Source organism: Sylvia atricapilla, chromosome 1 (assembly GCF_009819655.1).
Source record: "Sylvia atricapilla isolate bSylAtr1 chromosome 1, bSylAtr1.pri, whole genome shotgun sequence".
Taxonomy (NCBI): domain Eukaryota; kingdom Metazoa; phylum Chordata; class Aves; order Passeriformes; family Sylviidae; genus Sylvia; species Sylvia atricapilla.
Window position 1 is genome coordinate 14496458 of NC_089140.1, and position 60948 is coordinate 14557405.

The 60948-nt window shown below is 41.0% G+C and overlaps 1 protein-coding gene and 1 long non-coding RNA gene across 3 annotated transcripts; both read left to right on the top strand.

Annotated features, from left to right (window-relative positions):
• Positions 1–5145: 5145 nt before the first annotated feature.
• Positions 5146–38489, top strand: KIF5B (kinesin family member 5B). Of its 2 annotated transcripts, none has more exons than XM_066315192.1 (26): positions 5146–5506; positions 12842–12929; positions 14422–14495; positions 14917–15021; positions 15422–15470; positions 15768–15823; positions 15942–16029; positions 17455–17579; positions 19075–19179; positions 19570–19715; positions 21484–21632; positions 22927–23120; positions 24072–24140; positions 25236–25442; positions 27216–27359; positions 28079–28267; positions 29115–29232; positions 29562–29623; positions 29738–29847; positions 30029–30130; positions 32174–32234; positions 32339–32410; positions 32587–32691; positions 33176–33392; positions 35066–35195; positions 35920–38489. In XM_066315192.1, the coding sequence occupies exons 1-26, from the start codon at positions 5381–5383 to the stop codon at positions 35924–35926; spliced, it is 2898 nt and encodes a 965-aa protein (XP_066171289.1). In that variant the 5' UTR covers positions 5146–5380; the 3' UTR covers positions 35927–38489. The 2 variants fall into 2 exon arrangements, with proteins under 2 accessions (XP_066171289.1, XP_066171298.1); XM_066315201.1 differs by having other exon boundaries at positions 28082–28267.
• A 17860-nt stretch (positions 38490–56349) lies between these two features.
• LOC136363544 (uncharacterized) lies at positions 56350–56722 on the top strand. The gene is made up of 2 exons (XR_010744004.1): positions 56350–56479; positions 56644–56722. It is a non-coding gene; the product is annotated as an uncharacterized lncRNA (long non-coding RNA).
• Positions 56723–60948: the final 4226 nt, after the last annotated feature.

Genomic DNA, 60948 nt, shown 5'->3' on the forward strand with positions numbered 1-60948 from the left:
AAAGCAGATCCCTACAGAAGTCTCCCCACCAAACTTCAGTATTTAGGTTGTCTTTTATAATTCCCACATGAAAGGATTCTAGGAGTTTTCCTTTAGCAAAGATGGAGAAAACAAGGCATTTATAATTTTTTTTAATAAATTATCAATTTTTGCACAACCATAAAAAAATTTGCTTCAGGCAGGCACCCAGCAAGCTAAGACACAATCCAGTGGTCAGTTTAGTAAGGTTTATAAACAATGAAAAGCAACTGAGAATAGAGATTTACAACAGGATGTTTCAGACAACATATGCTGGATGTTTTCAATTGTTAAGAATATAAACAAGGTCCAAAAGTGTGTTTCTACTTCAAAGAGAATTGGAGTCAATGCTTTAGGTAGTGAGCAGACAGATTTTTTTTGCAAGAATTTGCACAAATTGGCTGAAATAAACATCTAAAATGTGACATTATTCCCAGAGCTTGCTTTTGCTTTTAATTAGTCTATCGCTATCAGAATATTAAATATGATCGTGCTGATTAGGAACAAATTAGAGGGTTTTCAAGTTTTATGCATTTCCAGCTAAAAAGTGAAATAAAACTGATTTTTAAATTAATTACCTTTTTTTCCGATAAGAAGTTACTATGTATCAGCAGAAGAACTCTCAAAACGTTTCATCCCTCTAGCTCACATAAAATCCAAAACTTGATTTGGACAGGAGATATATTCCATATCATATTGTTTGCTGGAATGAAAAGAAGCTTTAGTGTTTTGCAACCAGATAAGAGCTTCAAATGATCTAGTTGGACTCCAGCAGTATCTTAGGTCATTGAACTTCATCCACCAACCTTCTAATCTCAACAAATCAGTTAGTGACTTCTCAAGATGAGTTGATCAGACACAGTCTCTTAGTAAAGAGACTTAAAATATATTTATATTATTTAAAAAATATTTTTGCACAAGCTGTTCGAACCATAACACTTTGTTAATTTTAATTACACTGTTCCAGCATCAGGTGATGTTGCTAGAGTTCATAAGTCATTTTAATAGCCTTTATTTACAGAGTGTGCTACAAGGAACAAAGAACTTCGTTTGAGGTACATATATCTGGCAGATTAATCGCTCTTTTGTCCTGCAATTTGACTTGCAAATTTGGAATAAATTTGACCTGGAATGTACCTCAAACTCTCAGAAGTCATGTCATATATTTTCCCAGTACACTGCAAATTAAAATGAGAAGAGTACTTGTGTTTGCATTAGGTACACTGAATGTCAACAAGTGCTGTCAACCGATGAGTCTCAGAATTTAATTCTTGAAAGGGCAGGAGGAAGCAGCTTGAATTTGCTTCTCCACAAACACCTGGTTTAAAGATTTATTCAAATATGTAATGTTCTTTTAAAACCAAATCAAGATCACTTCTGCTCTGCTGGAACAATTTTGATGGTTAATTACATCATTATCCCCATATAGCTTCCCTGTAAGGCTTTGGTTTGCCAATTCCTTTTGCTTAACATGTTTTTACTGCTGGGAAAGACTGAAGAGCTAAAAGAGCCATAAATCATAAAAGAATTTGTAGGGGTTTATTGCACAGATCATAGAGGGAAAGAAACATGATCAGTGAACTAGCAACACAGATTCCTTACATAAATTACTTTAATAAAACATATTGGTCTTTACGGAGAAACTTTACCAAATTTATTGTCAGCTACATGGGGCACACTAGGCTTAAACACCAAACAGAACTATTCATTTTTCATGACAACTGCTATATAATTTTTTCTCATTACAATATGTTACTTTCAAACAGAGTCTCTTATCCTGAGTGTCAAAAAATGTATGCTACAGACATTACATAACAACACAGAAGACAGCAAATATATTCTCAATTGGCAAAGAAAGCACATTCTGTTATTGCCACAAAATTGGAAACTTTCCAGGATGTTTCATCTCTGCCCTGTTCTCGTGAGACCACATCTTTAAACACATGTCCCCAAGGCTGCTCTTTTGACACATCTTGGCGCCAGCAGAGATAACACAGTGCCCTCTTTGAGCCCACAGCTTTGTTGTGTCAGCCTTTAAGTAGGTCATGCCAAGGAGCGGTTGCTATTTTGAACAACAGATCAGAGAAGAGAAACTTCGTGACAGAGTCCCTGACAGGGATCTGGGAGCACATGTGTGGTTCAGCAGAGCTCTTTTACCAAAGGCTCCCATAGCTGGGATGGGACACCATCAACCAGTTCTCCATCAACCAGTTCTCCTATGAGCTCACACAGAACCAACAGCTTCAGAGTGACCAGTTCCTACTACAGAGAGTTCACACATGCTGACATTTTTTTGTTTCAATGTAGTTAAAATGAGTAATTATCTACTCATGTGTCTGTGTTGTCTTTGTGGAGTGTCTGCTCTGCCAAACATTCAACAAGTAAGCAAGGCCAAGCATCTATTTTCTTGAGAATCATGTAATTAAGAGGTTTCTTCTTTGACCAAAATGTTCTTACACTGGGCACTTCATGTCAGTAAATGTGGCTAAAGATACATTCCCTTTGCTCATGGATAATAAGGACCAGAAGTTTCTTCAATACATTAGGGTAAAGCATATTCAGCAGATGAAATATGTGCTTCTGTGAGTAATAATCATATAGTTGTTTATTATGCAGCTACCATTTATTTTCCCTTACGTAAAAAAGAAAATTAATTGAAAAAGTAGTTAGTAATTCACATTCCTTTCATAAAAGTAATAACCTTCTGTCATAGGAGATCTTTGAGGATCCAAATCTTGCAGCTGCATAAGAACATTCCTAGCCATAAACTTGTGAATAATCCCAGAGATAGATGAGATAGAAGCATTAATACATCTTGCTGCTTGAGATAGAAGGTAGCAATTTCTAAAATAGCAACCAACTAAAACAGGTTTTCTGACATGCAAAACCTAATAACAATTATGTTAAAAACATTTTATTGAAAACTGTGGACAGATGTCCGTGTGTATCTAATATGCTAGATGTTGTGGACTAGCACTGCACCTTCTACAGACTGAGCCTGTATCTTGGCTTCTCCAGACAACTATTTCCACATGTGCTTATAGGTGTGGACGTGTCATTGTTGCTGCCCTGCATAAGACAGCACACTCCTGCCACATTTTTAATCACAGCGGAAAAATAAACTTGTTACAACATGAACACAGTTTAGAAGACTTAGCTTACCTCATAAGATAAACTAGGCACAGAAATATTTTTTGCATTACTCTGTTAAAAGAAACTACAAATGCAACTAGATTATTAGGTTATTCTTCAGTCATGTGAAGCAGTTTTGAAGTGTTTGGCTTGCACACCTATCCTAAGTAAAAACACATCACTGACACCCCTAAACTGAGAAGTCTTAAAAATGGGGGATGCCTGACTACAGATGGCCCCTGTTAAAATTCACAGTAGTACCCCCCCATTTTATGATGAAAAATTAGTACTTTTAAGGGAAGCACTTCTTCTCTTCTGAGTCTTCTGAAGAGCACTTCTGCTCTTCTGAGTCATTCTGGCCTACTAAAATACACTAACTTAAGAGAAAGGCTCCCTAAATTTTTTCGGGTTTGTTTTGTTTTGTTTTGTTTTTAATTTTTATTATTAACTTCTAGGCTATTTGAAAAATTTCCAGTACAAATCATGGTTTCTGTCAGGAAACTGACTGAACTCAGCCAAACTGTGAGTTTGTACTTTGTTCCAGTCTGAAAGTTCACGCCTGGATATAAAAGGCACAGTTGTAAAAATGTGAGACTCTAGGGGCTCTCTATCAGAATGGTTTACCTGATGTTTTTGTCTAGATACAGTCCTTAAGTTTTGGTCAACTACATTTAGAGCACCTGTAATAAATACATAAACAAAACTTGCAATAAATTAAGCTTTAAATAGTTGCTGTCCAGATTTTCTTTTTTTTTCTTCATTTGGGATGAAGAGGTGGTGAGAGTTTCCACCCCGGGGGCGACACCACGAGCTGTGGGCTGCGTGCGCTCTGATCCCACTCGCTGTGTTCCAGCTCCAGGATGCACGCAGGCAATGAGACACACGGGCACACTGGCATCTCCCTGCCGTCTGTGAACAACTAACTCATGGATTTCTCTCCCCTTTTAGCCAGCAGAGGAAAGAAACGTAAACAAACAAACTAAAAATCCCAAATATCGTAGGCTCCCATATCAACCACCTGCTTTAAGCCTTTGCTTCACACTCGGCTCCTGAGTTTTGTCACCCATCCAGCGCTGTCCCCAGCACTGCCCGGCGTCCTGCCGGCGACACTTCTCCCACACGGGCTGCCAGCGGAGCTGAGGCGCTCCATCAGTGCCCGACGCTCCTCACCAGGGCGGGCAGCGAGGCCTCAGCCCCCAGCCCTTGGCCGACAACCTGCCTCAGGGAGCGGGGGTGTTGAGCCTGGAGAAAAGGAGGCTCAGCGGTGATTTTATCGCTCTCCACAGCTGCCTGAAAGGAGGCTGTGGCCAGGTCGGGGTCGGCCTCTTCTCCCAGGCAACCAGCCACAGGACAAGGGGTCCTAGCCTTAAGACGGCCGGCGGAAGGTTCAGGTTGGACAGTAGAAAGAATTCTTTCACAGAAGTGGTTATTAGACACTGGAATGGGCTACTGAGGAAAGCCACGGCGGCTGTCCCTGGATGTGTTTAAGGACAGACTGGATGTGGCATTTAGTTGACATGATGGTGTTTGGTCATATGTTGTACTCGATGACCTCAGGGTTTTTCCAACCTAACTGATTCTGTGTGGATGATGTCAGGCTGCCCAGGAACGTGGCAGTCATCATCCCTGGAGGTGTTTAAGAGGCATTAGGATCTGATGCTGGGTGACATGGTTTAGTGCTGTAGGGGCCACAGGGGTAGTGGTGGGTTGACGGTTGGACTTGATGATCTTAAGAGTCTCTTCCAACCTCGATGATTCCATGCTTCTACAATTCTATGATTCCCTAATTCTACGAATCTACGGCTCCGTGACTCCAGGTGCGGGGCGGCGCTAGCGGCGGCCGCAGGCGGTGCCATGGCAGCCCCGCCCGCCTGAGGCAGCCCCGCCCCTTCCAGCGCCCCCGCCCGCCTGAGGGCGTTGCCGCGCCTGCGCACAGGGTGGGGCTGGAGGCGGGGCGGACGCTGCGGCGGGTGACGTCACCCGCCCGCCCTAGCGGCGGGGCGGGGCGGGAGTCGCGGCCGCAGCCGCCATGGCCGGTGCCATGTTGGGGAGGAAGTGAGAGCAGGAGGCGGCGGCGGCGGCCAGGAAGGAGCCCTTCCCTTTTCCCTCCTGCCGGGGCGGGCGCGGGTTTCCCGGCCACGGCGGCTTGCGAGACCCCCGGCGCGGGCGGTGCGGCGGTGGCAGCTGGCGGCGGCGGAGCTGAGCGCCCCGGAGGCGGCGGTGGCCTAAGATGGCGGACCCGGCGGAGTGTAACATCAAAGTGATGTGTCGCTTCAGGCCCCTCAACGAGTCCGAAGTGGCCCGAGGCGACAAGTACATCGCTAAGTTCCAGGGCGAAGACACTGTCGTCATCGCGGTGAGGGGCCGCCCCGGGCGGGACGGGCGGGAAGCGCCGTCGGGGAGGGAGAGAGGGAGGGGTGTCAGGGGTCGGCGGGGTCAGAGCCGCGGGGATGGGCGCTGTGCGCCGGGAGGGCTCGGGAGCGCCCGCGGGCGGGGACGCCTCGGGAAGGGGAGCGGCCTCCTTGGAGACCGAGGGAAAGGGGAAAGGGGGCAGGGACAGCTGCGGACGGGGTGGGCTGGGCTGGGTATGGGCACGGCGGGGCAAGGGGCGGGAGGCGGTGGGGGCAGAGGGGCGTGGGGCTGTGGGGACAGCGCGGTGGGGGCAGGTCGGGAGACCTTTGACAAAGGCTCCAGCGAAAGGCCGAAGTGCGGAGTGAGGGCGAGTCCCGCGCTGTATCCGCCGGCCGGGCGCTCCCAGAGGCGTCCGGCCGGGCTGTGTGACTGCTCAATACGCGCTCGGAGTGCACGCGTGGGAGCTGCCGCCCCAGAATTGTCTGCGGAGAGTTTTGGGGAAAAAATGCGGAACGACAGTGCAGGCTCCAGAGAACTAGTGCTCGAGATCTGTACAATCAGTCTTCAGCTGACAGCTTCTTTTTGTGTTGTTAAATCAAAATAAACAGACCATTTGCCTTACTACATGTTCGTAAATGGATTTTAACTGAAGTCACCTTGCATGTATAAGGCCTGGTAAAAACAATATGGATGGTGCAGAGGAAAAGATAATCCTTCCTTTTTCTTCAGTGGATCATATTTAGCTACAAAGTAGAGCTGGAATATAAAAATAAAGTACAGTAGTTTATTGCCTGGTTTCGTTGGTGTTGAACAAACATACTTTAGCCCTAATGTTTGTTTTATTTTTATTAACTTTTAATTTGTGTTTTCATGTAAATATGTTTCTTAAGAGACTGCTAATTCTTGCTGAAAGTAACTTAAATGCCAATTATCTGTCTAAAAATTTGGGGGGTTTATGTTTCGTTTTTTGAGGCTACCAATAGTAGTTTTTTTGCACAGTATCTGAAGTTGCAGGAGGCAATTTAATAAAATACTTTAAGAGGAGTTGCTATACTAGTGCTTTAGTCTGTTAATATTCAGCTGAACTTGTCAATAAAATACGGAGTTCCATGAGTCTGGAGTGACAAGAACAATAGCATGCTTGTGAAATGAGGTAATTTGGACTTATTTCAGCTGGCAATTTACTATCTTGGAGTACATCACTTCTTCCTGAGGTTGTACAGGTAAACTCAGAGTAAGGAACCAGTCCTGGAAAGTGGAAAAATTAACTAGAGTGAATAATCTTACTTTCATCACTGAGTACCTGTTCATTGTGACAGTGCATATTCTATTTATAATCCGCAGTTCGGTGTAGAAACCTTGATGTGTTCTAACTTTAAAAAAATAGATTTTCTTTCAGGAGCCCTAGTATAAATGAAAGCTTGTATTTTTAAAATACTCCTTAGGTGCACTTTAAAATTATCTAAAATGCCGGTGGTGCTGAGGTGGTTCTGTATCTGAGTAGAACAGTTTGATGGTGTGCTCCTGAGGGGTCATGTTGGGCTTTCTGCTCAGGGTTGATGTTCAGTGTTGCCAGCTGTACCTTGGTGATTTCTGCTTGCTAGAAATCACAGCAATTTTCCCAGTTGTCCTGGATCCAGGGCTTGCTGTATCTGACTTTGGGAAAAATGCCCCAAAAATTATTAAATTCGGTAGCAGTGACAGTATTTGTGTCTTGTTTCACAAAATTTGAATAAAAGTTTGATACTCTCCGATTTTGTCTTCGTAATGGTGGCTATAGGACATGATTAATATCCTCAAAATTATGACTTGAATCTCTAAAACTGTTGACAATAACTTGTGTTTGGTGAGTTTGTTTTTAATAGCTTGACTGAGTTTTTACAAATTATGGGACCCTCTAACCTGAGCCTGTAGCCAGGCTCCACTTGTTTCTGTGTGTTGCAGAGTTGCCCAAGGGACAATAACAGAGGCAGTGCTCGTGAAACAGTGTCTAAAAGGCTTCCTCCTTAAGCTGTGTGTTTGGTTACTTCAGCTCTTTGGTTTCTGTCCTTGTTGGTGCCTGTCACGTGTGCTGCCTGTTGAGCAGTAATTGAGCCACTTTTGGCTTTTTATAGCTGCTTTCCTCAGCCTCCTGAAGGACTCACACCTCCTGTGGGCACCTGGCTCGGTGCTGGAGCAGTGGAGGCTGCGTTAATAACTTGGGAGTTGCCTGTGAGGCTCCATGGGAGGTGAGGACTGGGAGGCAGCAGAAGCAGAGCTGATCCCAGACGGCAGATTTGACTCCTCTGGAGGAGGGTGGGGAGTAGAATCAGTGGCTATAACCAAACCCCCCTCCTTCCTTGACTCCTCTGTCATCCTTGAGCTAGCTATCTTCCCTTCTTTTCCTAGCTTCCATGTATGTCATTGTTGTCTTTCTGGACAAGTGAGTCATTTTGATTTGTGTTAGATAGAATAATAGTTTTAACTGTAGCTAGTGTGTAACAGCAGTTTGAGGAGACATAAAGTGTTGGTCTTCTTTAAAGAGCAGACTCTGAAATGAAGTATTTTCTCTCCACAGGATGAAACTTTTTAACTGGTAAAGGGCTTTTAATTTTTTACTTACATCTGGCTTCTTTCCGTCTTAATATTCTAATTTTTTTTCCTAATGGCTTCTCCTGTTAATTAAATAGAAGAATTTTGTTAAAAGAGATGATGGGATGGCTCGTTATATGACTTTTAAGTTAAACATGAGAAATGTACCTGTATGTGAAAGTTGATAGCAATTAGCTTGTGGATTTCAGGCTTTTGAGTAAGATAAAACAGGGAGGAAGAGCAGCTTGATATGGGATTATGTCCTTTGTTTATCAAATATAAAACGACTTGCAACTAAACAGCTTTATAGTTCTGCATAAAGCATCTATACATCGTCTTTAAAAACCTTTCTATACATAGTCTTGTTCATCCTTAAACTGCCCAAAGGATCCGTTGGTGAATACAGTGACACTCAGAGGTTTGGAACTGAAGCATGAACCAAAAGCAGCAGTACTCAGTGGCTGAAGTGGTCAGGCCTTGTGAGTGTGCACAGAAATGGGCAGTATGCCTCTGTTGTCCAGATGGTTTTTAGTAACCATCTTTGTCTATTCCTTATTTGTATGGCTTTTAGGAAAGAATCGTGGCTACTTGTCTGTATTTTTGTATTTGTTTAAGTACTATTTTTATTTAGTGTAAAATGTACCCCTGTGGTCTAGGGAAGAGCTTGAGACATTTGGCTTGCTTTTTCATTATCTTTTAAACTAGTGTTGGATCATAAATGAGACAAGGCTAGGTTAGAAAGTTGTTAGAATCAGGAAATAAAGGTCACTTGCTACTTACTACTGCAGCTTTTAGAAGTAGGTTTTTCAAAAGAAAAATGCTGAAGGCTGTATTGGACTGTATAAATTCAAGGAGTGAGATGCATTCTTAAAGTAACTTTATTATTATTTGCTAATGTGATAAAAGCAGTGTCTACAGTGGAACTTTAAATATGAGTCAGGAATTGCAATCTCTCACTGAAATAATGCTCTTCTTCCAGTATTACTCTCTATTTCTTTTTCTTTATTCCATTAAATGTTCAGTAGCAAACTCAGGGTGCTTTTCAGGGTGACAGTGGTGTGATGATTTAACAGAAGGGAAATATTCTGGTATGCAGGAATCTGTAAAGGGAGAGCTTTTCTCCCTGGCTGCAGTGCCACTTGCCTAGAAACACCTCGCTCATATTTGCTGGGGTTTTGTTCTGAAATTCAGCGACAGTTTTTATAAACAGCAGTGCTTGCTTTTCTCTTTAGAAGAACCTTTCTACTAAAGTAAAATTTGGCTGAAACATTTATTCAGAAAATATTCTGTCTCCATTCTGGGAATTGAGTTTCTAGTCACAGTGTTTTAAATCACATGTTTTAGTCATTCCATAGCAATAAATAACTGCTGTTAAAGTTAATACTTGAGTTGCAGTATTTGCACAGAAATAAGAAAAAGGAGACAAAAAGAGCTGAGATTCTTTCCCTGTTCTGTATCAGCTGCACTTTTGTGTGCATGGGGCTGAGACAAGAAGAAAACCCTCTTTCTTTATCGTAAAACTAAGTTTATAGCTGTGCGTTCTCACCCATTGGGAGTGTTGGACTTGATTAGGTGTGTCAAAGCAGCAATACCTTAGCTTAGTAATAGGAAGAAGTGAGTCAGGTATCTGACATCATACTTTCCAGAAATTATTGCATTTTGGATTACTCTTTTAACATATTTTGTGCTGATGGGAAAAACATTCTTTAATATAGATGCAGATCTTAAAGGCAAAGTAAGCCCATTATGTACTACTTTTGCCTTTCAGCAAGAGTAGACTAAGCATTGGTAGGTAATGTAGCTCTGTTTTAACTGTCCATTCTAGAAAAAGCACTCTAAAGAGCTTCTGGATGTTTTGTGGTAGAAAAATATGCTACTGATTTTTCAAGTGAATTTTCACTGCTGACTGCTTCAGGTACTACTGCATAAAAAGTAAGGTGAACTCAGATGATCTTCTGAATAACCAGCTCAATACGTTATGGAAAGTTGCAATAGTGATATGGTTTTTTTTAAATTACGTCTATGGAGATAACCTTAAGTATTTCTTGGACTTTTGATGTAAGTTTTCAGTGTAGTTGTGATTGCAGATTTTTCTGTAGTCCTCATTGGACATATTGATTAAAAAACTTTTCCACAGAAACTCACGTTGTCCAAATTTTGTGTAATTTAGATTGGCTGAGCATCCTTTTACATAATGGGTAACTAGTCTTTAAGGTAGCTGTGGAACTGTAGTTCAGCATCATCCCTTTATTAAGATTCAGTTTAACTACTGCTAAATCTTGTTGGCAGCTGCACCTTTTTGAAGGCTGTGAGAGCACTTGGAAAGTTTGTTTTGCTGTGAGACCACATCCCTTCAAGTACAAGGCAACTGCGGGAGCTGAAGTTGTCTTGTGGTTGACTACAGACAAAAGAAATGCTAGGCAAGGAACTAAAAGATTCTGAGAGAGGAAGTCAGAAGTTCTGCTCCTTTGCTTGGTATTTTAGGTCTTGCTTATAAGACCATATGTATTAAATTTTCAATAGAATTTGAGCACCAGTTTCTGAAAATTGCTGGAGTGTGTCAGAGCAGGCTTATACTGTGTTAGTGACACTGCTGCTGTTAGGGATACCACACACTAATGCTGCTTGGGCCTTTTGTGTCTGATTGTTTACTACTTGGGGAAGAAAAGGCATCTGGTGCAGAAAAAATATCTGACACTTTAATCTTTCTTGATTAATCTCTTAAAGGTAATGGGGAGACTTTCTAGGGCATGGTAATCTGTGTAATACTATTTTAGCCTTGTTTACTGCAGAAAGACTGTAGAGAGACGTGATAAGACATTGTAGATGTCAAAGATGTGAAACCATACTGAGTGGGAGTAATTTGCATTCTTAAAACATAATTATCCTGGAACCTGCTTGTCTAAGCCTACTTGATTAGATACTGATTCAGTGATGATTGAGCAGGGGTATGCCACTAATATGGCTTTTCATAGGTGTGATAAAAGAATGAGGACATGTAAGCAAATATTCCACTTTCCATCTGGAAAGGATGGAGAAGTGGTAAGTTACAGGAGAACCCCATGTGAGGATTCTCTTGGCCAAAATTAAGTTTTTGTATGTTGGTTTAAGTATGTTGGTAGCATTTAAGTATGTTGGTAGCAATTGTTAACTTGAGGGAAATTGAAATTGGTCATGTGCTTAGCAGCTTTCACTGTATAAATATACACCATCAATTAAAGGCAGTGCTGCCCAAGTGAAGGCCTTGCAGCTTAATTTTCTGTTCCACAATGGAATTACTTCAGTTCATATTAATATGCACTTGAGCACGAAACAAAGCTGATTAATGTTTTGTGATGTAGCTGACTTCCAGTGTGTAGTGTAGCTGATTGATAGCTGTGTAATTTGAGGCTTTTTGAAACTACAGCTGCTAGTGAGAAACATGGTGTCATCTTTTCTATAGGATCTTCCTTTTTGTGTAATGTATTCTCAGTCTTCATTTTCTTACCTCAGGGTTACTTGTTAGTTGTCTCCCTCCTGGTGCATCTAATGGCCTCAATTCTACCTGTAGAACACAGGGATTTGAAGTGTCTTTGAAGCTGAAATGAGTAATGCAGAAGGGTGATGTTTTCCCCACTGTGTTCTGGCGAACTTCAGCCCCTTAGGGACAGTTTCTGCCTACCGAGTCTTGTGGTTTCTTGAACACATTTATACAGTGAACACTGTAATTATTTTTCCAAGAGGGCGCTCATCCACCTCATTTCAAGGCCTCAGATAAATGTGTTTAGTCTGAAAAAGCTTTGTTTGGTATGGTGCTAGATATTATTAAAAGACAAGTGCAAGGTCAGGCCAGGGAAGGGAAATGTGGGTGGGTAAAAGATGGAAGTCATACTTGTTTCTTTGCCAGAGAGGCAAGTCCAGAATATCCTTATGGGAGGGTAATAATTAAATTTATGCAGAATTTAATACTTAAAAATTTAAATAAATACTATCTTAACAGTTTCAGGGAGTTTAACAATGTTAACTGACCTAGGTTCTTTGTAAACTTTGCCCATGTGCTCGACTGCCTGCAAAATCAAGCTCTGAAAGTGCTACAAAAATTTGAGCTTTTTAAGATGAGCATAATCATTTATATCCTAATGGATTGTCAGCTGCTTAGAGCTGTCAGGAAAATCTCTTCTCTAAAACAAAACAATATCCAACATTCCCCTCAAAATTGTCACATCTTCCTTATGTAGTCTTTTCCAAAATGAGTCTTGTGAAAGGTTCCCTTCCTCAGTAGTGCCTTTCCTTCTGCTTGGGGAAATTTATTTTAAGGATATCTTACATGGCACAATAGTTTGTGTTGGATGTTTCTTTTTAGTTGGATTTTTTCAAGAAATACTATCAAGATGGATACCTCTGTGTCGTGGGGTGTATGTTTTTAATAATTCAAGTTTACCAGAGGAAGCCTGCTACCAGGGTAGATGAGAATAAGGGGTTCTCAGATGTACAGACCAAGCATTGGCTTCCCTTGTAAATCAAGTAACTCGAGGTCATGTGGCAGAGTAGTTTTGCAGAACTATGTAGATTACACTTTGAAACCAATATATTTAATTCAAGGCTTTCCTCTGTGAAGATTTAGGCAACACTGTTTAAGCTGATTTCCTTGCTACAGTCTTCAGGTGCTTAAAATAGAAGGTTGGGCTGAGACAGTGTAGAATACTTGTAAACTATTAACAGACACCTTCCAGTTCCTCTTCCAGCATTTTTGATAAGTCTTCTGTTTTGTTTTTTTCTTTTTTTGCAGTCCAAGCCATATATATTTGACCGTGTATTCCAGTCAAACACATCACAAGAACAAGTATACAATGACTGTGCTAAAAAGATTGTCAAAGGTAAGGTGGAAGGGCAAATTTACCATAAGAAAATCTCATATTCCTGTGGATTTCAGTAATCTAATACTTCTATTGCTGCCTTTTATCTTCGGAATGTTTAATAAGTGCCGACATGGATTGTAGCACCACACAGTCACCCTGTAGGTCACCTAATAAATTATGTCAGTGCTTAACCTGCTGTTTCAGTTGATTGCAACATTTGGTAGCATTTACCTGTTACATTTTAGGGTTTTTTTTACACTTCTCTCTAAATTAAATGTTAATTTAAAACAATTTGTCAGAAATTAATCACAGTAACTGTTAGTAATAAGTTTGAGGAGTGTCATCTACCCTCCCATGTCCCCCTAAATTTCCTGGTGAAAATCAACATACAGAAGTTCGTTTGGAGGCATGCAAGAGGAAACGAAAGTTGTGAAATGTGAGTTATTGCTGTGCATGCCAGGGTGTACAGTTTCTCCAAAGCCAAATTCTCAGATTTGGCCTAGTAAGTTTTTGTAGTAAGCAATTGGCTAGTTCCCTGAAAATAAAATTGATTCATTTCTTGAGGGCATCAATAAGTTCTGATTCAATCAACTTTCAAAATAGCTTTACAAAGCCTGGTCAGAAATCCCTGAAATGCCAACTATTAGTGATAACAGAATATTGGGTAAACATACCAATATCTCATCCTTAGAAAAGTAAATTGCTGTGGCAAATTCATGCTGCTGCAAGTATTTAGCCCTTTAATGAGTTAATAATAATCAGGCTGAGGCCAGAAGTTTGCTTCTTGAAAACTGAATTTAGCTAAGGATTGTAATGCTGCCCCTTTTCTCCATGTAAAACACTGAGCTCTGTGTGACATTTCTCAACTGTGCTGCATCTAGTGGCAAATGAGCTCTAGTGGTGGGACAAAGGGGTTTATGAGTATGATGGAGTGGCAAAGACCTCTCCATTTGGAGTATCTCCTCGTGCTTGTTTTTGGAAAATAAAAGTTTATTTGCAGGGTGTGATTCTACAGTAACTTACATGTAAATAAGCCAACCCACCAGCCCCTCACCCCTCAATCTAAAACCTTGCTTGGTTCATTCATAATCTGAAATAGAAGCTTATGGCCTAAAAGGAGGATGTTTGACACTTAGGGCATTGCCCATTCTCATGACAACTGGACAATTAAACTTTCCTGAAGGCAGAAAGTATGATGTTTGGTTTCTTCTGAGATATCAAAGACCTTCTGTTCAGCCTGGCAATTGTATTGATTTCCTTTTTGTTCCTAACTGTGAAGTCCTGATTTTTCTGGTTGAAGAAACATGTGCTTCTAATCAGCCAGCTTCTAAGACACAGTCAGTGATGGCAAAATGCATTAAAAGGTGGAGGGAGGAACACCTTCCCTCCCACCCCCCTAACTCTAACACAAGGTTCCCAAACACTGAGTGATTTAACTTGCAGGACATTTTAGGACCTGCCTGCTTGCATGAAGGAAATGAACACTAATAAAAATACTCTTTTCCTTTAGATGTACTTGAGGGATACAATGGTACAATATTTGCTTATGGGCAAACATCATCTGGAAAGACACACACTATGGAAGTAAGAAATGTTAAAATAATTTTCTCTTATTGTCATTGTCATGTCTTTTCATCACAGTAGTCTCTGCTTTGTAGAAATAAGATGTCTGCTTGTTTTCTTCTTGCAACATTTTGATATTGCTTTTTTTTTTTTAGAACTGAGAATGGTAATTAGTGTGGGGCTTTTTCACCCTCAGTAGCAGGATGCAAAACACAAGAATATCAATAGCATTTTCACTTGTAGTTAGGGAGTGTTCTGAGGCTGTTCTTTCCAGTTTTGGGGAATTTTGGGGCCAAATGAATAATTCACTTCACTTCATAGAGTAAGTGCATCATACCTGTCAGCATTTTGTTTGTCAGCCTGAACCAGATATTTTGTGTTTGAATACTGTTTGTAATTCTGGATTGAGTATTAATTGTTTGCTATATCTTTTTCTGTTAAGGGGAAGCTTCATGACCCAGATGGAATGGGCATTATTCCAAGAATAGTGCAAGATATTTTTAATTATATTTACTCCATGGATGAGAATCTTGAGTTTCATATTAAGGTAAAACTTCTCTTCATTTTTATTTTAATCTGTATTAAAGCTTGAAGGTACTCTGTGGATATTCTGTATCTGTTTCAAATGCCTGTAACTTGGAAACCTGATAATCTGAGTTATTACTGAAGTAACTGATTTTTCCTAAACAAGAATTATGTTAACACTTTAATTTTGTTCCACTGAACATTGATGGAAACTGTGCTGATAACCTGTGGCAGTGCTGATAGTGATTGAAACTTCTGATCAAAACAGTTTCTTCTTAAAGGTGTATTTTAGTTTAGCCTTAAGAACTTGAGCTGGATGTAGTGTTATGTGGGAGGTCACAGTAATCATGCTGAATCCTTGTGATCAAGAAGCAAAGCATTTTTGCCTTCTAATGTATCTCTTTTCCTCTTCTTGCTTCTAGGTGTCATATTTTGAAATATACTTGGATAAAATAAGGGACCTTTTGGATGGTAAGACTTATTTGTATTGAACATATAAAATAAATTATTCTGGAGGGATGTATTAAAAAATCCTTATGTTAGTTAGGTATTCATGATGCTAATAACCTTTGCATTATAAAGGTACATCATAATGGGAAAGCTTGGAGCTCATCTATATAGTATTATTAAAGCTGCAGTGGTGGTGCTTTCTTTTACGTTAAGGTTTTGTCAAGTATTGCTGAGAGGTAGCATTAATGACTCGGGCATGCATTGTACCCAGTGCTTTCATTCAGTTTTGCCTTAGCTTTGGAATGTTTTCTCTTCCAGTTTCAAAGACCAATCTTTCTGTTCATGAGGACAAAAATAGAGTTCCCTATGTAAAGGTGAGCATCAGTCTGATGTATTTTCAGCTTGCACTCCTCTTGTGTGCACCATTCACTTGTGCCTTGTTGATGTGGCATTATTTTTCACGATCCTCCCCCCCTTTTTTTTTTTCCAAAGGGTTGCACAGAGCGTTTTGTATGTAGTCCAGAAGAAGTTATGGATACCATAGATGAAGGAAAATCAAATCGTCACGTAGCAGTTACAAGTAAGTATCATTTTCTGTTTCCTCTTAGTGATTTATCTGTGTGCTTCTGGCATACCTTAAAAAAGGAGGGAAGGCACAAATAGCGAGCTAAACCCTCCAGGTTTTTGAAAGGGTCTGGCATAAGCAGTTTCAGTATGTCTTTCAGTAACAAGTATTTCAGTTCATTTCTGGTTAGATCATACTTCTTAGATCGAAATGAGGAAGGAAATCATCAGTGAGGAACTATGCATTACTGGAGAAAAAGGTGTAGTTCTGCTTTAAGGATAGAGCAAAATCCCAGCTTGTGGAATTTGTTTCAATTAACGTAGAAATCTGTAAGTGTGGCTTGTCACAGTTTGATCATTCTGTTGCATATTCTAAGAGCAGCTGATCAGAATTCAGGCCTGCTGCAGATTTAAACAGCATCCCAAGATCCCAAGACTTTTGGCTGTAGCATGCAACTGAGTTGCAAGGATCCATGTCATAGGTCTCCAAATTCTCACAAGAACCAGGATTTGGAATTGACAGAGGGGTTAGAGAAGACAAGAGAAGATGTAGGTGCATGCAGAGTAAGACTTGAGTTCTTAACAACTGAGGTGATTGTCAGAAATCTCAGATCCAATTTGAGGATGTTTCACAATCTTCCTGTGTTTAGTTATTTATTCAAGAAGAGAGATTATACAGTCCTTAAGAAAAGATAAGTGTTTTCTTCTAATTTCTTCAGTTAAAGATCAAAAATAAAAGTATATTCCTTTTAAGGAATGTTTCAATCTTGCAGTTCTGCTTCACTGCTCCTAAGTAAGAAGGTTCAAGCGGGGGGACTGCGCTAAGGAAATTTGGATTGAATGTTATATTGCGTTCTTTGCTTCCTTACCAGCAATAAACTGGTACTTCTAGAACTGAGAGAGATTTATAGCTAAAAGGAAGAAGAAATGGGCAGATGTTCTCATTCAGATTGCAGTCTGGTTGAATTTAAAGTATTATTTTAATCCAGTAACAAATTTAACAAGTCTTGTTTTCTCTTAATGTTTCATAGCAGAGGGGGCAGTACAAGACAGGAATAAAAGGCTGTAGCCAGTTGAAATTTTCACAGAAGGACAAAACGGACTACACTGGAAGCCTACAAAAAACTCTCCTTTCAAGACCTAAACATACTTTCTATTCTAATAAAGTAAATTAATGCGTTAAATCCATGGTTGACAAGCTAGCAAAACTGATGAGTGAACTCTATATGATATTAATAGGAGCTCAGGAGAAAACTGTATCTTTCTTACCAGTTTTGGTAAGAAAGATCCAGTTTTGGTGCCCCTAGATCTTCTGTCATTGAGAGATTACACTATACAGCTTCACTAGCTCTGGATCTCTCGCTGCACGCTGGGAAGGTGTTGTTTTAAGTGAGATTGGGTATACGAATCTTTTTAACAATGTGTTTGTTTTGAATTATAGATATGAATGAACACAGCTCCCGAAGTCATAGTATTTTTCTTATTAATGTAAAACAAGAGAATACTCAAACAGAACAGAAACTAAGTGGAAAACTTTACCTTGTGGACTTGGCAGGTAGTGAGAAGGTAATTATAAGTTTCTTTTTCTGCTCTGAAACTCTGTTTTTTTTTTTACAGTCAAGTATTTTACATTAGCATAATGCTGATGGTTCAGTTGTCATCTCTGAGGTGTGTTAATTTTGGCTTTGAAACATGATTTCTGAGTCTTAGGCTGGCTTGACTGTTAGATACTACCACTTTAAACTGATCTGCATTGCTGCGAGTGAGGGTTTGTAAATCTGGAGTAGGGTGGAGAAGGAGGGTAGAGTTCAGTTTCAGTATCTGAGAGTCCAAAAGTAAAAGCATTGCAGATGTGTGGGTTAGCCAGGTACAGGAATAAAGTTTCATGGTTGCAGAATACCTGGGTTTTCTTATGTAGTGAGTGATACCAAGTTTCTTAGTTTGAAATTCTGATTAACACCGGTTGGCAGCTTGCTTTCCTGTATCAGTAGCTTAAAGCAGGGAGGGAAGTACATGCTGTAATTAGTCTTCTAAGAGCTGGATTTCTGACATTCTTTTCATCTTTGCTTCTGTGTTTATCCCTGTCTTTGCCTTCAGTTTCTTCAGTCGTTTCTGCTTGCTGTTGTTTTTCCTTACGTCATTGTTCTGTGACCTTATTGTTGTCTCTGATCCTATGTTTATTCTGAAATCTGTTTCTTTAGTCAAAGTCTTTTTTTCTTTTAAAGAAAAGGGCTGGATTGCAGGTCTCCTTTCTCTGTAGTTCCTTTCAGTGTTTGTTTCAAAATGTTACTTTGGTGCATTTCCCCAGTCCCTTTGAAATACATGGAGTTTTCTAATGCCTTGTGTTAGTTTAAACACAGAAAAGTACAATTGTTAAATTGTAGTCGTGGTCACAGCTTGGTGGAAACAGTAAAGGGAGGATTACAGACCTGTAAGTCAAATTCAGCCCTTGAGACAAAAGAGGTAAGGTAAATAGAATGGCATCAGGTCAGATTTTTTCATGCTTCTGCTGATACCTACTTAAGTTCCTAGAACACTCATGTAGGTCAGATTCAGTCTCTAAAATATGTTCTTACAGATTTCTGCTTGTGAAGATTTTCTGCTGTATTTTCCATGGGTAGTAGTGGTACATGGTTTGGATTGTATGTTTTGTTAGGGTTTTTAAAGGGGAGAGGTAGTTTGGTTTTAAGGATGATCTCTGGACAAGCTATTAATAATGCTTATTTATTTTTAAGGAATTCAGTCTTTTTTACAGACTTCAAGAAACTTTTGAAGTTAATTTGGCAGAAGTTATTAACTGTACATTTATCTGCTACAAAAAGGTGTACTTTGCAGGGAGAATATTCACTTCAGTTAAAAACATGAGAAATGTCTTCAGACACTGAGCTTTGAATGAGAAATTGATAATGAATAAGGGAAAGAGTTTGAGAGAGTTTGCTTATCTGTACCTCATAAAGTTAGAGGGGCTGACTTTTAAGTGGGGAAATTACATAATTTTTCTCTTAAATATTGAAGATATTTTTGGAAGATGCATTTAGTAATGTCCTGAAATATTGTATAGGTTAGTAAGACTGGAGCAGAAGGTGCTGTGCTGGATGAGGCCAAGAACATCAACAAGTCTTTGTCTGCTCTTGGAAATGTCATCTCAGCACTGGCTGAAAGCAGCGTAAGTGTTCTCTTTAGTCTTTTTATACTTAAAGGTTAAATGTTTGTATTTCTGCACATGTTATGCCGAAATTTTTACCAATCTCAGGTATGAGCCAGTGCATTGCAAATGGCCATTACTCTTGTACTATATTGACAGTAAAGATTAATAAGGTACATTTAATGATGAGGGACCTGAGCATCATACTAAAAGTTTCCTTGTGCTCTAAAGGTTACCAAACATAGAAATACAATTTTGTCATCCCATGCATCTTCAGTTTTAGGATTTATGAATTAAAGTAGAATTTAATGTCTTTCTAATAAGGTCATACCTAGCAAAAGTGTAGTTCATATTTCAACAAATTAAGTGTCTGAAAACCTGTGACTGATCATTTAACCTTTTTCTTGGTAGACATATGTTCCATATCGTGATAGCAAAATGACCAGAATCCTTCAAGATTCGCTAGGGGGTAATTGCAGAACCACTATTGTTATTTGCTGTTCTCCATCTTCTTACAATGAATCTGAAACTAAATCTACTCTTCTGTTCGGCCAAAGGTGAGTAAAGGACTTAATAGGAATAAATGCAGAATGAGAAATAAGTACATTCCTCTATTAAGATTCCTGAACCAAATTAATTAGAATGTTTACTTCCTTTCTGTAATTCTTCAGTGTATATAAGTGTTGCGATCTATCTTATATCATAATACAGACCTTAGGAAAAATTAAAAAAACCTTAAACCAGCCAGGGTCCTGAAGACTTTATTTTTAGGGGCAGCATATAATTTGGTTCAAAACACAGTTTAATGTATAGTCTTGGAAAGCTGTAAGTACTTCCCTGTCCCCTGCCCTCCATAAAGTGGAAGAAGGTAGGCAGAAGCTCTCCCCCTGCTAAGTTGAATCTTTTATTTGCCGGGAGAGCCTGTCCTCTGGTCCTGTATCTAACAGTCCAGTAAACTTTGGAATGATACTTGTAAATTCCTGTGTCGTTTGTAACTGAATTTATACATACTCATTCCAGTTAGGTATTTAGTTAGGTAGCTCTTCTTTACCATTCTATTATTGTGGCTGCTTTGTTATGCTCCAGGTCCTGACCGCTGCATTGAATCACACCATTTAGTGGAGCACATTACAAAAACAGTCAATGTTTTGCTAGTCCATCTGGTCTTTGATGTTAGTGTGCTTCTTCCACTTCAGTTCAACAAGATAATTTCCTACTGGTCTTCTCTAAGAAGTTTTGTATTATGAAAAATAAACCAGATTAGAAATGTGTCAGAATATAAAGAATTAGTGAGCGTGGACTGCATTCTGCAACAGGGAAGGTTTTTTATTTCCTTTTAGAAGATAGGAGGTCTTTTATTATTCAGTGAACAAGCTACTGGAAAGTGTCTTCCAGCTGCAGCTATGTGGTTTCACTGCCTTGATGTCTTCAGGAGTTAACAGAGTGCATTCCTTTCTCAGCCACCACACTTAGTCCAGTATAATAATTCAACTTTCTAGGGATCTCAGATTTATGCTGAAGCCCTCAGCTGTAGTAACTGAAGGATATGTAATAGCCATATGATATAGTAGAAAATCATCTCTCTTTTAGTAGTTATGTCTCCCTAAGATTTTGCAGAAGGGTACTTCTAGGAGTCAGTACAGGACAAGAGAGATGTTTAACTGCCATTAGGGTTTTTTCCTGTTCTGAGTTTTGGAGTGGGGTCTTCAGTAGTAGACCAGGCAGGAAAACTACTGAGATAAGTGAGGTATGTCTTTATAGGGAAAACCATACATTACTTCATGAATATGTTTTCAGTGCCTGTAGTTTTGCCTCCAAATCTAATTTAATGGAATTCACCTGAATATAGAGACTCACATCTGCTGTTATCTCAGTACTTGTAACACCTTTTTGGTTAGTGGAGATCTAGTAACTGGACTTTGTGATACAAATGAGCTGTTTCTTCGATAAGCTAGATGGTTTGCACACTAGAAGTGTTATCCTCTCCATTGGACAGTGTTTGCTAGATGTGGAATGCTATCCTTTGTTCAAAACTATGCACAACTGTCCTGACCTCTGTTCTTTCAGGTGAAGGTATGCAGCTTAATTTTTGCAACTCAATCAGCTTGAGATTTCTCTGCTTTCCAAAAGTTGTATTGCTCTGTTCTTTGACAGTTGTATCAATCCAACTGAAAGAATAGTAACTTGTCAGGGACTAGAAATAAGGTTTTGAAAGAGATAGGAATGTTTATGCTTTCACTAATGATATGTGAACATATTGTTTAGTAACCTTTAATTCTTGTCTTCAAAAATGAAGTTTCAGAGCTTTTTGCTTTTTCTATGTAGAGCAAAGACCATTAAGAACACAGTCTGTGTCAACGTGGAGCTCACTGCAGAACAGTGGAAGAAAAAATATGAGAAGGAAAAAGAGAAAAACAAGACTCTGCGTAACACCATCCAGTGGCTGGAAAATGAGCTCAACAGATGGAGGAACGGTGAGAAGCAGTTACATTATTATTCTGGAAACTCTAGGCAAGACGACACACTGAATCTTCAGGCTACCAGAAATAGCTAAGAGCACTATGTAAGGCAGTAATAAGGATATTAAAACTATAGTATTAAGTCAGCTTTGGAACATATTTTCTGCTTTATTGCTACTGAAATAATTTCTAATAATCATGTTATGACAAAAATGTCTGAAAGTGTTTTCCTGTTAGATTGTTCAGCACTTGGTCTTCTAGCAGGACTAGAGTTATATACATTGTAAAAAAATTATTTTGGGGGACAAAAAACTGATATTATTTGTAAGTGCAGAAATTAAGTAAAATGTTTCCTCTGGTGTTCTGTTTCAAAACAATGTCACAAGATCTTGCCCTCATTTAATATTCAAACATGTGAATAGGCAAAATCCCCACCCAAGTCCCAAAGTTGCTGACAGTACCAAATGTGTGCCTGTTAATTCTTCCTGAATTATTAACTTCTTATCAGTTCAAGCTGCTGGCAAAATGCAAGTTAGTAGTGAAGCCATAAATTCAGGGAAAGAGAACATAGGTCATACAGATATATTCTGGAGTTGGACAGCTGTTGAAGATGATTTTGCAGTCCTGTAGACAGCTGCACCACATCCCGATACAAATCTGAAAACAATGGATTTGCTGAAATAGTTTTGATAGGATGTGGGGGTTTTTTAGTGTTTTGTACAGCTGGTATGAGGCCACACCTGAAATGTCAATATTCTGAAAGAACTATACTTAACACGAGATACTGGAGTGTAGGAAAGAGCCTGTACCTCCCAAGGACTGCATCAAATGTTTTGAATAAAGCACTAAGGAATTTAGTTTAATTTACCAGAGAAGTGCCTTGGCCTATGGTGTTTTCCTCTCTGTGAAGTTAGTGTTCTCATCAGAAAAAGCTTCATGAACATAAAAGGATAAAAGTGTAACTGGAAATATTTTGAATTAGAAGCAAAGCAAGAGTAAATATGGCTACCTAGTAAAACAGTGCCAAGGGGAAGAGAGAATTTTCTGTCTTCCGGGAAGTTAGGTGACTTTCTAGAAGATGAGCTTTGATGTGTAATTTGGAGCTCATAGAAGAGTAACTGAGTGAAATACGATGTTTTGTGGTAAGCAGGAAATAGTTTCGATGATCTAGTGGTAATTTTTTTTTTCCAAATAATCGGCTGAACTCAATTGTTTATTAACTGTGTAATGCTGTTAGTAGGAAATATGTAATACTTCCCAAGGGAAATATGTCATGGCTAACTATACTAAAATTAAGTGTCCTTTTAAGGGGAGACTGTACCAGTTGATGAACAGTTTGACAAGGAGAAGGCCAACTTAGAAGCTTTTGCAGTGGACAAGGATATTACTGTTATTAATGATAAACCGGCTACCACAATTGGAGTAACTGGCAATTTCACTGACGCTGAGAGAAGGAAATGTGAGGAAGAAATTGCCAAACTTTACAAACAACTGGATGACAAGGTATGCTATTCTCACTTAATGTAAGATCTCTTGAAAACACATCTTGAACTATACTATTGTGTAATGTGTCTTCAGCATTCTCAGGAGGAGAAGCCAAGGGATGGGTACAAATCTCTTCACTTCTGTGACCCAAAGGAATTGCTTGAAGTTGTGTCAGGGGAGGTTTAGGTTGAGTATTAGGAAAAGACTCTTCATCCAGAGGGAGGCTGAGCACTGGAACAGGCTCTCCAGGGAAGTGGTCACAGCATTACTAAACTTGACAGTGTTCCAAAAGCCTTTGGACAATGCTCTTGGGCCCAGGATGTGACTCTCAAGGTGTCCTGCACAGGGCTGAGAGTTGGACTTGATGATCCTGATGGGTCCATTCCAACTCAGCTTGTTCTATAATTCTGTATTTAATTTGCCAGTATTCATTTGTTAGCTCAGCTTGATGAAGTATTTGCTGAGAATGCTTCCTCTTAATTCTTAAGATTAAGAGAAGTCAAAGTTGCCTCATCTGGTATCTGGTACTAAGGGAGTATCATTTGTTAGTTCTAAAAAAATGGATGTGGGAGAATGAGTAATTGGAAGACAAAATTTTTTTCTTTCCATGTTTTGGATATTTTATATGAAATAATCTCAAATTTAACTGGTAGTACTGTATTTGAATAGAAAAAATCTTTTAAGTAAATATTAATTGTTTTTTTGGAAGTTAGAACAACTTGGAGAAGACTAGGAAAAGCACAGGTATAAGACTTGTCTCTGGAGTATGATGTTTTACACATACATGCCAGGTTAAGAGCCTAATGAATCAACCAGTGAAATGGAAAGGATTGTTTTTTACTTTTATTGCTTTGTTGTGTAATTATCTCAGAATAGGGAAAAGTTAGATACTTGATACCTGCTGTCTTAGATTATTTTTTCTGAGTGGAATTTGTCAGTTCTGTGAACACGGTTATAATTTAACTGCAGGATGAAGAAATTAATCAGCAGAGTCAACTGGTAGAAAAACTGAAGACACAGATGTTGGATCAGGAAGAGGTGAGTTTTGCTCTTGCATCTTTATTTTATTTTCGTTTGTCTTTCCTTTTGAAAAATTGGAGGTATTGGGAATAGGTCACAGTTTATCACCAGGAAGTAGAATGACAGCTTACTACTGCACAATAATTCTCGTTTATGCCTTATCTAAATGCTCTGCCTGTTCATTCCTCCCACTTACACTGTGGTGATGGCCAAACTTAAACCAGTTTACTTGGATCTTAAGTATCTGTGAAGATACAAACAATTGAAGTATTTTATGGAAAGACAGCCGCTGTTTTCTTCCCTATGCAAAGTTAGCTGTTTGTCAAAACTGAAGGTAACTTGATTTGATGTAAAAAATCTGTTTCAAGATTTACTACTGGTCAATTGCTGTAGAGAGAGAAGGGAGAGGAGGGAAATGTATTGGCCCATAATGAAAAAGGAAGGATCTATGTGCTAATTTAGACCATACTTGCTAGAATATTCAAATCATTTGTATGGACATTGGTTGCCAGGGATATAAATTAATGGGACAAAATTCCTATTAATAATGAAAATTTCATTTAGCCAAAATATTAGAAAAAATATTTCTCTATAGCACAGATTTTAAAAAATGGTAATCCTTGTGTACATGTTCAAAACAAAACTAGCCAAGGACTAGGAAAATTGGAGCTACTGTTGAATCTAATTTAAATAAATAAATCTGTGTTTTTTACAATTGTACCCTTTAGTTATTCTTTAGCAGCTAACAGAGTAAAAATGCTGGTTTAGTCCCTAGATTATTGACAGCTTCAGACTCATGAGTGTTCAATGGCTTTTTTGTGAACTTGCAATATTCCATGTGTGATTCTAATGGCTATCCCTATATGTGTTCATTTGTAATCACTTCCATTTTTAAGATGTTTAAAAACTTAAAGAACTGTGAATATAGGTGGTAAATTTAGTTGTTCATTATATTCTGTTCTTAGTATCCTTATTGCATGAAGCTAGCCACTAGGAATATAGATATAAGCTATTGTAGTAGCTAAAAGCATTAATAACATTCAAGATATGCATGGAATTTTCTTCATGATTATTTATTATTGTATTTTTATTAAATCTCTATCAATGTTGCAGCTTCTGGCATCAACCAGACGGGACCAAGACAACCTGCAAGCAGAGTTGAATCGCCTTCAGGCTGAAAATGATGCTTCTAAAGAGGAAGTGAAAGAGGTGTTACAAGCCCTTGAAGAATTAGCTGTCAACTATGATCAGAAGTCTCAGGAAGTAGAAGATAAGGCAAAGGAATATGAACTGCTTAGTGACGAACTCAATCAAAAATCGGTATGAAATTGGGATAAGAAATTACTGATAATGTTCAGTGTGACTTCGCTTGCCTTACCCATATTTCTTAAAGTCATTTGAAAATATTTCACAAGGGAAAATGAGAGCCTAAGTCTAAAACGTATTTTGTTTTTTGAGAAATTATTTTCTAAAACCTGTAAGCTTAAGAAAAAACATATGGTGATTATTGACCTTGATAGCACTTGTCTTTTTAGTGCCTGTGGCATTTTACTACCGGAAGAGTGTTTAGAAACATCCCAGGTGTCAAAATGTAACACTTTCATCGCATGCTGGGGTTTTTTTTTGTCTTTCTGGTGCAGTTGGGGAAATCCTGACTTAAGAATCTGCTTCTTCTGATCTTGAAGTTGCAGTGAGCATGCTGCAGCTCCTCTTGAAAGGAATGTGTATTTGCCTGCTGAGTATATGGAATGTGAGATGACTTACCTTGATGCCTTCAAAAATAAGCTGTTTGGTTTACTTTCTGAAAGGAGTAGTTGGGGATATATTTCAAAAGTTAACCCTGGTTAAAATACAGGTGCAGCATCAGTCTCACAGAATACTGTGCACCTCCTTACATACCTGCAAAGTTTCTGAACTGACTGACAGGTTTGGTAGCTAGTTATTTGGCAGATTTCCATCAGTTTGAAGCAGTTAATACTCTACCTACTATCCTAAAATTCTAAGTACTAGAAACGATCAGCATGTTTGCTGGCATTGCAGGCGATATTAATGGCACAAGTCTCACTGATCTCTGTTCTCGGAGATGATAAAAGAAGATCTGGGTCTTCTAGTGACTGTGGCTTTCAGTTTTCAGTTACTAAGATTTGACTTGGTAGAACACTAATGATGTAATTGAAGGTTCACAAGATCATGAAACTTCTCTTTACACTTCTGAATATTCTGAGCTGAGTAATTTTTACTGGTAACTTACATCACTTGAAGATTGGCCAAAAGTCAGGGAATCTATGGTCTTATGAGCAGCATTTAAAATCTGTTGGAGTAGGCTTGCTCTGCGTATGTGTATGTTTCTGAAGTGTATGGTTTGGTTTTTGCTGGTTTGCTTTATTGGTGTAGTTTTTTTAATTATAGATAGTGATTCTAGATATTATAACCAACATCCATTGAGTGTCATGAGCAAGTTAGTCTGCAAGAAAGCAACTGTTGAAGGTGTCATAAAATTAAGACATCCCAATCTGGCACTGCTAATCCATGCAGGAACCATCCTTTGGGATCTCTGCATGGAACTTTCCTGCTGCAAAACTTCTGGGGTTTTTTTTTTAAACTGGATTACAAATAGCAGACTCCTGAGCATGTGAGCTGCTGACCTGCAGCCACTACAACCACAGGAGTTCAAGCCAGCTGAACAAGTGCTCAGGAATAAGTCTTGTGCTTATGAAATCTCAGTGCTGGGAGAGTACTCTCATTTTTTTATTTGCAAGTAGGGAAGAGTAAAGAGCTTTGCAGATAAAGCTAAAATTGTTCTCATTCACCAAAATATGGTGAGAAGTTTTGGACCTACTGTCCATTTACCTTTTCTCTATGAATGTGATTCCCTGCAATATTTAATTGTATATAACTCTAAGTGCTGTTTAGCAATGTTAAAACTGATTTTGCTGTCAAGTTTTAAAATTATATTTTCACAGCTGAAGATCTCTGTCCCCAGTACTTTTTAGTTCTTTCAGAAGAAATGCTGGTGCTCTGTAAATAATATGAGACTAGTTTCAGGTTCAAGAGTGTGTTTTGTTTAATCAAGGTTAACTTCTTTTACTATAGGTCACTTTAGCCAGTATAGATGCAGAGCTTCAGAAACTTAAAGAAATGACCAACCATCAGAAGAAACGAGCAACAGAAATGATGGCCTCCTTACTAAAAGATCTTGCAGAGATTGGAATTGCAGTAGGAAATAATGATGTCAAGGTAAGAGTTAATCACTGCTGTCTTCAGTGCTGCCATGTATTAAACAATATATTGTGGGTAGGTGAGGGCATTTTCTTAGTATGGTAAAAATTACCACCATAGGAAGCTTTATGTATATTAATAATTAAATTATTAATATACATAAATAATAATTAAAATATTAATAATAATATTAATAATTATTAATAATATATAAGCTCCTTCATTGCTTATATTGTCACTTAATCGGGTCCCAGATAAAATTTGATTATGCATAGACAGGGAAGAGCAGGCATGATATTTTTCTGAAGCAGTGTTCTCATTCATGTTACTGAAGTGCTGTATTAAGTGGTTTTAATCCAACAGCATTGTCTTGGAAATCTAATGATGACCTACAGTGATGATCAGGATGATACTTATGTCCTCATCCTGTTTTTAATATGAAATAGGAGACAAGTCTAGAGACAAGACATGGCTATAGGGTAAGAATGTAAGCAGTATTAGAAATCAATAGTTAATTGTATTTCCTTCTTCAAGCAACTCATTGTCTTTATGCAAGCTTCTAAACAATCAATAGGAAAACGTAAATATCAAAATGTAATAATTTTTTGTTTATTTTTAAAGTTCTGTGGTTATCAGTTGAGGCTGGGGATGTGTCCTGGGCATTAACATGCTTCAGTGCACTGTTAGTTCAGTTTTGTTATCTGAGCTTTCTAAATGTGCTGTTCCACCCTTTTCAGCAGCCTGAGGGAACTGGCATGATAGATGAAGAATTCACAGTTGCAAGGCTGTACATTAGCAAAATGAAATCAGAAGTAAAAACAATGGTGAAACGTTGCAAACAGTTAGAAGGCACACAAGCTGAAAGCAATAAGAAAATGGAAGAAAATGAAAAGGAGTTGGCTGCCTGCCAGCTCCGGATCTCACAGGTAAATATTTCATTGCAGTGTACAGCGTTCTTTATGAATTAAATAAACCTGGGGAAAAAGAAGTTGCAGGGTTTTTCTGGTACCTAACAAAGCACACTGTGAGTGAACAGTCATAAGACTCAGCTGTTTTCTTAGTGCTCTCATCAGATTGGATGCTTCTAAGTAATTCATGTGTGTGAATTACTATTCTGTGTGATTCATGTGTGACAGGATGTCAGAATTTCTCCAATATATCTGTAGCCTGCAGTGCTTTTGTAGCACTTGTATTAAATATTGGAGTCCATCACAGGATTCTTTACAAATAGAAGTCCTACAGAAGCAGTGGCTACTGGGCAGTGCCTGCCAATGCCTCAAGTTGGAAGAGCTAATAGCAGGGTAAAATTCCAGAAGGTTTGTGTAGCAGATTAAATTTATTTCTAATGTGAGAATGGCCATTTTAATGTGATTGTTAGAAAAGATAAGTAATGTGACTTCTAACATTTCTAGATAGGCAGTTTAGTATTTCTGTATTTTGTTTTTCATACAGATGATAATCTCCTTAAAAATCAGGAGATGCACATTTCAGCCCAATCTTGTAAATACAGTGAGCCTCTCTTGCCTCTGTTAGTATTTAACATTCAGAACATCTCCCAGCCAAAAATGCATTTCATTTCAATCCAGAAAAAAACCATTGTCTTAAAGGCTACAGATCTTCTTGAGTAGTCATATTCTTCTAAGAGTCTAGTTGGCACCATTTTTGTTTTCAGATGAGGTTACTTGTTGTGTAGAAAATAAGTATGAACTGTTTATGCAGATGTAATTCCATGGTACCTAGTTCCAAAGCAAATGAATTTTTTCATTCCACAAGCATGAAGCCAAGATCAAGTCACTGACTGAATATCTTCAGAATGTGGAACAGAAAAAGAGGCAGTTGGAAGAATCTGTGGATTCCCTTAATGAAGAATTAGTTCAACTGCGAGCACAGGGTAGGACTTGGCTCCCTACACCCCACCATTTTAACAACACAGTGGTAAACAGGGTATTGCTCTGTTCTGTTTAGGTTGAAAGGTAGAGTTATAAAAAGGCTTTTTGCTACTGAACATGTAGAATTAATCCATGGTAAAACATGTTTGCTGTTTAAAAGAACTGTTTTTGATAGGATTAAAGATGTGACTAATTTAATTAAATTTTGTGGTGGGAGGGGATTTTTTTCAAATTGTAAGATGTTGGCAAGGGAAGAGGAAATCAGTGTCATCATCCATGTGATTGTGTAGATACCTGGCTGAAATGTGGTTTTGTTCTTTATGCCTTCTAGAAAAGGTCCATGAGATGGAGAAAGAGCACTTAAATAAGGTTCAAACTGCAAATGAAGTGAAGGTAAGTCAATTTCATTATTTAGAAAAGAAGAAAACCCTAACAACCCAAATCCCTACAGATTGATTATCTGGTGCTAACTTAGAGTATTTAATATGTTCTGTTTTTTTCTAATAGCAAGCTGTGGAGCAGCAAATTCAGAGCCATCGTGAGACGCATCAGAAACAAATCAGTAGCCTCAGAGATGAAGTTGATGCAAAGGAGAAGCTCATCACTGAGCTTCAAGAGTGAGTACTTGTCGTTAGTTTAGTGTCTCCAGATGTCTCTGGGCTGTGCAAGTACAGAAGCACAGTACAGTGGAAGGAAGTGGTGAGCGTTTCCTCCAGAGCTGTCCTTCTGTCTTCCATTGTGTTACTGACTGTGCTGTCTGAGAGTTTCAGCTGATAATTATTTGCTTTCTGTGTTTAGCCAAAACCAGAAGATGATGCTTGAACAGGAACGTCTGAGAGTCGAGCATGAGAAGCTGAAAGCGACTGATCAGGAAAAAAGCAGGAAACTTCATGAGCTTACGTAAGTGATGATGCATAAAACAAACGTGTGTGGGGACACTTCCTCTATTAGCTAGTGACCTCAAATGCTGCAGTGCCTCTCACTGTATAATATGCTTACTAAAGTGGCCTTCTTGAACTTTTTTTAATACCTTTGCACTGCATAATACTTAAAATAGGAAGTCGAATTATGAAAGATATGAAGGCCACAGTTGTTTTTTTGTTATTATGCTATAGATTGGAGTAATTAACTTTTCAATTTGCAGCTAAGTATTGCAAGAATTGTAAGACTGCAAGAGTCTTTTAACAATTCCCCTTGTTCTTTTTATGGTTTTTATGTTCCCTTATTCTTTTTATGGTCCTTACGTGATTTAACTTGTTAAGTGGCTCTGATTGGTTTATTCTTAAAATTAAATAATTGCATGCTTCATTGATTAACTAAATCCAATGTCTTAGTGAATTAGAGACTCAAAAGTTAGTGTAAAAATGGAATTACCTTCTGCTTGCAGGTAAGTATCAAAGTCAAGCTCAAAAACAGTTCTCAGCTTCTAGAAATCTGACCTTAATCTCCTGGAAATCTTTCAAAGTGTATCAGTTGTAACCCCTTCCTGGCACATACAAATTTATCTTTACAGAAGCCAGAAATACATTATACTTAAAAGTCCTTTTGGAAAGTGCTTTCTGGCTATATTTAAAACACACACAGCGGTTTTCAGGCATTTTTATGATGAAATTTGAAGTAATCAGAGGAACCTGACTGATCTGTGCTGGTAACTAAGAAGCAACACTTGCCTTTTTTTTTTGTTTGTTTGTCCTGTTTAACTGACTGAAATTTTAACAGTACTCTGGTCTTGTGAATCCATCTTACTTTGATTTATTCATATGGCACAATGATTACCAAACTTACATTAACTACAATAGTAACAAATAGATACAAAAATACAATTTTCTTGTCTTGTAAGATTTGCTATACATACCACATTATTGCTTTCTATTTCAGTTTGCAGGGTCAGCTATATCTAGCATTGACCACTTTAAAGCACTTCCTGTATAAGAAAATTCCTTTTCAAAATATTTGCAAAAAAGTTTTAAAAATTAGTTTTGTATTCTATGTCCACCCCCAGCCTTTTAGAATCCAGGTATTTTCCACTGAGTATCATAAATATGCATGGCAAATGACAGACCAGGAACAATGCAGATTATTCACTTTAGTTTTTTCAATTTGAAGTTGTATAGGATGCCTGGAACCACTTATCCAGAGACATCTGTAAAATGGATAGGATAGTGACATTACTTAGAATATTTTATTAGATCAAATGTTTGCTCATTTAACTATGAACTAGTAGTGAAACTGAGTGAGGAGAAATTGCAAGAGGAGAAGAAGCTTTTTTAACTACTTAACAGGAACACTTCATTTTTGTGCCTTGGCCTTTCTATTCTAATCTCAGGTCACAAAAAGACAAGCCCACGTTCCTTTCCTGTATTCTGTCATTTTGATAACTGCGCTGACAGTTCTAAGAACATTTCCTGTGCAGAAAATGCTTTCACATTGAGTGGCAAGACAGTAGCTGTGTACACTGATAATCATCAGGTTATATTCCTGTACACTGACATTGTTATTATGATGCTGGTTTTACCAATGTGTTGAGGATGAGGTGTTAAAGAAAACAATGAGAAAATTTTTAATTTGGCACACGAGACTTATCATCTCTGCTGGTCAGAGCTAAGAACATTTGTAGGATAAGATCTCCCCAAATATTCACTTTGAAGCTGGCTCTGAGGCTCCTGTCTTTTACTATTCTGGAAACTTCTGTAAATCACGCATCTGAACGTACTTGCTTGTATTCAGTATTAAAATCACTTCACTCTTCCTTTTGCAGCTCCCCCAATCCCACCACCCCCATGCCATACAGATCTGAGTGTCATCTGTTGGTTATATCTTTAATTTAAGTCTTCAACCAAAAGACTTTTTTCATTTGTACAATACAGTGTTTATTGCTCTAGTCCTCTAAAACAAAAATTCTAATTTTTCTAGGAATTTCAGGAATAATTTATTCTCTTTTAGGGTTATGCAGGACAGACGGGAACAAGCAAGGCAAGATTTAAAGGGTTTGGAAGAGACTGTGGTAAGATAATCAGAATATATTCCAAAGCAAATGTCAATATTTGTCTCTTTTTTCTTTCAGAGTTTGTTTGGGTTATTTTGTTAATTTCTTGTCTTTAACTGTAGGCAAAAGAACTTCAGACTCTTCACAATCTTCGGAAGCTGTTTGTTCAAGATTTGGCTACTAGAGTGAAAAAGGTAATGTGGTGCTGTAGTTAAACTTTTTGTTTCTGAGAATGCTGCATGGATTCCAGTTTAGAACTAAATTAGGAAGTGATCCTTCTTTGGTTTAATTTTTCTAGCTTGATTGTAATATACAAGTTCAGATTTGTACTCAGCCTCCTGTCTCCCTCCCCATGCCTTTGTTACTGCAGAGTGCTGAGATCGACTCAGATGATACAGGAGGCAGTGCTGCACAGAAACAGAAGATTTCCTTCCTTGAGAATAATCTTGAACAGCTTACAAAGGTTCACAAGCAGGTACAATGAGACTTCATTTCAAATATTAATAAAGCTACTCTAGATCCATCCTTAAGAGGCAACTGCCTATTGGTCATAAAGTAACTTCTGTAAGTAAATACTAATACATTTCTAGCATATGTGTTCATATTATTTTGTAACATAAATTAATTAGCTGGTTTAAGTCCACATGGGTGTATAACAAAATAGCTGCATTTAAACTGAAAGCGACCCAAGTTCATGTTTAGACATCGTATATGAGTCTAGGGGCTGCTTGCCTGTCTCCAGTGGAAGAGGTGCCTCTGTTGGGTAGCAGGTTCTTCCGCAGTAACTGGTTTTTCAAATTACAGTCTCAGTGTCTCTGACTTCCACAGATTTGCTAAAAGATTAAGCAAAGTCAGTATAATAACCCTACTGCTTTGCCTCTTTAGCAGTGGGGAGGGTATTTGGTTAGCTCTCCCTCTGAAGAGAGATACCAAGAAAATAATCCCTTTTGGTTCTGTAGCTGGTACGTGATAATGCTGATCTTCGCTGCGAACTTCCTAAACTGGAGAAGCGACTTAGAGCTACAGCTGAAAGAGTGAAAGCCTTGGAATCTGCACTGAAGGAAGCCAAAGAGAACGCTTCTCGTGATCGCAAACGGTATCAGCAAGAAGTAGATCGTATAAAGGAAGCTGTAAGATCCAAGAATATGGCCAGAAGAGGACATTCGGCACAAATTGGTGAGTAAAGACTCCCTTGCTTCATCTGTCTCCTTTTTGTTTTGCATTGTTTTTGTATATATGTGCATCTTTCAGCCCTCATTGAAACTGCACGTGTCAGTGTGATCTATTTTCTACAGTGAGTTATATTTTAGTTAACAGACTGTGTGTGTGGAGGTGATACTTTATGGTTGTTCGGCTTTTTATTTATTTTAAATTACTTTGGAAAAGGCTTACCAACCTAGAATTCTAGCCTGAATATGTTACGTTTCCTAGAAGAAACAGTACACTGCATATGAGTCTTAATCTCTTAGATCATTCCAATTCCATTCCAATTTCTAAGACTAAATAGATATCTCAAGGCAGCAAGAAAGATTAAGCCATCACCTTCAACAACAAATTTGACCTGATCTTAAGGGTCAGAGGGGCAGACAGAAACCCACAATATCCAAAGATCCTTCATTACCTTTTCGATTCTTTGTTCCAAAACATATAGTATCCACAGCCCTCTCTAGGGGAAAGTAACAAAAAAAACAGGGGTGGGAAGGTGGAGGCAAAATAGTCATACTCCTTTGCTCCTCCACCTGCCATTACTCTGTTGAGTGCTGAGGACTGTGAAGGTGTGTGGAGAACTTAACTGTGCACATTACACTACAGCTGTAGAACTAAAGGACTTCAGTCATCAATACACTTCTCTTTAACCTTAATGTGACTGAAATGAGCAATGCAGTTAAATTTTGCTCATATTCTGTAGGTCTGCAGAGAGCTGTTGCAAAATAGTTAAAATTTTTTGGTGACATGAGGTGGCAGCTTGCAGACAAGTGCTTTACTGTCTGAATTTTCTCTCAGGTGGTCTCTAAGAAAACAAATAATTCACTAGTGATCACACCTGAGGTATACAGCCTCTGGTGAATAAATGTCTAGATGAACTAGTCATGTCTTCCTGGAGATCAGCTTCCTATAAGGCAGTAATTGAGAAGTGTTTCTGTGCTGCAGCTGCTGCCTGCAGGTACTTTTTTGCCTGGTGAAACTTCTAAGTGCATCTCTTTAATATTACAAAACTTTTGAAGTCCTACACATGCATTACACATTTTCTGTTAAGAGCTAAGTACAAAACTGATTAAAATACAGTTTATTAATTGTATGCAGCTTATGAATGACCTGTCAAAACTGCTGGATTTTCACTTTGGCTATACAGCAAGTTTTGTTTTCATGTGGTGGGAGGTTGATGGAGCAATATTGTCTGTGGAGTATTGGTACACAGAACCACCTGCAGAGAGAGTAACTAGTGACTTTATCAATCAAGTAGATGTGGGAAGGACAGCAAGTATAATGATTCCTTACTAATACATAACTCTCAGGAAACTGTCTAGTGTTGTTTTATTTGAGTTCTTATTGCCAAAAAGTAGGATTTGTAGAAGGTACTACATTAGGTGGGACAGTTAATTGTTGTGAAGATAATCTTTATCAGAAGCTTTGCAAGCTTTAACAGGGAACAATAAAAGCAAAGCCTTGTCTATTTTCCAGGGTTTGTTGTAGTTGACACTAATCTGTTACGTTCTCAGAATGCCATCCTCTAAACTTGTTCTCTTACTCAGTTGTGATTATTACCTTTGGGTAATGATATCAGTAAATTTGAATAATCCAAGGTATTGTTGTGTATATATCTGTAAGTTACATTTCTTGTCATGCAGCTAAGCCTATTCGCCCTGGCCAGCATCCAGCAGCTTCTCCAACTCATCCAAGTGCAATTCGTGGCGGAGGCGCGTTCACTCAGAACAGCCAGCCAGTTGTGCTGCGTGGGGGTGGACGGCAAGACAAAGTGTAAGTTTAAAGTGTGTGATCAAACTACTTTGTATTAGGCTTATTACACTTCGTTCTGTAGCATAAAATCACTTGAATAGATAGATTAACTCCTCCTTTTTACAGAATTCTATAGCCAGTGGAATATATCTAAATATATCTAAATACATCTAAAATGGGGTGGGGTCCTTGAAATCGGGGTGCTCCTCTTCTGAAGGGCTCCAGAACAGCTTATGTGAATTTGGTTTCTTTTTGTTAGCTGACTGACTTTTCCAAGCTCTTTCTCCAATTCAGAGAAAACTGGGCTGTACTACTAGTCAAAGTTCCTGGTTCTGTTCAGTAATGTCTCTTAGTAAATAAGAGGTTGAACTGATGGGTACTTCAGTCTTGAATAACATTTGCTTTGAATGACCAAGGAGTTGCCACTAGCCAGGAAAAGCAGCAGCAGTCATGGGAAATGGAACTGGGCTATAAGTGGTTCCTGTCTGTAATGTTTACCCCGTTATTGCAGTCAAGATTGCATACCCAGTCAGTTTGTCATGCTGTAAATTCGTTGGTGGCAGACAGCATTGTTTAAATGCTTTGTGTTGTATGATTTCTTATTTTAAAGTGGGTTTTTTATTAGCAGTTATCTGAGTGGTTTAAGAACTGGGCTCTTAAAGGCCATGTAAATAGTTGATATGGTCTACTCTATATGTAAATGATTTTGCTTTTTTGGCTTAACTCTGATTTTTTTCATTTACAGTTGCTGAAAAGTAAATGCAGCATGAGGAGGATTGGATATTGTGTAGAGGGAGTCATTCCATGACAATAATCTCTCCTTTTGGGGACTGTAGGATTATTTTTTGAAAATTGTATAAATTATACCTGGCCTGTACAGCTCTTCCCCCTTCTACAAATTCTGCTAACTGATTCCCAAAAAAAACCAACTAGAGTGCAATTTTGGCGTCTTGAAAAATGACATGTTACTTAAAGTGTAGCTCTGCTTATTACACAGTTTGTCTTTCATGTCTTAAATTTAGTCTGCACTGTGCCAAGCTGAATGTACGTTGAGAAAATCTTAGTTCAAATTTTCTAGCTTAATTTGTGTACATCTTATTGTCTTAGGGAATGTGCAACAGTGTTTAAGAATACTTTCATTTTTATCACTTCACATAACACTACATGTCCCACTGAATTAGGGCAGCACTATACATTACAGTTTTCTTCTGGAATGCTGCATAGAGCATTGGAACTAACTGTGTTTGTACAGTGTGAGGGTCCTGAAGTGCTGAGGAGCTGCCACGAGGCCCCGTGACACCGGCGACCTAAAGAGTTCAGTATGAACAAGGCTCTGTAACTGTTACCGAATGCCCAGCCACCGGGTGACTTAGAGTTCTATACTGTACAGTAATAAGAGTAAACCTGAGTTTACAAAAATGGCTTTGGCAATGGGTTCTCCCACCTGTCCTGTTCCTGGTTCTGCACACAGTACAGTCTGGGGGAGTGAAAACATTCTGCTTCATTCTGATGAGCCTGTCTGTCCATTTGTCTGTATCTGTGACGGTTCACTTTCGCTATTTCATAATAGTGAAATGAGGGCAATCTAAACTGTAACTTCATATTCCGCTACATACAGTACTGGAAGTTTTGGCTAAAATTTTAATTTACAATTTAAAAAGCCGTTTTCAGCAACAGGCCAACAAATTCAGATACATAAATAAAGGACACAATTTTTTAAAACTGATGTATCCAGAAATGCCAGTGGCATGTGTTTAAAATAACAATAAAATAAAGTGCTACCCTGAATTGTATTTGTAATCCATTTGTAAGTAGGTATATGAAATGTCCAAAGTAGTAGTTGTTGAATATTTTTCTTCTCTTTGCAATAAAGTCCTGTAAAGTGGCTAACAAAATAAAACATGGGGGTTTGATTTTTTTTTTTTTTTTAAATTTTTTTTTAATGTTTTGTTTTGTTTTGAGTTCCGGTACTCTCAGTGAGTTGAATCCGGGGTTTAAAGTTTTATAGTATAATTTACTTAACTTATTCATAGGGTTTAGCCACTATAATTATTAGAACAGCTGCCTTCTGTATAGAAACTAGTTACCAGGTCTTTAAGAAACTTAGTATTGCTGGAAAAATTCAATGAGTTTCTCAGACCTGGCTGATACAGCTTTTTGTTCTGGCTTGAGTTTTTTCCTGGGTATTCAGTTATTGTGGAAACAGTAGAAACTCTGTGACTGTTCAGACAGCAAATCACTTTCAATTTTTCTATTTGAAAATAGGCAAAATATTTATATTAAGGAGTATAGTCAAATTTTAGACCTTGAACCACTTTTTTTCTGTATCTACAGTAGTCTGAATTTTTAATAGTTTGATTTTTAAAGGTTGAGTGTATCAGTTGGAAATCCCACTATTTTGGAGTTACCAGCTTTTAAGACATTTTTCTTCACTAAGGCCACCAAACACTCCAAACTTGCAGTTGTTTTAGAGCACAGTTGACGGCAGCATACTGAGGAAAATAAAAAAAGAAACAACAAATATTTTGAATTAAATTTCTCCTCATGGAATCAGCACTGTCCATTGTCTTTCTCAATGTTAACTACAGGTTTTCAGGCCTTCATTTGTCAATGTGCAATCATAAAAACAAAACAACACACTCAAATGAAGCAGGATTTTTTTCTCATGCCTGTGAATGGGGGTTTCATTCCTGTAGGTAATTGTCATGGGTTTTGGTGCTGAAAATTGCTGTGTTTAAAAAAAATTAGATTAAATAGTAACTAGTGTGTAGCTCAGTGTACATCACCTTTTTATATTTAAACTCTTTTTTTATTTTAAACCTTTTATGAAGTTTACCAAGAACTGCCTCTTAAAATGTAAAAAAAAAGGAGAAAACCACACAACTTTCTTTGCTTTCTGGTTTGGCTGTCATAGGTCAGCCAGACAGGACAATTACTGTATTTTGTAAATTAAAATATTCAGCCTATATGGGGAATGTTCAACACTGCTATTTCAACTTGCAGTCTTTGAATGGTTCTTATTTTTATGTTCCTCTAGATCATATTTTTAAAAGATGGTTTAGGATAGGAACTTGGTGAAATAATATTTATTTCTGGTGAACAACTAAATTATTTACATAACTTAAATGCTGACTCACTACTGTGTGTAACTCTAAATTTGACATGAGGACAAGTCTACCTGTGGAATCTGATTTAACTTCAGTACACTTAAGATGCATTAAAACAATTGGTTTGGGGAAGACGCCATATAGTTTTAACTTACCTGCATGCTGTAAATGTATTTGTGTTTAAATAAAGAGGAGAAAAATCTTTGAACTTCTTCGTGCATTTATCCCATTTATTATCTCTACATGTGGTCAAATGTGATGATGCAACAATCGTCTGTAGGTGCGTTGTGTTGTGCCTGGGGCACTCCTGAGTGCGTTGTCAGTTGTCTGTATGGTGATGTTCAAAGCTCTCCTTTTATCCACGTGCTTGAACAGTTGTTTTTGGAGTCCATGTAGACTTGGTTGGAAAGAAATTACCAGGAGTTATCACTTGCTTTGTGAACCTCTTTTTTTAAAACTTGGTGTCTGCTGGTTTGGTGACCCCTCATTCTGCTTGAGACAGATCAGTCTATTTCCAGTATTTCTGTGCCATCTAGACTTTCGTCAGCTTCCTTTCCAGGGACTCTTTTTCTTTTACTAGTATCTGTAATAGCTGATTCTACTTTTTCTTAGTGCTATTGAACTGATTTTTTTTATGGAGCAGTGTAGTTATGCGAGGCTGCAATCAACTTCTGGATAATTTCCACAGAAAAAGATTTAGCTAGATGTATAGAGCTTTGATATATATATATATATATATAAGCATAAAGGAGGTCATTATTTAAGTCTGCTAGTACAGTTATGTAAAAGCAAAGATCTCAGGAGGGAGAAATTGCATCTGTAAAACTGTTCGGCAGTGAGCTGATCTATACTGTAAAATATTCCGTAGTGTATCCTTTTAACAGAAGATGGCTCAGTCACAGAGCTCCCTTTGGAATAGATCTCTGTGTCTGCTAGGGGATGATCAACTCAGACCTCTTTAATTGCAAGCAACCACTAAGGGATGCTCAGAAAGGAAAGGAAATCATTCACTGTGAAGTTTCTTATGAGCAATGGAGTGGTCCAAAATGACTTTCAAAAGTGAGGGAAAAAAATACTGTATCTCTGCCAGGGTAAAGCTGTGGTTACTTGTACTGTGAAGATGATAAGGAATTCATTGGCTGGCCTAGGTGCCTTCCCCGTTGAATGAACCAAGAGTTGTAACACCCATTTAGGAGGTGTCAAAATGAATCACTGTTTATCATGTGCTATGTGCAAAACTGATACTTTAGGTGTTAAGGGTGTTGTAAAACCTCTAAATGACAAAGAAAACACCTCTGGAAGATGATTACTGAGGACTGATGGGTACGTCAGAATTTTTGCCTGAGGAGTTTTGAGCTCTTGACTCTTCCTGAACTACGCACAGGGCTGTTCATTTCTTTATCTTTAACCAGTCCTTGCTGGGGGCAATGCGGGGAGAGCAATTGGAGCCTCTGACTCCTTTGAGTGTTTCAGGGGCAGAGGGTACGGTCAGTCAGCTGCGCTGTGCAGTGTAATGGTTAGTAGAAGAGTTACGTGAAGAACGAAAATTCAAAAGAAAAGATCCTATTTAGCCTATGTGCATTTGAAAAGGAAAGTAAGAGGCTAATGATCATAAAGGGAAAGCTGAGGCGTTGTATAGCGTGGTATGGCACTATGTGGCACCATATCTGCACCCCGCGATGACTTACAGGTTTGTGCTCCGCACGGTGTGGGCGCAGCGGTGTTGTGGAAGGGAGCTAAATCCATCCGTACTGTCTCCACCTCCAGTACCGAGGGAAGTGTTGATATGTACCTGCAGCAAGGGGAGCAGCATAACCCACATTCTACGCGTTCCTGAATCCACAAAACTGGGCGTGGAAATGACTCGGAGGTGCCCCCGGGTGTGTGTTAAAGAGTTATTTCCACAGCTCCTGTTGCGAGGAACAAAATGCCTGGAAACCCCTGTCCTGTAAGGCAGCTAAATTGTCTCCTACAGCTGGAGACGAATACGCTTCACAGCTTTAAATAGTGTATTGAAGATACCTGCGAAGCCACTTGCTGTTTGTAAAGGTAAATTAGCTCAGCAAAGTGTAAATGTCGGCGTTATCCTCTCTGCTTATCACCTTCATCAACAGGCCCAGTTCCATCAGCCGGGGGTGTGTTGTGCTGCTGGCACAGATGTTTTAAGTGATCACTCATCATCCTATAAACAAGCGAGTATTTGGATGGTATTTTGGGATGATCTTCCCTGAGAGGGTGTAAATGATTCTTTAAATGCTTTTGCTGCAGGAAATACCCTTCAGCAGAAAACAGGACAGAGTTTAGTCTGCTTCCCAGGAAGGCTCGTTTCAGCTCCCCGCGAGGCCTTTCGATGCCTGCAGCGGTCTGGTGACCCTCTTTCCCGCTGCCGAGGGAAGAGGGAAGCTCCTGGAGGAGAGGGTTTCCTCTCACACTTGGTGGTGGGTTGTCTTGCAGAGGCAGCGCAGCTCCTGCTGCTCACATGGGCTCAGAGCGAGTCCTGGTCCTGTCACCGCCAGGCTCAGCCCCTGCCGCCCTTCCCCTTTGCCCACCTCGGGTGTGACTTGTCCCTGTGCCGGGGGAAGGGACGAGCTGCCTGCTTTTCCTGACAGACACTGCTAGTGCTGCTGCCAGGGGTCTGCCTTCCTCTCGAACAGCAGCCCGTGTGCTCAGGGTTACACAACAGGAGAGGGAGCTGAGCCACAGGCATGGAGAGGAAGGAATGCAGGCCAGGCTGTGGTGGAGTAATAGAAGTTTTGAGTTTGGTTTGTGACACTTTCTAGGTCTGAGGTTCAACTTGACTTCTGGCTGAATGATGAGTTCCTCCACTGCCAGGGCTGAGGTCATCCTCCCTGCCCAGCGAAGGACTGTTTTGTTGATGAGCCTGCAAGGTCGTGATGAAGTGTAAGCCATTCTTGTTATCTCACCTCTCGGGACGCTAAAACCAGAACTGTCCACCCAGGGCTGAAGTTCCAGCAGCGCCGAGCTAGTGAGGGACAGCCAGCGCTAACTAACCCGGCCTAACTATCTAACGAGGCCTCCCGGCCATGGGAGAGCACGGGGGCAATGGGGCCTCGTGTGCCGGGTCAGTGATCCAGGGATCCCCGCTCCCTCCCTCGGCCCGGCCTCTGCTCTGCCCTCACCCGGAATGGCGATCCGTGGGCCCGGCGTGCGGCGCCAGGGGGCGCCCGGGGCTGCGCCTCGCCATTCCCGAGGGATTTTTTTTTTTTTTTACGGGAAGATACTTGGAAATGCCGCAATATTAGTTTTGTTTATTTGACTGCAAAAGGAATGGTGTGAATTAATGGCAGAAAGTCAGAGCTATGCAGTGGGTAAATCGTTATCAAATCCACTCATAGGTGAAGCTTGAGTCATTTTTGTTTTTTTCTCTCATTTCCAGCTGACTTGTCTCCATTGATCCACAGACACAGGCACGAGAGAGGTGGGAAGAGTCATTCCTGATGAGAAATAGATTTTTCCCCCACACTCATTATTGTAGAGGACTGTCAGTTTCCCTTGGCAGCCTGTACAATGGGCTTGCTCTCTAATAAATGCAGATAGCATTAAATTAACGTTTCATTCCCACAGTGACAAACAGTGGCAGCCAGTTCCAGCGCAGGATAATTCAATGACAATATTGCAGCAGACATGTACCTCGCCTGTTATGGGCTAATCAGAGATGCAGTCTTCAAATTGGACTCAAAGCATCACAGAACTTGGAGTGAGTTTATTAACCTTTATTAGCTGGTGAAAATGAGCTGGGAACTGGGAAATGAGAGAACATGAATAATAAAAACAAGGAGCCAAAATGCATAAAAATAAGCCTAAAAGCATGAGTGAAATCTAATAAAAATTTTCTTTCTACTCTTCATCTAACTCTAATTGGAAACTGCAGGAGCTGTCAGGGGAGGAGAGCTACATCCACAACTGACTGTGGGAGTGTAAGCACATGTGAACATGAAGAGAAGGATCCTTGGTTCATACACTTGGCTGATAAAGCTGGTAGAAATTGTGCTGCCAGCCTGGGAAAGGATGGAGTTTGGCTTTATTGTGTTCTTGGTCAGAGTTTGGAAACCTAGGACAAGGCAAGGCTGTGGAGAAGGAGACCCAGAGGTATCTGGAAACACCAAAGAGCTCCAGCAGAGAAGAGCAGATGCCCACTGCAGGGAGACTCCAAGGGCCATGAAGGTGAGCAGAGCCCCCCAGAACCCTGCCATGGTGCAGAGAAGGGAGGTGCTGGCCCTCAGGCAAGACCTGACTCTGAGGCTCCTCTCTGCTCCTCCTCTGTTGCCTTTGTTCCTCCCTGCTGATGCTTTGCCTGTGGGCCTTCATTGGCCCTACTGTGAATGCATCTTTGTTTTGGGGTTACAGCACATATGGGAGAACGCTCCAGAGGGAAGTGGATACTGAGCTTTTTGAGAAAACTTGCAAAGAAGAAGAGATTTTGCAAGGACAGGAAATTCAGTCTTCACTTTGACAATAGGCCCCAGGGTTTTGTTCTGCACATCAGCAGTTCTGCAGGAGCAAAAGGACCAGTGGCAGCCTTGGAAAACACAGGGTTCCCCTTTCACTTGTGCTCAGCTTTCTGAGCTGTGTGTTTCTGAAAGGGCTATTTTGGTGCATGTGTTCTCAGTGAGAGAAATGCTTCAGTTAGTGCTTGGCATAAAATCTTATGGGTGCTAGTTGCTTTTTACTTTTCATCAGATGAGATATTTAAAAGCATCTCATTTGTGTCTCTTAGAATTAGTCTGAAGATTCTCATCACACTTGGTTTTTTATTAATGAAAGCTCTTGGAGACACATCTGGTATATTTTATTGATCATAATCTCATGGCTGGAAGCTCATCTTGGTAGCTATAGCAACAGAACTTTTTTTTTCCCCAAATGTCAACATAGCTCCACGAAAAGTGGAGTAAGGGGGAGCAGATAATTTAAATTACTAGACAGCTAATAACTCCTTCTTCTGTAATAAATCCTTCTTCTGTAACCAGTTCTGAGATTTCTGATTTGATACAGTAAATAATGGATAGGAACTAAATCTTTTGACAACAACCTCTGCAGTGGAAGCTTGTGAAAGCGGAATAACAAGGATGGATGTGATGTCTCTTTTTTTTTTTCTAGTTGTCCATTGCTCCCATCCTCTGCCGGGCTGCAGGGATCACGAGCAGGCTGCAGGCACAGACCATGGAGGAGCAACAGTACAGAGCATGTATTTGCAGCCCTCCTCCTCTGCCCAGTCAGGCAGAGGTCCCAAACACTGCCCACAGCAGCAGGGCTTGCTCTTGGGGGCAGGAGGCGCTCCCAAGATGTGCCTGGGAGTTCAGATGAAATGATACAGACTGAAATTATAACCTGTAAATATGCTCTGATGCCTAAAGACCCCTGTGAGGTTGGCACCACCAAGCTTTTCCTTATCAGAGATTTTTTTTCAGGTGTGTCTGCTCAGGCACAAGTGGGACCTGCAGGTAACTTTCCTGCACTGTGGGATGGCTCTTTCCTCTGCTTCCAGCTCCAGTGTTTGTCTCTGAGAGCATTCCTAGCAGTGTTTCTTCATCCTGCCTTTCAGCAGCGTCCTGCTAGCACTTGAAAATGGTGATGCTGGGACAGCCAAATAAAGCAGTGGGTGGAGGCTGTTGTCTCCCTTGCTCTCCCTTAGGGCTTTCCAGCAAGGCAAGTGGAGAACCACCCTCGGCCTCCAGCCAGAGCAGAAAGTCAGGTCCAGCTGTGGCTGCCTGACTTCTTCAGGTCTGCAAGAAGCTGCATATGGGTATAACTAGTATTTCCAAAAGATTTCTAGACATTCAAACCTTCACATCATCTTCTATGCAACTGAAAAATTTGCCTTTGGAAGTGCTGGAGAGCACAGCCCTGAGACAGCGGCAGAGGGTGAAAGGCAGACTCCTTCCCTGGGGGCTGCAAATACTGCCAGGAAGGGGCTGGAAAACGTTCCCACCATCTCCATGGCTGGTGAGCGGGGCAAAACACTTTGGTGTCTTTAACTTGTTCCCCCAATCGGTGATTGCGTTCCCCAAGTCCTGCTGCCGGTGGGTGAAATTTCCCTGGGCCACCACACAGCCTCGGGCAGGGCTGAGGTTCTCAGCAGCACTCTACAAAGGGCCTGGATGATGATGATAATGATAATGATGATGATGATGATGATGACGATGATGATGATGGAAGCCAAACTCACAGCTGGCAGCAAGTCATTCAGGGGCTCTGCTGCTCTAAATATCACCTATTCGACCCTCCCCTTGTGTGCAGTCCTGTCCTCAGCCCCGCCAGCAATGCAGCATGAGGCTGTCCCCGCGGATGTCATTCCACCAAGGAACCACAGAGATCTCCCTCTCAGCACCCAGGCCGGGCTGAGTTTGGGAAGCACACACATCTCCCTCTCAGCACCCAGGCCGGGCTGAGTTGGGGTCACCAGCCCGAGCTGCGCGGGGTGCCGATGGCCGGGGACAAGGGCGGGTGTCGCTGCCGCCCCGAGCCCCGGCGCTTTCCCCGTGCGGACGATGCAGCCGCTCATGCGTGTTAATCGCAGCGCCAGGTCACTGAGCGGGAACAAGGCGAGGATTGTTCCCCTGGAGCTGGGGAAAAGCAGGAACGCGAGGCACGGGGCGGGCAGAGAGGAGCCGTGCCGCCCCATCGCGGACCCGGCAGAGGGTGAGCTGTGTTTCCTCTGCCGTGGGGAATGCCAGGGGCTGCTTGCCGCAAGGGATGCTCCGATCGATGCCGGGACCTCGCTGCTGCTGAATAAAAGAGTGACTTGGCGCAGGTTGGCGCTGACTTGGTGAAACACGTTTCCCCTGAGCTGCACCCGTGGAGCGCCCTGGGAGAGGAGATAACCATCGGGAAAATATGCAGCTACGGTGCTGCCAGGGATTTGACACAGCAAAATCCTTGTGCTGTTATGGGTTTCTGCGGGTTGGAGTGCACCTCCCTGCCGGGACAGGTCCCTCACTGCTTTAACACTTAGAAACTCGGGGAGATGGGGCCAGAGGGAAGCGCCGATCTGCCGCATGGTTAAGGGTGGGCGCCGTGGGGCTTTGCTTCCCAGTCAGTCAGTCAAGTGCATCACTGTGAAGAGTCTGCGCTTTTATATGGTGAGAGTTGACATGGAAGAATAAAGCAGGTCCACAAGAGCAGACAAAACCAATGTGCCTGAAGAGAGTTTCAAAGGACAAAATGGCTCGTGTGGTTGAGGAAACTCAAGGGGACCTCTTCAGAAAAGGAGTGTGGTGTTGTACTTGAAAGGAATAAAGGTGTACAGAGTCTTTCTTTGCTCAATTTAATTTCTTCTCCTGTCTTTGTATTTCCTGAATGCTATCCCAGGAAAAGTCTTTCCCCTTCAGCAAAGGTTTTGCTGCATTAATGTAGCTGAGGGCCTCTCAGAGATCAATGCTGGAAGAGTTTGCCTGGTGCTGCTACTAGCAGTGGGTTCATCACTGATAGGATCATCAGCAGAGAATTGAGCACCCACTTAGAAGTTTTGAACTCATACAGACCTCTCATATTTTAGAAAAGATTAATGAGGCCACCTTTTGTTTTAATTCCTGTTGTGTCTTTTTAGCTGTGCAGATGGCATACCAACCATATCTAAGAGGAGCATCAGACAAAATCATAACCCAAAATTTAGGTGCATCACAGCAACCTGCCCTGACCCAGTAGGGATGTAGTTCTGTTACCTCCCCCTTTTCCACACTTGCAGACATCAAAGTCCCTACATGACTCCAGGACACCACTGCTGGGGAGAGGGAAGGTGCTGACCCCTCGCACCCAGAACAGGGCTCAGTGTTTGGGAATGTGCTGCAGGTGATATTACAGGTTACATTATTTGGTATTCAGCATTTTTAGGAGTGAGGATGGGAAAGGGCTTTTCAACATCTGCTGATGAGTGGTGACCTCTAGGACAGAGATTCACACTGACTTGACCCAAGAAATACTTACGGGCTCCATACAAAAGTGGAGAACTTCCACTGGTGGAGCTGAGAGGGCAAGACCTTGCCACTGCCCTTGGGCAGAGGAAGGGTCAGACCAGGAGTTCCCATGTCTTGGCTGTTCTAACCACAAAAATTCCTAAACCAGAAGGGTGAATGTAGCAGCAATGAAAACCCAACCCAGAAGCTAAATGAATTGAAACAGAAAGTCATGACTCATGCACAGTGTATGAGTCTGCAGAGCATTTCCTACTTACACTTCCCATATACCTTCAAAGAGATGTAAAAACCCTCCCCCCCCCCTTTTTTTTTTCTTTTTTTTAAGCTCAGTTTAGAAAGAATATTTGCAAAAAAACATTGTTTAAGCTCTCATGAAGAGCAGGGCTGGGCTCTACCCTCCTCAACAGCTATTTCAGCTCCTGCCTGGGGCATACTGCACTCCCTGCACTGGCTTTTCATCTTGTGGGTACATATCTACCTTTATGCATCCCCTGTGTAGTTGTGATATCATTAATGGTAGTCAAAAATTAAATATCACAGGGTGCTATTGCAGCCTAAATCATCCGTCTGACTCTGGTCCATGCTTGTAGCTAGTTGTGTGTGATTATTGCAGCAGGATTGTCTTCTTACAGTCTTGGAGCTTGTAAATGACAGCTAGAAAAGGAGAGCAGGGAAATTAATTTAGCTGAGGAGTCAGGTTTGTCTTCTGTACATGTTACTGATATAATCATTTGTATTTGACTCAGTCAGCAGTCATTTGTTACACAGGCATTAACAAACACTCATTAAAGTCAGGTAGAAGCTGACTTCTGCTTAATACACGAAATACCTCAGGCTTCTCATAGCACTACAAAATGATTGCACTATTTATTCAGGTATACATATATACACATATACATATAAAACACATGTATATACACAAAAATGTGTGTTAGATGCATGCATGCACATGTATGTTTGGAGACTGTTGTGTTCTGCTGTTATGTTATGTTGTCCACAGAGTCATCCGTGTGGATGCTCTCCAGTTGAAATGACCTCACTCAGTTTACACCACGAGTGTGGAGTGAGGCAGGGCTGTTCTCACTGCCAGTGCAGCCCCAGCCCACGCAGCCTGAAGTCAGCAGCAGCCCCACCAGTGCCCGGGTGACCGTGGCTGGAGTTCCAACCACTCCAGGGAGCAGCTGTGGATGAGCATCCCTCTGGAAGGTGGGAAAAGAGCAGCTACTCTGCCCCAGCAGGGCATTAGCTGCATAAAACAACTTGGTGCAGACTGGGCCCAGTAGCAAGTGTTAGAAGAGCTCACATTTTATTTAGTGTGTCTGTTTCCAAGGCAGAGCCTGAGCTGGCTGCAGTCCTGCATTGAGAGCTCTTTGCTGCCCACTCCGTGGGGCACAGTGAGATTTCACCAAGGAGCAAAACTGCCCTGAAAATGCAGTGTGTCTCCTAAAACTGTGGTCACACTGCCAGTGCTGGCAGCAGCCACCCACCAGCTGCTCCTGCCAGGGCAGACCAAGGGGGCACTTTGCTGTCAGGGATCAGCAGTGGCTGCTGCACTTCTGCACCAGGGCAATGGGGGTAGGCAGCTGTTTTGTGCCACCTCTCTTCTGCACGAGCACCTCCAGAGCATCAGTAAAGTGGAAGATCTTGTCCTGAACTCTGATTTACTTGGAAAAGGCTATGTCACTAAATATTGACTCATTCTGCAATGAGACTAATACTTTCCAAACAGCTGCAGGTCGCTCCTACCCTCTGAAATATTCTTGTGGGGGAGTGACGTGGAATATGTTCCCCTCTGAAATATTATTTTCATTTGATGTGTTCTAATGGGTGTGCAATACTGTCAGTGAGATTACCCCAAACTGTCACGTGTTGAAGACTCTGCACAATTTGTTTTTATAATGGCACTTCTTACTCCTGAACATTTAAACATTATTTTTATAAGCAGACAAATAAGAATTGGGAAATTCTTGCTTGAAATAGGGAAAACAGCTCCCGGGGGAAAACAATTTTTATTGTTCTTGGTTTATGAAACACTTCACAGAGGTCAGACTTCTTTTCTGTGTAAAGATTGCACACGGGGGTTCAGAATGATTTTTTGAGTCTCACAGTATGTCAGTAGCAGAGGTATAATGTCATTATTAAGCATTAAATAATTAATGTTAGTGCTGAAGGAAGGAATGAGGTAGTAGGGCTGTGTTCAGACTAAAGCTCCTTGCTCTTGCTCTGCCTCTCACACTGCTCCAAAGCAGGTGCACACAACATCTTGCCTCTGCCTGTGCACTTTAGCTGCCCAGACCGAGCTCTGCCCTGACCTTCCCTTGCAAAGAAGGGCAGGCTTCTGCCCACAGAGAAAGGCATATTAAATGAAAACAAAGCAAAACAAAACCAAAACCAACCCCCAAACCTCAGCACAGGGCGTTGTGCTTTGAGGGGAAGCAGCCTGCTCCCCCGTGCCCGGTGAGTCACGTCCTCGGTGGCCGTGAGCAGCGCCGGGGCACGGCCCAGGCCCAGGATGTTGGTGATGCCACGGGCAGCCATGGACACGTTGAGAGGGAATGGGGAGGTCGAGGGGCATGGCAGCGGCACACATGGCCCTTCCTGTCACCAACAGGCAGGGCCCGGGCTCAGCACAGGCGGGGGCATTGCCTGTGCTCTGCAGGCACGTTCTGAGCGCCTCTGGCTCTTTGCAGCAGTGTCCAGAGAGTCACCTGTGCTGGGGCCATGACCTCAATGGCTGGATGGCTGGGAAGGTCCAGAGGTGCAGGGGGGCTCCACAGGGAGCACCCGGGTGCCCTAAGGCACAGTGACTCCGTGGTGGGTCCTGCTGGAGCTGCCCCAGGCAGGCGTGGGTGCCCCAGCTGCCACCATCCTTCCTGGAAGGAGCCTCTGCCGCTGCTCCTCCTCCTTAAAAATTAGGAAATTAGCTTGTGTGAAGAAGTGTTGTTTATACTCGTATGTCGCTAGATACACCTCCAAGCTGACTGTGATTCCAGGAAAGATGTGAGGTTGACAAATCAGGGAGTCCAAATCCGCTCTTCCTGCTTGATGAAAGAGTGTCTGATTTTCACCCTCACACTGTGACTTGAGTATGTACCTCCAGCTGCCCCTCAGCCTTTTGCTGCCACTATTTGCCTAAGATTCATCACAATTTTATACTTCTTGAATGACTGTCTTGGGTAGAGCAAATCTCTGATATATTCCTACCAACCCTGTACATGGGAACAAGATGAAGTATAGAATCTCTCACCAGGACAACAGTAATTAGCTGCAATTCGTGAATTAAAATGCATAATTAATGCTGTGTCACATACTGAGTGACATGCAATCAGTCATGCAATGAGAGGGTTGTGATGGCAATTAGAAATTCCTGAGTTTTATGGCCATTGCTGTGTCAAAAATCCTGCTTCACTAGTACAAATTGTCTGGGCAGTTACCAAGCCTTTGTGTAGCGTCAGGCTGAGAATCTGCTCACACCTCACAGGAGCCCTGTTGCAGCTCCATCTCCAAAGAAATGGCAGTTTCTGTGTCCTGGAGCACATCTCTGAGTGACAGAGTAATCCTGAGCTCAGGCAAGAGCCAGCTCTCGCCCTGCAAAAGGGGAATATTGAAGGTCCTCCTACTCACATTTCTTTCCTTGAAGTCACCTCCTACACAAACACCAAGAGCTCCCTCCCTCTCATAGGAGCTTCTCCCATTCCCCGGAGCGTGGGGACTGGTCATACCACAGCCCAGGGCTTTAATGTGATGTGTGAACAAAACTGATCTGTGCCTGCCTCAGCGCCCCTGGCACTGCAGTGCTGGGCTCTGAAAGCAGTGCGTGATGCAGCTTGTCCGTGGGTATCCTGCCTCCAGTGTTACACATCCAAAGTGCCTGTGCAAGAGCTGAGATACCTTTGCAATGACTCAGCTCACGTGTTGCCTGTCAGTGACATTGGCTGTTTCAAAACACATCCTGGGCTGATGCCACCCTATTTGTCCTCTGCTCCTGTCAAATGCTTCCAGCATCACTCTGAGGCACTGTCAGACGTGTTTGGTCTGGGAACTCAGTTTAGTATTTCCCAGTCTTTGGGTTTCCTCAGTCGAGATGAATGTTGGAGCATTTTCACGGTCACATCTGAATACAGGGAAAGACCAGCCGCCAGCAGGGGGGATGAAGAAGTGGTGTCCCCACTGAGGCTGAAATTTAAAATCACGCTGCTTGTAATATGCGAAAGCTCTTATTAAAAGAGGGAGGTTGGTGCTGGTGCAGACAGTGCAGTGTCCAGTGCCTGCCAGAAGGAGGAGCGGAATGATCTCCCCAGCTTGCACCTTAGCGCCACTCCCACTCTTTCTTAATGATTTTTAGAAAACAAACTTCGTTTTGCATCAAACACCGCCCTCCTCTATAGCCCACACTCTTCATGGCCTGTTACTGTTTTTCCTAAAGCATTTTGAAATAAATGCTGCTTTCAGACCTGTCCCCAAGCCCTCCTGGTACTGCTGGATCATCCTTTTTAGCCTTCCACCCCTTAATGGCCTTCTTACAATATTAATGGTTCACATTGCAAATAATATGAGATTAATCTTGCTCTGCATATTTTTACATAGTAATTGTTATTAAATCTCTGAATCCTGATGAAATATTACCAAGTGGCTTCTACCAGCTGCTACTGTGGTAAGGCTGGACACACAGACCACTGATTTATTTTTTTTTTTGTGTGTGTGTGTGTGTGTAAGCTGTACAAGACTGAAGAAGAACCACATATTATTTTTACTGCAGACTCTCCACAGGTCACTAAACTGACACCTACAGTAAGCAGGCCACCATTATTATTCTGAACAGGGAGGCAGCCCCATCCCAGCATTATGAACTGGTTTGAGAAAATTAGTGATTTTTTTTTTCAGTTCAGCCGCTGTACCAAAATGTTAATAAAAGAAACAAAGAAGCAATTACTAGAGTGATCAGTATGTAAAATTTGCAGGTGTTTCTTTTCAGCTAAAAAAAGCCTTGTCCACAAAAACGATTCCATCTGATCCACATTAAAACATTTTAATTCCTTGCATTTGTTAAAAAAAAATAAAAAAGAAAGAAAAGAAAAAGAAAAAAAAAAAAAAAAAACAAAAAAAAAAAAAAAAAAGAAAAAAAGGAGAGGCTCCATACACAGATCTGTTTTTACACATTCAAGATGCCAGATGCCAGCCAGCATCACGCTGAGAAATCCTCCCTCAGAAGGCACTGCACTGGGTGAATGACAAGGATCTCACACTGACCCAAAACGCTGCTGCTGTGTCCAATTGACCAATAAATAACGTCTTGTTCAGGGATGATCTCCTGAATAGCCAGGCAATCGCTGTTCCTTGGCTAATTGCTCCCTGATGGGTGGGGATTCATTTGGAGCAGATGTGAGTCTCTGATGCTTCATGGCTGAGTGTTTTCAGTGCAAACTGAAAGTCTCCAAGGGTGTGGGGCCAGGAGCATCCTGCAGTATCCTCTCTCTGTAGTGGGGAGTATTGTCACCAACAATTAATCACATTTTTGTTTGCTTATTTGCTATTTTTCCCCACAAATTTGGGGTCAAATTGATGAACAGTTTTGATAAAACTGAATTACTTTCCAGGGAGAATTTGCAGTTTCCTAGAAGGAAACTGCTGAGATCTACCTCAGCAGATTATTACTATTAGCAGCTCTGAGGATCCTTTGGGCAGCTGGAGACCATGTAGAAGAGACAGGAGTGAGACTAAACATTTTCCAAGCAAAGATATAATTAGGGATTAGAGAGACTGATCCTACTGCATAGTGTAATTAGGAGATTATGGCGTGGCACTGGCTGGGATTAGATTTGACAGAAAAATCTGTGCCCTGCTATATAAAACCTTCCAAGTTTTGAAATGGAAACCTATTAACAACAACAAAAAAAAATCTTCCCTGTCTTAAACCTGTGTTCTGCAGCAGCCTGGCTGCATGTTGAGGAGTGAATGGAAACTTGTGTGGTCTCCTGGGCAGAAGTAAAGACACCTCTGACAGGAGGTGCCCACAGCTCTGCCGGCTGCTTCCCCTTCCCTGCACAGAAGCTGGTCCCAGCTGAGCCTCCTCTGGTGTCCCCAGCACCCCCTCAGCCCAGCCTTTCTTTGAGACCTCCTGGGTGGTAGCACCATGGGGCAGTGGCTTCAGGACCCCCTGCTTCTCCCCTGGCTTCTGGGCAGGTTCCTGCTGGGATCTCCCCTAGGGTTTGGGTAGTGCGCCTGCCACCTCCCTGGCCCTGGGCATTGCATGGGAGGACAGAACCACTCTTCTACTCACTGAGGCCAGTGAAGGCACCCTGTGGGCTGGTGGGCAGGGAGAGAGGGAGAAACTCACCTGAGCACAGCCCTGGTGTCACAGCGCTCTGCATCAGCCAAGCCAGCCCCTAAATCCAATGAGTGCGAGGAAAAATGAACATAGATCACATTCCCTTATCTCCTCCACAAAGCATTTCTAAAATCGATAACTCAAAAAAATCCCTAAATTATACCTCTAAATGAACCACCAGCAGGACAGGCTTGGTGTGCTCTCAGTAAATTAATTCTTCTGAAAAGTCAATAAAACACTCCAGTGAAGCATCCCCCAAAACAAGTAGTAAAGACCAATTCTGCCACTCTGCTGCAGTATTTTTTGTGTTGCCAGAGATGGAGATTGCCTGAGGAGAAGAGGGAAATTAGGAACTGTAGTGGTCCCCTGCAACTCCAAGACCTTTGCCAATGGTTTTTTGGTCACACTACAGTTGCAGCACCAAGGCTGTCCAGCTCCCATAGCATCTTCTTCTCTCTTCTGTGTAGTATTAATTCTTCAGCACAGGAACCATCTTTTTACAGTGTTATATCTGTTATGAGCTATTCCTGGCAGAGTAGATTGTAAATGTGAACAACTATGAGTACTCCACTTTCCTCATTATACTCTCCAGCACAGGAGTTGGATAATAAAATAACTTCATTTATGATCAGTTAAGAGGAATAAATCTGGGAATGGAATACATGTGACAAACCCCCAGTGTAAGAAGGCACTGCAGCCTCTGCAGATCCATTTTTTAGTTTATCAAAAATCAGTGCATTGTAAAGTTATAACAGCCTTCACAAGAAGATCTTGACCAAATCAAAGGCTGCTTTTACTTTGGGGAGCATTGATTTTTTGCAAGGTCAGTTGCCTTTCTCTTGCTGTGCAACCACGGAATGAAGAATTGCAGAATTTACAGAAAATGGAGAGTCATCAGCACATCATCTTGTCAGAGTATGATTTGTCTGGAGACAAGTGACTGTCAGATTTCCTCAGTCTAGGAATTTAATCTGAACACTATCTGTCATGTAGTAATTGTGCTAAACTTCCCAACGCTCACATCAAGCCAAATATTCAGGATACTCAAATGAAGATTAAATATGCGATTTTAAGTAAAAAATATTCCAGAGCAAGTGCTTGAATTTTCAAATATTTTACATTACTTTTTTGAATTGTTTTGCAATTTTATCTCTCATATGAACTAAATCTTTTGTTGCACTGTAGGCTTGTCTAGTATATATAGTTGTTTCTCTTCTATATTGCATTTTGCTTGGTTGGGATTATTACCCACTGGAGTACCTTACTTAGCCTTTTTGCTATCTGACAAGCTAATTGAGAAGTTACTTGAAGTTGCAAATAAAGAAGTAAAAGATTTTGAACTATAAAAAGTAATCTGTACGCTTCTATAAAAGCATCTCTCTGGGGGATATAAAATGACTGCAACATACAGTGAGGAATAAATGGTAACACAGCAAATCAGAGTGATCAAATCACACTGCAATATCATCTCCCATTAAAAGATTAAATTTACTTTGACAGTAATTGCAGTTGAGCATCAACATAGTCGAAGTTGAGCTTCACACCTGAAGGACAGGATGTCATCCAGAGGGACCTGGACAGGCTCATGAAGTGAGGCCATGGGAACATCATAAGGTTTAGTAAGACCAAGTTCCAGGTGCTGTCCTGGGTTGGGGCAACCCCAGGTATCAGCATGGGCTGAGGGCTGAGGAGATGGAGAGCAGCCCTGCTGAGAAGAGCAGGGGTGAATGAGAGGCTGGACATGCCCCAGCCAAGTGAACTCACAGCCCAGAGAGCCAAACGTGTCCTGGGCTGCATCCAAAGCAGGGTGGGCAGCAGGACAGGGACTCTGGCACTCTGCTCTGCTCTGGTGACACTCACCTGGAGCACTGCAACCAGCTCTGGGTTTCCTGTACAGGAAGGACATTCCTGGAGCAAGTCCAGAGGAGGCCACCAAGATGATTAAAGTGATGGAGCTCCTCTCCTGTGAGGAAAGGCTGGGAGAATTTGATTTGTTCAGTCTGGAAAAGTGAAGGCTTCAGCATGATCTAATTTCGGCTTTTCAGTATCTGAAGGGAGTCCACAAGAAAGATGGAGAGGGACTTTTTACAAGATCATGTAGTGACAGAACAAGGGGGAATCAATTCGAATTGAAAGAGAATAGGTTTAGATTACATATTAGGAAGAGATTCTTTACTGTGAGAGTGGCCAGGCACAGGCACAGGTTGCCCAAAGAAGCTGTGGATGCCCCATTCCTGCAAGTGTTCCAGGCAAGGCCAGAGGGAGCTCTGAGCAACCTGGTCTGGTGAAAAGTATCTGCCCATGGCAGGGGGTTGGAACTGAATGATCTTTAAGGCCCCTCATAAGGACAGATAATATGAAAGCATGAGAACTTGTTTTAAAAGTGTGTGTTGACAGTCATCTGTACAAAGTGCAGGAGACTTCCTCCCACATTTGGCCCAGCAGGACCACTAGGTCATTTGTCAGAAGCTACAGAAATGGTCAGGAACTCTTGAAATGGGAATTTTATTCCTTTTTTCCAGAGTAGGTTTTTTTGTCTTTCGTAAGATCTTGAAGATCTAACTATTCCTAAAATACCTGCTTGCTTAGGGGAATTTTAAATGTGAATCTTCTCACTTGTGTTTACTTGTATATCTAACAAAGTACCCTGAAAAGATCTATATTTAAATCAAGCTTACTCACCTGCCTGACAGCTCAGTTCTGTGGAATAATCTTGTTGCTTGGGATTCACCCAGAGCCCGGGAGGTAACTTCAACACCCTCAAAGATGCCCCTTGTACTGCAGTGAGCCCCAGGTCATCCACCCAACTTTGGGGCCTGGAAGTGGGATGAGTGTCCCTGGCAGTGCCCACAGATGGCAATAACCCAGCCTGGGTGAGTCTGTGCAGTGCTCAGCAGTCCCCCCAGCAGCCCTGCAAATCCCTGCGGTGTGGAGAGAGGGAAAAGCAGGGAAGAGAGAGCAAGGGAATGAATAATAGATTACTAAAATCTAGCCAGCGAGAAAGTGCATACACAGGAGAGGGATAGAGTGCATAATTCATCTATAATTGCTTGGGGGGGATTTTAAATAAAGAAGAGAGCTGGGGTTTGCTTCCCTTTGTTTCTCTTTTGAGTTTTCCAGCTGTGTAAATGCGTTTTTATTCACCTGTCTTGGCCTTAGGGCTCAAGGGTGACCCAGCTACTATCCTGCCATCTGTCAGGTGATGGGGCCGGTCACAGATGAGATGCCAAGGCATGACTGAAGCCTGACCTAAAAATGACTGTAGCCTATAATACTGCAGCCCCAAAGTGGTGAGCATTGAGGATACACCTTTAAAAAGAAGAGGCCAAAATGCTGATACTATCTTGTCAATGGCTATTTCACAGTTCCTGAAAATACCCTGAAGGAATTTCTATCTTGTGATTCATGGTTAATCATCCTTTGCAAACCATAAAATTTAGTGAGGTTGACTTTTGTCACAGCAAATGAAAACCTGTTTCACTTTCTTCTGTTCCTGCAGAATAAACAAGGGAGCACAGGTTGGCTAGCTCGGGTCTGTAAAGGATGTTTCCTTGGGAATTGAGTGTGTTTGTATCTGAAAGTGACGATTCTATGTGATAATTTACACCCTGCGTTTGTCAAGATTAAACACTTATTTGCATTACACGGAGTCACATAAATATAGGCCCATGGACTCAACTCAGAGTTCTGTTTGTGCCAATATCCTGTCAGTATATCTGAAAGTCAAAAAACCCCAAGCTCTTCTGGAGGAACAAACAGCAAGTGAGATGACATGCCCTGGTTTCCTAATCACCGGGGGTGGGGGAGGGATAAAAGGCTGCTCTCTGCTGTAAAACCTGAGCATTTGTGACTGCTACTGTTCCAGGGCTACCTGCGTAAAGTGCCTTTTGTTTTCTCATCTTGCTACACTCTTGGCCTCGGTGAAAGACTTTGGCAGTAAGTTCCATGTTCTAGTTTGTGTGAAAACCTTTCTCAGTTTCCGCTTTGTAGCATTTCAGTATCACTGGATGTTCCCTTCTTTTTTCTTTTCTTTTCATGAAAAAACGCTCTTAGAAACTTTTGATCTGATTTGTCCTTACCATGGATATATTTTATTTCAGAGTTTCCTGGTACTGATCTTTTCCAAAGATGAATGTTTTCGATGTCTAAAAAAAAAAAAAAAAAAAAAAAAAAAGCACAGTGAAGCAGGAAGAATGGGTAATGCTCCCCGAGAAAACAGGTAGAAAACTACAGAGTTACTCACATAAGAGAGGGCAACACTTCAGTTTTTATGTCACCCCTTTCGAGAAGCAAATGCAAAGGGCTGGGGACAGTTATTGTTTTGCATGGGTATCTGATTGCAGGAGCAATAGCTGAAGACCTATAACTGTTAGAAATTAGTAACTGTTTATTATTGCTTCATTGTAGTATCACCAGATGAGTTTTAACTTCTGCTGTCATGGCAGCTTCTCAGCCTCCACTACAGTAACCTGTCTCATGCTTATTGCCAAATTATGGTGCGTCCAGCACTTGACAAAACACTCAATTTGTGGCACGCACAGAGTACCTGGTCCAGACCATCAGCTCTGCGTTTCTGATGCTCCTCTGCTAAGATGGAGCTGATGCGGTGAATGCCAGAGATCATTTGGTGCCAGATGGACTGGCACAGAAAACTGCACTTCGAGAGACTTGCTCAGAAGTAACTGTCCTGCCCTTTATTTTCTGATCAAGAGATGACTGTAGATACTTGGGTTCTTTGAGGATAACTTGTGGTTATTAATGCACAAAACAATTTCCATTAAAAAGGAGTGAAAATGGGTGATACATTTCCCAGTGAATAGTAAATTAACAACACATTTGGCTTCAGTCATTCAAAAAATTCAGATTTGATCTGAATTCATTTGAACGATGCTGCCTAGGGAGAGCAAAGGAAAAGCGATGTCATTGTATTCCTATCACAGAGCTGGGGGAGGGGGACGCCTCTTTTGAACATTCACACTTGGCATGAAAAATGCAGGTTCAGTATCTGCTTGAGGGGATTTAAGCCCCCTCTACCACGTCTTTCTCAGTCCATCACTAACAGCCACATCATTTAGTATTCTGGGGTGCCTGCAATCCTGTTGATGCTGTTCCACTTAGCATGAATAATTAAATCTTCACTGCAGAGGGACTGAGCTTCAGATATCTTCCATCCTCGAGGAATGCTGCAGGCTGAGAAGCATTCACACCCTTTGTTTCAATGACTGCTCATATATTTTCCATACATCAAAACTGTGGCAGTCAGAGAGACCAAAGGTGGCCCTTTTAGAGTGACTCTTGTGGTTAGGAGGCTAATCTAGAAGAGATTATAAACATCATTTTAAACCCAGTTTCTGCTTCATTTGAACTAAACTACTAGGTCTTTGTTTTGCTATAAAATCTCTGACATTTAAATTTGTTTTGACCCTGGTCAGGACCTGGTTTTAATTTTGTTCCCTTCCCCCCGCCCTCCTTGCTTTTTTTATATTTTTTTTTTTTTTTTTTTTTTTTTTTTGGTCTCGGCAGGAAGCCCGAGAACTCTTCCTCCCTTTTCATTAATTGCAAACATAATGGTAACAAAACTCTGAGCCAGTGAACACCTCTCACTCGGCTTTGGAGTTTATTCATCCCCAAGGTAGAGCTATTATTTCATAATTGGAAGCACCTTCGAGGGACTCTTTTATCAGTAGTGTAATAGATACTTACGGCTGTGCCACGGCTTCCTTGTGAATCTGCCTTGGTGTTAACAGCTTTTACCTTGCCTCGGCTGTTTGCAACTGCTCCGGGGCTCCTCCTTCCAGGACATAGTTTCATCCTGACCAAACCAGCATCCTACACGGCGTCACCCTGTCATTGGGACAGACAGGTGCTCACCATATTTCTTCCCACGCTGCAGGAAGAGATCATGACCTCAGTTATGCAAAACAGCGGATGGAGAGAACATATTATGTGCTGCTAGAGTCATGACCTAGTATGCACAAGGCCTCTAGACTTTCTAATTAGGGATTGAGCTAATTAGAACTGGCCAAAATGGCCATGGAGTGCACATGTTTTTATTTCATAGGCTTCAAAAGAGATATATGCCTCTAAAAGGTTTAGCATTTATTAAATTGGAACTTGACTTTTCAAATTAAGCGCGTGATTACGTGAATCAACAAATTTTTTGAGAACTTGGGGATTGCTTTAATGACTTTGATAAGCATAAGATGTTTTCACTAGCATTTTAGGGAGTGTCAGCTCAGTGAGTGGCTGAGGCTGGGGAAAAATGCATTAGACCACAGCTATGGTAAAGAGGTGCAACGCAGTGTCACAGCCACCACAGCCTTTTTATTTCTACCTTTCTTTATTGCAGAGCAATTGTAATGGTCAAACCATGATCTACATGAAACACTCCAGGGGATCCTTCACATCAGCTTGGGATGTAAAACTACACTGGCTGAGCCAAAACACAAAAAGATTTCCATTCTTCCTAATGAAACTTCTACTTTACTCTTTAAAAACCGCATGAACATAAAAAAGACCCACCCAATCCCCTTTTATCACTTTCTACCATCGTTTCCTCTCTAGTGAAAACCTGGAATGACTCATTTCTGGCTAGAAGCAGGTGAGACAGCAGAACTAACGGCAGCGTTGACTGTGACATCCATGGTGTTATTGCTAGGCCAGCCTTTGAGCAATGAAATTCTTTAAAAGGGTTTCTGTTCACTTTTTGATGGAAAGAGGAAGGAAAACCAGCAGAGAAACTTGCAAGAAAGCAAACAAGACAAAATGTGGACTTGGATTCCTTAAGATATCTCTATTTGAAGGAGTGATGGGATTGGAAAGGGTTTGGGCCCTGAACTCCAGTGACTCCTTGGGAATGACTATGATATACTGAAATTACTAAGAACTCTGAGCCAGCACATAGTTTCCTTCATATCAGCCCACTCAGAGACTTGAAATAACTTTTTTTTTTTTTTTTTTTTTTTTTTTTTTTTTTTTTTTTTTGTCAAAAGCAAAACACAGAAATGAAAGATATAAACACAGCTTGTCATGGTAATGTCGTCACCTTTTACATGACTCTTTCTGCAGTAGCTATTGGCACATGAGGATTGTTTTTTTTCTTTTATGAAGCAGAATGAAATTCAGAAGAGTTGGTGCAGGGGCTATCATGGAACAGAGGAACTGGAGTAGGAAGGATAAAAGGTGGCATCTGTACTAGTCAATTAAACACAGTCACAGGTGCTGGAACTTGATCATCCACACTGTGAAATTGTAAAAGCAGTCCTCCTCATGGCTTTGCTGAGAGGCTAGCTTGCCATCTCCCACACATGTTCTGCAATGGGGCCATTCCCAGCCAAGCTGTAGACTGTGATTTCCAAGAATGTTTACTCAGTTGAATATCACAGTTACCAAATTAAGTATTTTTCTGAGTCACTGGGGTCCACAGAGTGAAACCTCTTCCACCAGCACTGCTCTCTAGTTCAGTTTTCTTCAAGAACAACCCCATGGTGACCAGGCAATACCTTCAAGAGAAAATATCATGCTCATATAGCAAAAGAATTCGGAGAACATCTGAAATAAAACATGGATGTCTAATTTTCATATGGCTGATTTCAGGCAGCTGAAAATTAAAATCTAAGTCACCCATTTTTTTCTCATGAATTTGTCTAATTCTTTATGAACATGAAAACTTTGGCATTCACCATTTCCATTGGCAGTGATTTCCACTAAGTACATGAACAGACTCTAGAGTGCAATTGATCTGATCACATAGGGGTGCCTACTTCAGGATGAGAATAATTAGTCCCCAGACTCCTTTGATTGTGACAAATAGAACTCCACTGAGTCTGAAGGGAGCTTTGTCATTTTTCTTTGATGTAGATACACATTAATAGATATCCAAAAAATCTTGGGCAGGATGAACGTCTCCCCTGGCTTTTAGCTATGCTTGTTAAGCTGAGGGGAAATCTATCCAGGCTATCAGTTACTCCTGTTCCTCAGAAAAAAACACCCAGTATTAACCAGACAACCTCACTTCACTTTGACCATCCACTGGGAGCTTTGGTGGACCTTGAGGAGCCTCTGTGGTTGCATGGAACTAGCAATGTGCAGCAAGAGTTGGAACTTCCAGTTTCAGAGCTCCCAGCAGTGACTGGGTGATTTATGTCATGCCAGACCCTTGCACTGAAGTAAATTCTGAATTTCTGTGGTTTGAGGAACCAGAAACTCCCCTAAAAAACTCCTGAAACTTTGCTAAGCCTGAATTTGGTGTAGTACAATAAAACTGATTTCAACATGTGTAAAACATTTGATACACTAGGTTTTATTTAATTCTTTTTGCAAAGCTGTGTATTATTTTGATTCTGCTTATCAGAGGTTGATAAACAACTCTTCCTTTTCATTAGAAAACATACAAGGTACTTAGA

What these genes read in the sequence shown, in the direction of transcription:
- KIF5B (XM_066315192.1), top strand. Translation starts at nt 5,381, where the DNA reads ATGGCGGACCCGGCGGAGTGTAACATCAAAGTGATGTGTCGCTTCAGG. An exon ending in ATAGAGTTCCCTATGTAAAG is followed by an intron (nt 15,824 to 15,941) that starts GTGAGCATCAGT and finishes TTTTTTCCAAAG; the next exon opens with GGTTGCACAGAGCGTTTTGT. An exon ending in AGTTCAACTGCGAGCACAGG is followed by an intron (nt 29,233 to 29,561) that starts GTAGGACTTGGC and finishes TATGCCTTCTAG; the next exon opens with AAAAGGTCCATGAGATGGAG.